The 72,089-nt window shown below is 36.2% G+C and overlaps 3 protein-coding genes across 3 annotated transcripts; 2 read left to right on the top strand and 1 right to left on the bottom strand.

The window, feature by feature from the left end:
• Window positions 1–25,253: 25,253 nt before the first annotated feature.
• LOC142520963 (SKP1-interacting partner 15) lies at window positions 25,254–26,734 on the bottom strand. Its single transcript, XM_075624126.1, has one exon. It carries the CDS (start codon window positions 26,710–26,712, stop codon window positions 25,429–25,431), a length of 1,284 nt encoding a protein of 427 aa, XP_075480241.1. The 5' UTR covers window positions 26,713–26,734; the 3' UTR covers window positions 25,254–25,428.
• Window positions 26,735–43,423: 16,689 nt separating this feature from the next.
• On the top strand, window positions 43,424–44,107 carry LOC142521306 (protein IRX15-LIKE-like). The gene has a single exon (XM_075624527.1). It carries the CDS (start codon window positions 43,424–43,426, stop codon window positions 44,105–44,107), a length of 684 nt encoding a protein of 227 aa, XP_075480642.1.
• Window positions 44,108–44,628: 521 nt separating this feature from the next.
• On the top strand, window positions 44,629–46,737 carry LOC142521254 (uncharacterized). Its single transcript, XM_075624484.1, is given in 3 exon segments — window positions 44,629–44,857; window positions 44,930–46,022; window positions 46,024–46,737. Coding segments are annotated over 2 exon segments (1,494 nt in total). The 5' UTR covers window positions 44,629–44,857; window positions 44,930–45,161; the 3' UTR covers window positions 46,657–46,737.
• Window positions 46,738–72,089: the final 25,352 nt, after the last annotated feature.

Raw genomic sequence — 72,089 nt, 5'->3', positions numbered from 1 at the left:
TCAGCAAACTCAGCAACTACATGTATCTCCTCTATTCCCACCTCCCTCTTTTTTTCTGTCACATCTACAACATAAATAAGATAACCTTCATGTCCATGCTCCAATAACCGAGACATCCGGATAGCAGATACCAATGGAACACGGGGACGAAAACCCTTCCCATAAAATGACCAACGCTCTTTCTCATCTGTATAAAAATATACTACCCGCTGAAAACCATCAACAGTCTCACAATATCTCCTCAGAACATTAATTCCCACAATACAATCAAAATCAGTAATCTCCAGAATAATCATATCTGATCTCAGCTTGTAGCCCTCATAAGAAATAATATCATCTGATATCATAGATACAACTGATATATCAACTCCAGAGGGTGTCAAAACAGAAAGAGGCACAAGTAATGGAGACGGGCGCATATGATGCTCAACCACAAATCTCTTCAATATAAAAGTATGCGAGGCACCTGTATCAACAAAAATATAAGCAAGATAAGAACATAAATAACACTCACCCGCTATCATCTCCTCTCGTGCCTCCTCAGCCTGTTCTCGTGTCAAAGCATACACCTGCGCCTGAGGCGGACCAGCTCCCTGTATACGTGGCTGTCCTTCAGAAGGTCATGGTGTAAACTGCTGAGGCTGTCGTCCTCCTCTCTCTGAGGATCTACCTCTATCACTCATGGGCTCTCGCTGTCCCTCACGACTAGGACACTGTCTGGCTATATGGCCCACACCGCCACACTCAAAACAGGTGATCTCGGTCTGTGTACACTGTCTGATCAGATGAGGTCCCCCACAACGAAAACATCTCACTGCTCTGGACTCCCCTCTCTGTCCCTGAACAGACTGTGAACTGACCCCACGACTCTCAACACGTCGTGAATCAAATCGACGCTTCCCAGATGATGCTGAAGAAGAAGATGAACCTTTTTGATATTTAAAAGACTGTCCCTGTGGTCGCAATGACTCCCTTGTCGGCTTTGATAATCGTCTCTGAGCTCCATACTCCTGTATTACCAACTCAGCCATCTCACCCCTCGTCACTGCATCCTCAAATGATACCGGGTTGTTTGACTGCACACGATCAAATAACTCTAACTTCAACCCTTTCAAGAAGTGCCTCATCTTAGCATGAACATTTGTAGCAGTATGTGGCACATATTTCAGCAATGCAGAATACCGAGACTCATACTCAGCAACAGACATACTGCCCTATCTCAAATCCTCGAAATCTCTATCTTTCTTCTGTCTGGCTGCTATAGAAAAACTTATCAAGAAAACAAGATCGAAACACATCCCAATCAACCGTACGGCCCTGGGCTCTCAATCCGGCCTCAGTTGTCTGCCACCACAATAGTACATTCCTCGAAAGCTGAAATATAGCCAATCGTAACCTAGCAGACCTAGCACACAGAGCGATCACAAATATCTGCTCTATCCTCTCAATCCACTCCTTTGCTCGCTCCCCAGTCTCAGAGCTATCAAATCTCGGTGAAAGATAACTGCTAAACTGTGCCAAAGTCAACTCACCAGGAAATAAAGGCTGATCTGCAGGTGCCTGTCCCATAGGAGGAGGTGGCAATGGATTCATCTGTCCAAACCCACTGTCAACCTCGTCTGTTTCCTCGTGTGGATGTACATCTTCTCTAGCTGCCATCACAGGAAATTAAATTGTTAATCATAACATTTAACAATTATAATCCAGTAATCATCATCACACCTTTCGCATGAAAGCACACGTGACTAAAGAACAATCAATCATACCAAGAAGTCATCAGGTCGAAGCCGTATTACAGTGGTCTGCACCTACATCTGTACCAGAGATCCGTAGTTTCTTGGGTTTAGCAGGTTATTATCATCGATTTATCAAGGGATTTTCAAAGATTGCTAGACCTTTGACACAGTTGACTCAGAAAGGTGTGCATGCATTATATTATTACGTCGTTGAAAAGAAATTTTTTATGCATATGACGTCACATGTTGTATGATTACATGGCGAGGTTTGGGACGCCACAACATGCTCATTCAAATTCTTTGGACACTAGCTGAAAGAGGTAACCAACATATTTTTTTTCTTTTGTCCTTGCTGACAAATTTATTTTAAACTCGGATGGATATATATTGTTTGTCTTCAGAGAATGTTGACAGACTGATCTTCGAGTTGATCTATTCTATTCGAACATCTTGGTTCAAGTCGTGCTGATGAAGAAATTCTATTAGATCGAAATAGTTGAACTACTAGATCTGTCTGTTTATTTTAGCTGGTAACAACGAATGTTGATCATCGTACTTGTAGTCTTGTTTAGTTCAATTTAATAATATGTTGTAATGCCTCAAGTAAATACTACAAGTTGTTGATTTAGTAATGTGAGATTACTAAATAATTAATTAATTTTAAAGAGGGAAATATGACATATGTTGGTCATATGAAGTCCAATTGATTTGAGATTTGGATATAACGTAGAAAACTCAAAGATATAGAAGTTTCATGTTTTGAGTTTTGAAAAATTTAATCGTTTGACTGATCCAAATGAATATACCGGTGTTAAAATGTTAAATATTATATATTATATTATATTATTTTATTAATATAATATAATAAATTTTTTTTAAAAAAATAGATAAATATGAATCTTACGTTGAATTCAATTCAACTGAAAGAAAGTTACAGAAGAGAAACGAGAGAGTATAATAGAGTTTTGATTTTCTTTTCGATTTTGTGACTTATCGGTTTATCCAATCGACGAACCGACTTCAGTTCTGGGATCGTTGACACGAGGTCTTCGATTTGAGGTATAAATTTTGTAGTTTTGGTCATGTTTGAAATTCGTCGATTTCTGGAATAAATCCGATAAATTGTTAAATCATACTGAAATTGAATATTGTTTAATAGTGTATGATCTTAACGAAGTAGAGAAGATTATTGTGTTGTTATTTTGAATTATTCCTAATTTGTTTTAATTAGGAATTTTTAATTGTTGGATTGAGATTGGAGAGTTGTTTGTCAGTTGTTATTAATTCTGATTATATATTCGGAGTCTACGAAGTATAGGCTACACGTTGATATAAAGTTTTCGTAATTTGACGGATGTTGTAAAATAGCCTATTATTTGAAGTTAATTAATTAGGGTGTATTTGATGGTAGTATTGTGAATTAAATACACCAGGATATTAAATTGTTGAACAATACGAATTTATAATCGACTTTTATATTTTGTTGAATTAATTGTTGTTGGGTTATTTGATGTTATATATTGAGGCTGTTATAACTGTGTTGATACGGTGACAATGATCTGATAATTATTGTTGAATTATTTAGATACATCACAAGCCTCAGGATCAAAGAAATAGCCAGATTGTATATATATTCGATTATCAGGTACGTGTTGACGTACGAGCATATGTTGTTATTGTTTAGTATTGATGAATACTATTGTGTTGAACGATGATAAATCACCGGAATTGGGTGATTTGGTATTATATTTGTTGTTGTTTATTATTGTTGATATTGTTGACTATCGTTGTTGGGAGACGTCTCGTTGATGTTGTGACGTTGATGTTGTTCGTTCAACGATATTGCTGTCGCCGGTGTTGGGGTGCGACGTATCGTTGATGTTATTCGTTCGACGATATTGCTGTCGCCGGTGTTGGGGTGCGACGTATCGTCGATGTTGTTGTTCGTTCGATGATATTGCTGTCGCCGGAGTTGGGGTGCGACGTATCGTCGATGTTATTGTTGCAGTGTGATGTTGTTGAGGTTGTTGATGGCTGATTGTCCAGAAACGGCAAAGGGAGTATTTCTGTTATCATTTCAGTTATATATTATGTTGTTAATATAACTGTTATGTATTGCGATGATGATTGTTGTATATGCTCACCCTTTGGGGGCTGTTTCTGTTGGACAGGTTACATGAGTATGCTGTGAGATAGGATAGTGGTGAAGGACTAGGTGTGTCTAGTCAAACAGTCCTGTAGTTGATAGTAGATAGAGACAGTATAGCTTATTATCTTACTTGAGTTGTATATGTGTATTTATTATACTGTTTCTGCTGCATTGACGTAGATAGTGTGGTGATTGAACTATTTTGTCTTATATGCATTATATTATGACGTCGTCGAAAAGAAAATTTTTATGCATATGACGTCACATGTTGTATGAGTACGTGGCGAGGTTTGGGGCGCCACAATTGGTGGTATCAGAGCATATGTTGTTATTGTTTAGTATTGATGAATACTATTGTGTTGAACGATGGTAAATCACTGGATATAGGTGATTTGATATTATATATGTTGTTGTTTATTATTGTCGATGTTGTTGGCTATCGTTGTTGGGAGACGTCACGTTGATGTTGTTCGTTCAACGATATTGCTGTCGCCGGAGTTGGGGTGCGACGTATCGTTGATGTTATTCGTTCGACGATATTGCTGTCGCCGGTGTTGGGGTGCGACGTATCGTCGATGTTGTTGTTCGCTCGATGATATTGCTGTCGCCGGAGTTGGGGTGCGAGGTATCGTCGATGTTATTGTTGCAGTGTGATATTGTTGAGGTTGTTGATGGTTGATTGTCCAGAAACGGCAAAAGGGGTATTTCTGTTATCATTTCAGTTATATCTTATGTTGTTGTTAATATAACTGTTATGTATTACGATGATGATTGTTGTATATGCTCACCCTTTGGGGGCTGTTTCTGTTGGACAGGTTACAGGACTATACCATGAGATAGGATAGTGGTGAAGTACTACGTGTGTCTAGTCAAACAGTCCTGTAGTTGATAGTAGATAGAAACAGTATAGCTTATTGTCTTATTTGAGTTGTTGTGTATGTATTTATTATACTGTTTCTGCTACACTGATGTAGATAGTGTGGTGATGACATTATTTTTTCGTATATGCATTATATTATTACGTCGTCGAAAAGAAAATTTTTATGCATATGACATCACATGTTGTATGATTACGTGGCGAGGTTTGGGACGCCACATATGTATTAATATAAGCATGAGTTATGTCAGTTTAGTTTGTGATCACCAAGACTTAGATGGAAATTTTGTATTAACAAGTTGATTCACTCTCCTCTAGACTCTCTTCAGATCGTAATAAAATCCTATTCGAAGTAAGTGTGTATAAGAATTGACATACGAGTTTTTTTTATTATCTTCGAATATGCATAAAAATATTGGCTATTTTACTTACGCACTTTATTATGTTTTCTTGTTTATCTCTAGTCGGTTAGTTAATTGATAGCTTGCAATGAATATATACAATATTATTATTCTAGTTAGGCGTTTTCACATTATAATTCTTTTTAGTGGTCCAGACAAGTCTATCCGTTCAAGAATAGTTGTAACAGCAAAAAACCGTTTAAGACAACTCATTTTTAACAATATTTTAAAGTATTTATTCATCCACCTCTAAACACACTTCCGATCCCAACATACTTTCTATGACAGAGCAGAGGCCCATACTAAATGATAAACAGACATGAAGAATGCACCCATTTGGATGTCAATTTGTTAGACTTGTTATGTATAAAGTAGCAGAACACTTGGTCTACGAGTATACGTAAGATTTTCTGGGTGTTTTATGCATACACTAAAACATTTTCCTCCCAAGCGCCTTAGAAATTGATTTTGGGCGTTTCAAAAACTCGATCTTGCTCTGATATCAAGTTTTAAAATCGAGTGTTTATCATTAATATGCTAAAACCTATAGTTATCGAGCATGTATAAAACTTATTAACTTATTTCCTTGTACTTTATGTGACAACTAAGTGACAATAGATTAGGCTTTGTTCTGCCTTGGACAGCGTAGAACACTTCACTCACGACTGCCTAGAAGAATTATTGGGTGCTTTGCACAAACACTTGAGCAATTTTTATTAGGATAATAACTTAGAAAATCTTATATTTTAACCAAATAAATTTTTTTAAAGAAATTATTATTTATATTTACAAAACATATGCGAAGAGTATTTTGGAAATAAATAAATATATATATATATATATATATATATATATTTTATTTATATATATTTTAAGAAATTGTGTGAGAACCGAATTCCCAGCAGCTAACAATTCCAGCAACAGTCAATAATTCAGAAGATGATATTTTTCAGCAGACGGATTTCCAGCAGAAGCTATTATTTCAAAAGCTGTTATCGTTCCAGCAGATTAGAATCCAGCAGACAGAATCCAGCAGCAGAAGAGCGAATTCCAGCAGACAGTTACTGATTCAGCTTAGACTTGTAACTGAAGCATTAACATGAAATAAAGACTATTAATGGCAGATTATGGTCATTAACAGGGAGGCTAACGGTCAGATTTTGGCCTATAAATAACACACTCAAGTCTCTGAAATGAGTTACACAAGCTTTGAGATTATCACTTAAATTTCGAGTTAAGAGAGAGTGCCTTTGTCAAGCAGTAAAATCCAGTAGCGAGAGAAGCCAAATTCCAGTAGACTTCAGCCGAAACTTTATAGCAAATCACTGTAAGTGGGCTTATGCATAAATATCTTGAAACCCGTTTGATGATTTCTGTTTTAAAGCAAAAGTATATTCTTGATTTCTGATATCTGATTTTGAAGCACTGAAACTTAGTGAACTAATGGTAGGAATATATATTCTGAACATTACTGATTACTGATTACTGGCCTCACCCCTTAGAGGAGAGAACATATAGGGGACTGATATCAGTTTAGCCATGAAATTCACGAACGTGCTCAGTGCTTACTTCTTAAACTTCTGATTCCTGATTTCTGAATACTGATTACTGATTACCGAATACTGAATACTGATTTCTGTTATGAAAATGAGAATTTCTGTATATTATTCGTATTACTGTTTCGGTATGAAAATGATTTCGAAAACTTGGAATTATTCCCGCCCCCGCTTACTGAGTGACAATCATATCACTCACCCACCAAACTCATCTCAGATAAGAACGATGAAGAGTTGTTAGAAGAAGAGGAGCAACTTCAGTTTTGGGGCTGGTGATGAAGATTGTTGTTCTCAGTTCTGATTTATATTTTAAATTCCGCTGCATCTGTTTAGATATTGTAATTCTGGTTTTACATTTCCGCTGTAAAACATTATTAATTGAGTTGTATCAGACATTGAATATTCAGTATTATGAATAAAAGACTGGTTTCTGAATTTTGTACTTCTGAGGCTTGTTGTTTTTCGAATGTAAATTTGAGAGCAACGCCGGTGTCAACCAACCCCCGTCCCGGGGCGTGACATTGAAGTGGTATCAGAGCGAAACCGGGTTTCATAATCTGGGGAGGATGAACTAGAAGTAATAAATTCTGATAGACTTCTAGAAATAAGTTACGAAAGTTACTGAAATAGACTACTGAAAATAAACTACTGTAATAGACTACTGAAATGATAGACTAACTACGTACAGTTAGGAAAATCAGTAGGGAAATAAATCAGGATACAGTAGAGCTCTGAGTGTTTCAGCAGCATGTCTAAAAAAAAAATATCAGTAGACCCAAAACCAGTAGCCCGAAAACCAGAACCAGCAGAAGGAAACCAGTAGATCTGAATGCAGAAGATTGGGTCAGTAGACTCGGAATGCAGCAGACTGGTTCTAATAGTGCTGGAAAACAGCAGACAATGCTGGAAAAGCAGCAGACTGATTGCAGTAGCATCAGAATTGCAGTAGACAGTGTATTCCAGCAAGCGAATGCAGTAGACCTTGCAAATGACATGGAAGTTGAGGTGTTTTTCGCGCAAACTTCAAACGGCCATAACTTTTGATCCAGGAGGAATTTTTACTATTAAGAGTAGGCGTTGGAAAGCTCTCGACGAGGAGAACCTAACATAGAACCATTCAATTGTTCTAGCACCGCCGACGAACCCCAAAATCCTTCTTTAAGATAGTGATATCATCATTTCCGTAAAATTTTCCAACTTTTCAAAACTTTGAGGAATTTTCATTTCCAAATGGCTTAGCATTTTTACACCAAACTTGGTACTATTCATGTTCTTGATGTAAAGAATTTTTAGTAAATTTTTCACGCAATTCTGAGATCAAAAAATTTTGGGCTATTTTCTACTACTGAATGTTATAGGCTTACTGATTTTGTTCATTCCAGTGTTCGTCTATAACTTAACCTGTATTCTTGAAGATCATTTCTGAACCTTTACCCTCATGTTTTGGATGTAGGATATGGCTGACCACAATAGCTACATTAAAAGCTTAGAGAGGAAGCTACAGAAACTAAAAAAAACATAACTACTGCCTAGAGCTGGACAAGGATGAATTAGAGCGTCGAGCAGAACACTTAAGAAGTGATGTTCAAAGATATGCTCACTATCTGCATGAGGCAGAAGAGGGGAATAGGAAAGCTCAAGAGGAGTTCGAAACCTCCCAAGAGACTGTTGCAGAGTTAATCGAATTACGTGATACCTTGGTTGAGAAGATCCAAGTACTTAAGAATCAAAACCATCAACTCGTGCACCAGAATAACCAATATAGTGCACAAACTGATGCTCAGATTCAAGAGCTGTAGGATACTGTGGAAGTTCTTAGTGACCAAAATGCAGTTCTGCATGGTCATATTGAACATCTAGAAGCAGTAATAGCCAACTATGAAGATGAACCCAAGGAGGATCCCGAAGAAGAAGAATAAGTTGAAGAGGATCCTATGGATTTAGATTTGGGAGAAGTGATAGATTAGAACGTCAGTAGTAGTTCTTTGTAATAACACTTGTTCCATTTGCATTTCTGTTTTCATTTTGAAGTTCAGTTGTAATTGCACTTTCTTGGGAAATCAATAAAAGTTATTTTTAGCCATTGGTTTCATATCCAAATTTTGAGCAATTACTCAATCATTGTGTTTCTTTTCTTGAGTCCATATTTTGCCATCAACCTTAGAACTTTCGTATTTGTAGGAAATGGATGGAAGACCAGTAAGAAACAATCGCAACCCTCGTTACAACAACCGTAACAACAACCGCAATGAAGAAGATGCACAACAACCACCACAGCAACCACCAGCAGTTGGCCTCAGTCAGGTGGACTTGATGGCTATAGCCACGATTTTGGCAACCACGCTACAAGGGTTAGTGAACCCTAATGCTAATCAGCCACCGCCACCACCTCCAGCTCAGAATGGGACGAAACAGCACTATGAGGCTCTCCGAAGAGCAAGAGTCCCTAACTTTGATGGAAGCTCCGATCCTGAGGTTGGAAAAAATTGGATGAAAGAGGTGGAGAATCATCTTCGACTACTTGAGGTTCCACAAGGGATCAGAGTAGATGTGATTACACCATTTCTTGTGGATAAAGCAGCCAAATGGTGGGAAGGAGTCTCACCAGCTATGGTAAGGGCGGGACCTATCACTTGGCAAAGGTTCCGAGAGGCATTACTGAAGCAGTACTTCCCGACAGCAGTCCGAGTGCAGAAGCTGTCAGAATTTGAAAGCTTGGTCGAAGAACCAAACATGTCAGTGGTGGAGTATTCATCTAAGTTCCACTCATTGGGAACTTACTCCCCAACCATCATGGGAGACGAGGCCTCGAAGATGCATCGCTTCAAGAAGGGATTGAACAGCCGTATTCAATCTACCCTTGCCGTTATCGAGCCCAACAGTTTTGATGAATTGATGGGAGCCGCCATCAGGGCTGAGAATGACATTAAGAGGCGTGAAGGTGAGAACAAACTCAAATGTCCTCAGTCAAGCCAATACCAACCGGGCCAACAATTCAAGAGGCCTAGGTTTTCAAGTAACCAATTCACCAGTGATCCTGTTAAATAACCATTTCTTCTCCATCAAGCAAAGAGGGAGTCAAGTGCCAAAATTGTGGATTCAATCATACTGGTGAATGCCGTAAGAATTCTGGAGCTTGTTTCCGTTGTGGAAAAGTGGGCCACCACATCGCTCAATGCCCTTTTCCAGATCCAAGGAATGGTCCAGCAGGTGGGAAAACTCCAAATAAGCCAAAGGAGAATAAGCCAAATGCTCGAGTCTATGCTATCACTCAAGAAGAGGCTGACAACTCGAATGATGTCGTAGCTGGTACCATTCTAATCAATAATATACCTGCTTATGTGTTATTTGATTGTGGTGCTACGCATTCATTCTTGTCTAAGAGATTTGCCAAGAAGTTAGGAGCTAAGCCAGATAACTTAGAAGAACCATATAGAGTAGCAACTCCTGCAAATCGAATTTTAGAAACTCGCACTCTATATCGGAATATTAGTGTTCTCATAGAAGATCAGAATTTCAAGGCAAACCTAATCCAACTAAACATGGTGGAATTCGACGTAATTCTTGGAATGGATTGGTTAGCCAAGAATCATGCTTTAGTGGACTGTCATGGAAAGACGGTAACCATCCAAGCTCCACACCAAGAGAAACTTTTATTTCATGGCAAGACAAAAGAACGAAAGACTCTTCTTTCTGCTTCTCAAACTTGGGAAGCCATGAAAAGTGGAGAAGAAGTTTACCTAGCTATGTTAAGCGAGGTAAAGAGAGAAACCACACTTACACTAGAAGAGATTCCGGTAGTACAAGAATTCCCGGATGTCTTTCCTGAAGAACTCCCTGGCGAACTTCCCGACCGCGAGGTGGAATTTTAGATTAATTTAGTGCCCAATGTTGCACCAATCTCAAAAGCACCATACCGAATGGCTCCGGCAGAGTTGAAAGAACTCAAAGAGCAACTTCAAGAATTGTTGAACAAGAAGCAAATCCGACCAAGCGCATCTCTGTGGGGAGCTCCTGTCCTATTTGTAAAGAAGAAGGACGGAAGCATGAGGATGTATATTGATTACAGAGAGTTGAATAAGATTACAATAAAAAAAACAAGTATCCGCTTCCAAGGATAGATGACTTGTTTGACCAACTCAAAGGAGCTTCAGTCTTTTCCAAGCTCGACTTAAGGTCAGGCTACCACCAATTGAAGGTCAAATCAGACGATATTCCGAAGACAGCCTTCAGAACAAGGTACAGACACTATGAGTTCACAGTGATGCCGTTCGGATTAACAAACGCTCCGGCAGTATTCATGGATCTCATGAACAGAGTGTTTAAACCATTTCTTGACAAGTTTGTTGTGGTATTCATCGACGAGATTCTAGTATATTCGTCAAGTGAAGAAGATCATAAAGAACATCTTTGTCTAACCCTCCATAAGCTGAGAGAAAAGGAACTATACGCCAAGTTCAAGAAATGCGAATTTTGGCTAGAAAGCGTCACATTTTGGGGACACATAATATCAGCAGCAAGAGTATCTGTGGACCCTAAGAAAGTAGAGGCAATATCAGATTGGCCTAGACCAAAGAATGTGACAGAAATTCGAAGCTTCTTGGGATTAGCAGGCTATTATCGAAAATTTGTTGAAGGATTCTTTTCAATAGCCATACCCCTCACCAAGCTCACACAGAAGAACTCTAAGTTTCAATGGAGTGAAAAATGTGAGCAAAGCTTCGAGACTTTGAAGAAGAAGCTTACATCCACGCCAGTGTTGGTATTGCCAACTGAAGGCAAAGACTTCACCATCTACAGTGATGCATTCTAAAGGAGGTTTAGGATGTGTACTCATGCAAGAGGGAAGGGTGATTGCATACGCGTCAAGACAGTTGAAGCCGTATGAACAGAATTACCCAACACATGACCTTGAATTAGCTGCAGTGGTATTCGCACTAAAGATTTGGAGACATTATCTTTATGGAGCCAAGTGTGAGATTTTCACCGATCACCAAAGTGTCAAATATTTGTTCACACAAAAGGAACTAAATATGAGACAAAGACGATGGATCGAACTCATGAAAGATTACGACTTGACAATAAGCTACCATCCAGGCAAAGCCAACAAAGTAGCAGATGCTTTAAGTCGAAAAAATATGAGTAAGGTGATCCTGACATCACTTTCAGCACAACCATGTCTTCGAGAGACAATCAAGATAAGTCAAGATAGAGATTCCGATTTGGTGAAACTAAAAGAGCAAGTTAAAGAAGAAAAATCACCAAATTTCGAGACGGATAACAAAGGAATCTTGTGGATGAAAGGACGAATGTGCGTACCAGACATCGATAACCTTCGACAAGAAGTAATGTCTGAGGCACATAAGTCGAAATTTTCAGTCCATCCTGGCAGTACCAAGATGTACAGAGATTTGAAGAAAAATTTTTGGTGGAGTAGAATGAAGAAAGACCTGGCAATATTTGTTTCCAAGTGTCACGTGTGCCAGCAAGTCAAGGCAGAGCACCAAAGACCTGGAGGAATTCTGCAACCTCTAGAAATTCCAGAATGGAAATGGGAACACATTTCTATGGATTTCGTTGTGGGTTTACCAAAGACGAGACAAGGTCATGACGGAATATGGGTAATCGTAGATAGACTCACAAAATTTGCGCATTTCTTACCTGTCCGCATGAACTATAATTTGGACAAGCTAGCCATATTGTACATGAAGGAGATCGTACGATTGCATGGAGTTCCAGCCAGCATACTATCTGATAGAGATCCTAGATTTACGTCCCATTTTTGGAAGAGCCTTCAACAAGCTATGGGGACTAAAGTTACGCTTAGTACGGCCTACCATCCGCAGACTGATGGCCAAACTGAGAGGACAATACAAACTCTAGAAGATATGCTGAGAGCATGTGCCTTGGACTTCAGTGGTAATTGGAGCGAACATCTGCTCTTAATCGAATTCTCGTACAATAATAGTTACCACAGTAGTATTGGAATGGCACCATACGAAGCTCTGTATGGACGAAATTGTCGATCACCACTGTATTGATTTGAGGTAGGGGAAAAAGCCATTGTTGGACCCGAAATGATCCAAGAAACAGTGGATAAAGTCGCTTTGATCAAGGAGAGATTAAAAACTGCACAAGTTCGACAGAAAAGCTGGGCTGATCAGAAAAGACGACCCGTGAAATTTGAAGTTGGAGAAAAGGCATATGTAAAAGTGTCACCCATGACGGGTGTAATCCGATTCAATAAGGCTGGGAAACTGAATCCCAGATACGTCGGACCATTTAAAATTCTTGAGAAAGTGGGAACACTTGCTTATAGATTAGCACTTCCACCCGACATGTCAAGAATTCACAATGTATTCCACGTTTCGCAGCTGAGGAGATATATTTCCGATCCTAGTCATATTCTTGAAGCTGGACCACTGTTGGTTGAGGGCAATCTAAATGAAGAGTTGAAATATGAAGAAATTCCGATTCGAATTGTGGATAACAAAGACCAAGTACTGAGACGACGAACTATTCCATATGTCAAAGTACAATGGTCCAATCACATCGAAAGAGAAGCTATTTGGGAGTTGGAAGAAAATATGCGAGATCAATACCCTTATCTCTTTGAAGATCATGTATAGCCAAGTTTCGAGGACGAAACTTCTCATAAGGAGGGAGGGATGTGAGAACCGAATTCCCAGCAGCTAACAATTCCAGCAACAGTCAATAATTAAGAAGATTATATTTTCCAGCAGACGGATTTACAGCAGAAGCTATTATTTCAGAAGCTATTATCTTTCCAGCAGATTAGAATCCAGCAGACAGAATCCAGCAGCAGAAGAGCGAATTCCAGCTGACAGTTACTGATTCAGCTTAGACTTGTAACTGAAGCATTAACATGGAATAAAGGCTGTTAATGGTAGATTATGGTCATTAATAGGGAGGCTAACAGTCAGATTTTGGCCTATAAATAACACCCTCAAATCTCTGAAATGGGTTACACAAGCTTTGAGATTATCACTTAAATTTCGAGTTAAGAGAGAGTACCTTTGTCAAGCAGTAAAATCCAGTAGCGAGAGCAGCCAAATTCCAGTAGACTTCAACCGAAACTTTATAGCAAATCACTGTAAGTGGGCTTATGCATAAATATCTTGAAACCCGTTTGATGATTTCTGTTTTAAAGCAAAAGTATATTCTTGATTTCTGATATCTGATTTTGAAGCACTGAAACTTAGTGAACTAATGGTAGGAATATATATTCTGAACATTACTGATTACTGGCCTCACCCCTTAGAGGAGAGAACATATAGGGGACTGATATCAGTTTAGCCATGAAATTCACGAACGTGCTCAGTGCTTACTTGTTAAACTTCTGATTCCTGATTTCTGAATACTGATTACTGATTTCCGAATACTGAATACTGATTTCTGTTATGAAAATGAGAATTTCTGTATATTATTCGTATTACTGTTTCGGTATGAAAATGATTTCGAAAACTTGAGAATTTTTCCTGCCCCCGCTTACTGAGTGAAAATCATATCACTCACCCACCAAACTCATCTCAGATAAGAACGATGAAGAGTTGTTAGAAGAAGAGGAGCAACTTCAGTTTTGGGGCTGGTGATGAAGATTGTTGTTCTCAGTTCTGATTTATATTTTAAATTCCGCTGCATCTGTTTAGATATTGTAATTCTGGTTTTACATTTCCGCTGTAAAACATTATTAATTGAGTTGTATCAGACATTGAATATTCAGTATTATGAATAAAAGACTGGTTTCTGAATTTTGTACTTCTGAGGCTTGTTGTTTTTCGAATGTAAATTTGAGAGCAACGCCGGTGTCAACCAACCCCCGTCCCGGGGCGTGACAAATTGGGTTTCTTATACGAAGTTATTAATTTACGTTTTTGTAGTTTTCAATTTTCTCGACAAGAAATTCTCCTTTCTACTTTTAGAAAGTAGTATCTTTTTTCTTTTGATAATTTTATATATATATAATTAATTAATTATATGCAAAGTTAAAAGAAAAGCTTGTCCAATCTACCAATAAATAAACCAAAAGAAAAAGAATAGTGTCACAAGTGGATCATATTTTACATGAAGAAAAATTTTGAAAAGGAAAAGCATATTTCAAGTTTTGCCACTTTGAATGTTTTTTTTATATCTTTTTCATGTCGTCCAACAATTATAATTTTTTATTGAAATTATTTTCGATTCGAATTTTTTATATATATTTGAATTAGCTACGAAAAAACACTAATATGTCAAAATTTGAACTTATTATACATAATTTGAGTGGTATAATTTCAAAATTGGACAACTCACATTTTTTTGTCGTGTAATTCACATGTTTACCATTTTTGTCATGATATCAGTCAATTCATAATTTTTTAGTCTATTAATTTTCATTTTTTTTATTTTAGTTATTTTCACTTGAATTGTGTTGACCGAATATTACTGACATGTCCAATGTCACGTCAACACGATTCAAGTGAAAATGACTAATTTTTTTTAAAATAAAGTAAAATATATTATTTAGATAATAAAGTAAAAATACCACAACATTTTGGTAAAATCGGTATGCTAAATTATACACACCGAAAATTTTGATATCGTAATTTTCAGTACGATATATCAAGTATAATCATAATCAATCTTTATTAGTGAAAATTTTGATTCAACCTTTCACCAAAGTTTGGTTGTTTAATTAGATATGATTGATTAATTAATCATTAGGTAATTTTATTTTTTTTGACAGCTAACTTTATGATCAATAATTAAGTCCATTAGGTCAAAAAGTAGATTTTGTGAATCAAGATTCCTATGCAAAGCCATTTGGAAACTTTAATATATAAATTTTTATTTCCCACGTACCTTTATTTGATCTGTTGCCTATTTAAAATTTCATTTCAATAATTTATAGAAAGCAATTTAGAATCATCAATTATTGCCGATCAAGTGCACGTACACTGTGTGTTTAACACACGTTTGGTAATTTTAATGGTGATATCAAAATAAATAGGCAAAAACTTGTATGAGACGGTCTCACGGGTCGTATTTTGTGAGACAGATATCTTATTTGGGTCATCCATGAATAAATATTACTTTTTATGCTAAGAATATTACTTTTTATGCTAAGAATATCGGTAGGGTTGACCTGTCTCACAGATAAAGATATGTGAGACCGTCTCACAATAGACCGGTTAATGAGATCCTACCCATGTGGGCATTGCCCCCATGATAGGATGGATGACCAAGATCTTGCCAAACATACAATTTCAAAAAAAAAGTGGGTCCTATATATGCATGGACAAATCTTGGTCATCCATCTTATCATGGAGACAATGTCCACATAGGTAGGATGAAATAAACCCAATAGACCTACTCAAATAAATATGGACTAAATATTGATAATTAATTATATCGATGGATTTGAAGTTAATGATTTTATATTTATTGAAAAATAGTTTGCAATGATAATTAACATTGATATAGCTTGCAGTCACTGTATGTCAAACAAATTCAAGCTACCACTAAAGATTTTCTCATTCAAATTCATATTATAATAATAAAAAAATAAAGCAAACAAAAGGCAATAATTGAAAATCAACCAATCAATTTAAAAAAAAAAAGTTACTTTTTTTTAAAAAAAAAAAAATTTCTTGGGTAAAAATGAATTTACGTAGGTAAAAATCAAATCTTTATATAGACATTAGGGGATTCAATGAAACACAAGACCCCAAATATGGGAACAAGAACAAAGGGTTCTAAAATGGCTTCCTTCATTGCCATCATGGCAGTAATGACCCTTTCTCTCCCTTTAGAAACCAGTGCAAATTACTACCACTACTCGTCGCCTCCTCCGCCTCCGTCGCCGCCACCTCCCGAAAAACCCTATCTCTACAAGTCCCCACCTCCACCACCCCCTCCCCCAAAGAAACATTATATATACAAGTCTCCACCACTACATCCACCAAAGATTCCATACGTCCACAAATCTCCTCCACCACCTCCTCCCAAAGAGCCACACAAACACAAAGCTCCTCCACCACCACCACCACCTCACAAGAGGCATTGTGTCTACAAGTCTCCGCCGCCGCCAAAAAAACATTATGTCTACAAGTCTCCACCACATACTCCAAAAGATCCATATATACACAAAGTTCCACCGCCGCCGCCGCCGAAAAAACATTATGTATATAAGTCTCCACCACATCCTCCAAAAGAGGCACCATATATATACAAGTCTCCTCCACCGCCACATGAAAAACCTCATGTACACAAGCCACCACATAAAATTCCTTGTGAGCACAAATCTCCACCACCTCCCACAAATCCATATGTACACAAATCGTCCCCTCCACCTCCCATAAAGCCGTATGTACACAAACCGCCTCCTCCTCGACCGTCCCCAGTATACATATACAAGCCTCCACCTCCACCTCATCCCACAGAGCCATATGTACACAAATCGCCGCCTCCGTCGCCACACCCAACATACAAATATAATTTTCCGCCTCCGCCGCCCTATCATCATCATTCTCATTACAGCTCTCCACCTCCACCTCACCACAACTAAGTATGCAATTTAAACTCCACGTATGAACTAAGATTTTCATGCAGGAAAAAGGATATTTAAAATTTTTATATATATGTATGTGTATGTATGTATATATATATATATATATGTGTGACAACAATAAGAAATAAATCAATGAGACGTCAAGCAAGTCAATCTATCGAGTTCTATATTATGTTTTCAGCTTTGTGTTATTTCTATATCTTCAAATAATGTTTCCAAAGCATTAATTATGTATTTGCTATGATGTTTAATTAATGAAATGTCAAAATTTTCCCTATATTTGGATTGCATGCATTTACGTAAATACACATCATTATATTATTGGCATTATTATCGACGATTAAATCTTACTTGGATATCAATTTTTGACTAATTTGTCATATATAATTAAATATTTCAAATATTTAATTATAAAAAAAATATGGTTGGAAATTTTTTTATTAAAAATATCTATAAATTAAAACTAGATGAAAAATATATATAAGTAATCTATTGCTAAATAAAAAAAATATGAAAAATATATAAGCATTCTATGCAACATATTAACAAACAAAATTCGCTTTTGATCAAATCAAATATGACATAATTCATGCATTGATAAAAATATAATTAATTTCAACTAACGAAATATTAATTAAATATAAATATTAATAACAATAAAAAATGTAATATATAAAAATATAATTTTTTTTACAATTTCATCTTTCAATCTAATAATAATCAACCTATTAAAAATTTACTATTGATAGTAATCTTAACAAAAAAGAAGTTATATTGAGTAATAAAAAACATAGGCTCTGTTAAGACAAGTTCTTATAATTTTTTTTACAAGTCTTTTTTACAACTTTTTTATAAAATATTTTAAAATTTGTTTTAATAATAAATATTTATTTGGACAACTATTTTATAAAAAAATTTAGAGTTGAAAAGACGTTTGGACAAATATTTAAAAAGAAACAATTTCATAATTAAAAATAATAAGAAGATATTTGGAAAATTATTCTATAACAATTTTTTAATTCCCATTTAACCCGCATTTTTTAAAAAATACATCTGAATTGTTATTTGAAAAATATACTTGAAGAACGATTTTTTTTAAAAAAAATAACAAAATTATTATCCAAACACATACTTTAAGTTCTTCACTTATAAAACATAAAACGAATTTTTAAAATATTTTTCCAAATGGTTCTTGTTTATTTTATTTTGTAATTCTATTGTTGTGAATCGTGTTCTCTCGTGCCCAAATACAGTGGAAGTTTTAAAATTTTTACTTTTTTTGACAATCAAAATATTTGAACACTCGTATGATTTGGATCGAATAAACATACATATGATGTTTGAATATTTGGACAATTGATATTCTATAACAACCTCGTTTAACCCGCGTTTTTTATTCAAAAAATACATCTCAATTTTTATTTGAAAACTATACTTGGAGAACGATTTTTAAAAAAAAAATCACAAAATTTTTATCCAAACACATACTTTAAAATTTTCACTTACAAAACATAAAACGAATTTTTAAAATATTCTTACAAATGGATCTTGTTTATATTATTTTATAATTCTTATTGTTGTGAATCGCGTTCTCTTGTGTTCAAACGCAGTGGAAGTTTTAAAATTTTTATTTTATTTTGACAATCAAAATATTTGGACACTCGTATGATTTGGATCGAATAAACATACATAAGGTGTTTGAATATTTGAACAATTATTCTATAACAACCTTTTAATTCTCGTTTAACACATGTTTTTTTATTTAAAAGATATCAAAAAATACATCTCAATTGTTATTTGAAAACTATACTTGGAGAACGATTTTTCAAAAAAAAAAAAAAAATTACAAAATTCTTATCCAAATACATACTTTAAGTTTTTCACTTATAAAACATAAAACGAATTTTCTAAAAAATTTCCAAATGGATCTTGTTTATTTTATTTTGTAATTCTTATTTTTGTGAATCGTGATCTCTCGTGTCTAACTGCAGCTAAAGTTTTAAAATTTTTATTTTATTTTGACAATTAAAATATTTGGAAACTCGTATGATTTGGATCGAATAAACATACATAAGATGTTTGAATGTTTATCTTTAGTGAATTTTCACTTGGCTCCAACTAGTGAAAGTAATAAGCATGTTGACCAACTCTTCAGGGGAGGCCTCGAGCTTATTCATATTAAAATTAACCACAAATCCATCGAACGAGAAGGTCAGTGACAACAAGAGAATATCAGTCGAGAGCTCAGCAGGAATAACCACATCGAGTCCCACCAACTTCTCGATGAACCCAATCATCCTAACACCATGCTCATGGACCGAAGCCTCGTCTCGCAAGCGTGTAGTCATGAATTATTTAACAGTAGCGTGTCTTTCTGAACGAGTTTGTACATCGTACAATTCTTTTAGATGAAGGTGAATGTCAGCAGTATTCAACGCCTCCTCGAACCTCCTTTGAAGTTCATTCGACATAGAAGCCAACATGTAGCTCTTAGCTTGAAGATCATGGTCCCACCATTTCTCAAGCCTAGCCAACTCAGTCTGACTGATGTTTGGAGTTGCTTCTTTCGGTGGCTTCTTATTAAGCACATACACAATCTTTTGCTTAAAACATAATCTTTTGCTTAACATTTACTTAATAAATGTAACTTTGTGTTTTCCGCCTTCTAAATAAAAGGTTAAGACATGAAGCATTAATTGTTTCAATTAATTGTAAGAATCGATAGAGGATGCAGTTCTAGTATTTGTAACTTTCATTATTTAATATGAAAATCCTGTTGACGGCACCATTTTCTCGCACCTAAGATGAAATAGAAGTTCAAAAATTTCGTCGAACCTCCTCTGAAGTTCATTCCACATAGAAGCCAACATGTAGCTCTTAGCTTGAAGATCATGGTCCCACCATTTCTCAAGCCTAGCCAACTTAGTCTGACTGATGTTTGGAGTTGCTTCTTTCGGTGGCTTCTTATTAAGCACATACACAATCTTTTGCTTAAAACATGTAGCTCTTAGCTTGAAGATCATGGTCCCACCATTTCTCAAGCCTAGCCAACTCAATCTGACTGATGCTTGGAGTTGCTTCTTTCGGTGGCTTCTTATTAAGCACATACACAATCTTTTTCGAGTTCAGAACAATCTTTAAATTTCGAAACCAGTTATATTATCTTGTTTTGAACTTGACGTGGTTATACCAGTTAACTCGTTTTGATCGAGAATGATTGGTAGCGGGTTACGAGCAGTCATCGTAAATATACTGAAATGAAAAACAGATAATGGTTACTGATAATTTTAAAATAATTCTAAGATATAAAATATAGATTTTATTTTATAAATTTCTCTCCCACTATTTTGACATCTCTACCACCCTCTGATGAAAAAGAGAAATCGTATTTCCTTAGTGGGCACGTAGAGCCCAATTAGACAATTATGATCCCGAATAATATCAGCCAATCATAATTTCTAAAAGGTACGTTAAACAAGTGTTGGCTGGAAGGTGCTGCCTTCAGTCTAGCCTAGGAGTTCAGTTAGGCAGTGGTGTAAGTCCTAAGCTGAGTGTGTTATTTATACTTGTTGTAATTAATCAAAGTCTTTTAGTGATACCTACCTGAGGAGGTAGAAGGGGTGACGTAGGAGCAGTTGAAGTATCTGTACTGGATTTCCTTAATTTTTTAGTTTTGATAAAAACTTAAAAATTTTTCCTCAAGATTAATATTTCATCATTCGATTGGAATACTTATCAATTATACCGTGGATACAATTTTGGTTTATAAGCTCGCTTCAGTCTGGATTCAATGTGAAGAAACAAAATCTATAAAGTCAAGATTTTCTTCTTCTCTCTCCCTCATGCTAAGAAACTTATTGGGTTAAGCGTGCATGAGTGAGAATAGTATTGGGATGGGTAAGATCCTGAAAAGTTCTCATGCATCAAATTATTGATGTTGAGCCTCTTGATCTGTCGTAAAAGAGTGATGACAGATCTTAATGTGTAATGTTGTTTCTACTGAGTACAGGACCGACTATAGGGAAAAGCGTAAGACTGTTCTATATGATATATGAAACACCATAGACACACGCCTCTCCGAACTCATGGGCCTAATAACTCGATCCATTAGCTCTCAATTAGGTGCGCTATACGCTGCGACATGTATAAGAAAATAAAGTTGTGTCTTGGCTAACAACAATAGTTTTTGTCATAGTGATAAGCGTTCAATCCTAATAATTAGTATCAGAGCGAGATCATGAGTTCAAGTATCCTAAAAAACATATTTATATACTTCTTGGAGGAAATGTTGGGTTAAGCGTTCATGAGTGAGAGTAGTACTGAAATGTGTGACTTCCTGTAAAGTTCTTGTGCGTCAAGATGTTGACGTTGTGCCGCTTGATATAGTTGGCAAGGTGGGCCGTAAAATAGTGACAACACATCTTAACGAGTAATATTTTCTCTACTGTTGATATGACCGAGGGTATGAAAATGGTTCCAACTTCATCAGCTTATAGACACGCACCTCCCCAGACTCATGGGCCTAACAATCGACCCATTAGCATCTAAGTAGATGCACTCTGCACTACCACAAGTATACGAAAATAAAGTTATGCTTTTTCTAACAGCTAAAGCTTTTGGCTTAATAGCAAGCACTTAATCCTATTGAAATTCGACCAGCCTTGTTCCTTGAACAATACACGGCCTAGACCACCACCTTTGCACCGTCTTCGCCACCTTCTGTCACCGCCGGTGGTCTCTGTTTTCCGGCAAGTTTGTCTCAACGCAAATTTCGTCAAGGTTTCTAGTGCAATTTTGGCGATAGACATCGTTTTCAATCATGGACTTGATTAGGCGATTGAAGAAAGGAGACATCTTGTAGATCGTTCAAAAAGATTTACAACAAGAGCTATTACCGCTTAAACATTAAGATAGTTGATTCCAAACGTTAAACGCTCAAGGTAAATTCAATAAACATCATATTATTGGGATTTAAATTATACGTAGTCCAAGCAAGTTTTGAACATCAAACACGAAATTTTTGAACTTCTAATTCATCTTAGGTGCGAGAAAATGGTACCATCGACAGAATTTTCATATTACATAATGAAAGTTACAAATACTAGAACTGCATCCTCTATCGATTCTTACAATTAATTGAAACAATTAATGCTTCATGTCTTAACCTTTTATTTAGAAGGCGGAAAACACAAAGTTACATTTATTAAGTAAATGTTAAGCAAAATATTATGTTTTAAGCGAAGTAATTAAATTTTTAGATAGTAAAGAAGTGGATAATATTTGAAAATTTGTAGTGAAATTTTGAATTTTTTTAATACAATGTTTGGTAAATAAGCGATTTTATACTAATTTTAAATAAAATACCAAAAGTACCTTTATAGGAAATAGACTTTGATTCTCGTGAAATATAATAAATGTAAAAGAATCTCGACTAACCTTATCAATATATTCTCCAACTAGCTACCACACAGGTCTTGTTCAATGCAATTTACTTCGTTAACGTGGTTTTGAGCTTGTTGCATTAGTTCGAAGATTTACCCAATTGTTTCGAAGAGTAGCGACTATGGGGTTTTCACGTCATTAGAAAATAATTTAAAAGATAATTTTAGATTAGACAAAAATATTATGATAAAAAATATAAAAAAAAGTTCTATTTATTTTCCAAAATACTAAATATTATAAGGCCATGTTTGGTAGAATTGAATGAAATGCGAATGGAATGGACATTCACAATCTCATTTCATTCTTTTGCTTGGTATATAACTTTTGAAATGAGAACAATTATTCCAATGAGGAGTTTATTCATTCTCATTTTCCTAACTTTATATATAATATATATATTTCTCATTTTTTTTTAAATATTTTAATAATAATAAATAAAATGAATTTTTATAATTTTAATTATAAATAAATATTAAAAATAGTAATGAATTAATATTAATAATAAAAATATCAATTTTAAAATTACAATAAATATAATAATTATATTATTTAGTTATATTTAATAATTTTAAATAAAAATATAAATAAAATAATAATAATAATTACCATTTAATAATAACAATAATCATGGTAAAACAACGATAATAATAAATTAAATATGATTAATAATTAATTCAACAATAATAAAAAAATATTAATATTAAATTATAGATAAATAAATAATTATGATATTCTATTTCCTTTTTCCCGTGTCAATCATATAGAAATTGAATATATATATATATATATCATTTCATTTCTATTTTCATTTCATTCCCAAAATCATTTAATTCGTCTATTATTCCATTGAACCATACCAAACCATTTAATATCTTTTCTTCATAGGTTGCAAAGACTTGATTTATCTCACAAGCGAAATATTCCTCACCTTATTTACTGAAATTTTGGGTATGATATCACCAGATAATTTATAAACCAATCATGTTTTAAATCGAGGTTTTCTCAACGCTACATGGGTTGGAACAAAAAACATAGCCTCTAAACAATTTTAGATGACCTTACAACTTCAGTTTGAATCGACGAATCTGCGATATTTTCCACATTCATAGCAGTACCTCTATGTTTTTGCTTTACGAATATGATATATTTTTGGACATTTCTAATAATATCAAGTCTTATTCCCATTTTGGCATTTTTCTTTTCGGGGATTTTAGCCCCGATTAGAAAGGGGCCATCATATTTCTAGAACAAGAAACATGTCCCTCCATAAAATACGAGGATCGCACATGATCCACTGGTTTGATGGGTAGACAGAGAAGAACTCCAGGAGTGCAAATGCACGATCAAATGGACTGAGTCGGATTTTTTTTCCAGAACAAGATTTTACTGATAAAAAGGACATAAGCACGCAGCAAAGACGAGAGAAACCTTCGCAATGTCTTAACAATATACACAAAACTCTTGCCATCATGCTTCATTCCGAAATTAAAAAAGCTTGAAGATTCTTGAGATCGATAGATTACATGAAGACGACATGCATCTAATGAAAAACCATACTCTGCTGCCGAAGACTTGAAAGCTTAATGCTACCGCATTCTCATAAACGGACATCAATACACATAAAAGTTGTTGGAATTCAATCCGAATCAAGGTGGAATTCCCTTCTAATTCGATGGATTACTGCTGGCGTAATCTACAAATGCACATGATTTAGACCAATCGAGAGATCTCTTCATTCCACAAGAAAATCAACAAGCAATGGGGTGATTAACTTTCAAGTAGACACTCGGTTTTCCTAACTGATCCGACTCAATTTGTTCCAATCTTGTAAAAATTCTCAACTATCCACGACGAATCCAACTCCATATAAACATGGACCCAATCTAGGTCATGGGGCCAGAAAAGCAACGGTAATTTTAACACATTGATAGTTCAACAGCACCATTTCCCTTCAATGAAAAATTCGACATGAAAGCACTCTCCAACAAGAGTGTCGTTTTTACAAAAGATTCTAATTGAGCACACACAAAAGTATTTCCTGGATGTCAATTGGAAAAGTACAGAAAGAAATGTACTAGGACTCGTCCATTGAATTTTGAATTTCCTCCAGAAGTTGTGAAAGAAGATGAGTAAGAATATAGATATTGCGGGTTGTACCACTTGAAAACCTCAAGTTGAGGTTTTCGTATACACTTCACCAAGTTAGAAGGATAATCTATACACACAGCACCATACCAACATGTGCAGAAACCATAACAGCGAAGTCGAAAGGGTAAAATGAAATAGAACAAACCAAACTGTGCTTATTCTACCAAGAAATAATCATTTGCATTTCCGTGTCGAGATGGTAACTTAATGATTCAAACATTTCTTATCAGCAACGGATGGATTTATAAATATACAGGATGCAACCTTTTTTCAGTCCCCGTATGCATTATCGACTAAATTAAGAAGCTAATGAACATCAAAAGAAAACACAAAGTAAATAATATCAACAAACAAGCAATCTATACACATCAACATACTGTAAAATCTGAATAAGTTCAGGTTCATTATATATGTAGATCATACAACATGTTCAACTTAAACAAAACAATGCCAATATTCAGCAATCATATGAAACAAATTACCCAACAACATTGATTTTCAAACAAAAACAATAACATGAATTACAAATAACTTACACTCCTCCCTCCCTCACGGCGTAGCTTCGAGCCTCGCCTCGAACACGAATCCACGGCAAAGCCCGTCTCCACCGACGGGAACACCTTCAGCCCACCTCCACTCCGCCTTTCCATCTGCATTCTCTTCCCACAGAGCCAATCTACCAACCCTTTTCGCCGAGAAACAAATCTTATCACCCCCACCAAACACTTTAAACTTACTACTTTTCAAGAAACACCTGTACATTTCCACAGGCATTCGGCCTGCCTCCTCCCACTCGAGGCTCTCCAAGTCCAACCTCAATATCAAGATAGTCGAACACGCGCTCTGCAGCACGTAGGAGCTCTTCAATCCCCCAACCATGTACAGTTTCTTCTCATTCCCAGCTTTCACCAGCCGGGGCCGTCTCAAAATGTCAAAAATATCCCCCCACTCGCGCTTTTCCATCCGAATCCAATGCTGGATTTTGTCTGCACTCCCAATCTCAGTCTTGAACATAGCCCACTGGGACCTCCAAGGCGAGCCTAGATCACACAACACAAGCATAAAATTCGATACTAAAACCGGGCTTCGCGGCTTTGACGGCAGATTAGAGGAAAATTTGAGCCAGTTATTCGACACACAGGAGCCTAAATTGTCACATTTCAGACTCCGATTCTCGGAATAGTACAGAACCGCAAGCTCCGTGAGGACTAGGACTACACTGAGCGAGCCGGCTAGCACAGATCCATGGCGGGACCAAGCGGATCCAAGCTGAGGAAGGATCCTGTACTGGCTAGTCAAAGGGTTGCAGACCACAAGGGCTTTCTGTGAACTCTGCGCGAGGGTGGTACAGGAACCCTGCGACGTGGGTTGCGAACCCCAGAGGTAGAGGAGGCCATGGGAGGAGGTAATGGGGTGGAGGGAGGAGAAGGGGAGGAAAGAGAGGGAGAATCTGAGCCACTGGTTGGACGAAGGGTCGAAGGCGTGAAGGGTCGGATGAGGGGACACGTGGCGGTTGGAGGGCTTGAGGGCGAGGAGGAAGAGCGGGCTGGTTTGGGAGCGGAGGAGGTGGAGGAACGCCGAGGAGGAGAGGGCGGAGTGGAGGGATTTGCAGACGCACTTGGCGGCGGAGATTTGACGGAGGGGCAGGTGGGCGAAGATCTGGTGGATAGTTTCTTGAGGGAGCAGGTTGAAGGGGGAGAAATCCATGGCGGAGCAGTGGGCGGTAACTCGTCGGATGAGGAGACAGCGGTGGTGTAGGGGGATAATGGGAGGAGATTGGGTTGACTGGTTTTGTCTTGGTACCGACAGAGATTGTGAACGACACCGTTTCATGCGGGTTTTGTCGGGGTCGAAATGGTCATCCCAATATTTTTACCATTTCAATTAAAATCATATATTTTTCTTTTTCACTGATATATATCATTTTCGACTGCAAAACAGATTACGTAAGATGATATCAAATCTAGCAAGTTAAGATTCATTAGTCGTATTTCTTGCATTTCGTTCTTATATTATGGTAAGAAATTACGGTTCTTCTAACAGACAGTCTATCAATTTTCTTATAAGACAGATCGATTTTGTTCATATTAAGTAAAAATAATTATGCCAAACTTGGCATATGTAAACTCTTTGTTCTTGGGCATAGTGTAGGCAGCGGCCTACATTAGTTCTGTCATTGTTTTAGAAGACGATTGTCATATTTCATGAGCACCATGTGTTAGGCAGAGTGCTGTTCTTGATGAAATTTATTTTTAATTTTCAAAAAGTCATAAAGTCATATAAATATCTCGAAGTGTGGGATACTTTATTTAAAGTAGAAATACCATACGACACGAAATCGAAAGAAAGATGATAAGTCAGGACGTTTACGTCGAAGACATAATACCATACTGAACTTGATATTTAGTCGTGTTATCACTTTTGATTGAGTGAAATCATAGGGTAACTTAACAGATCAGTTGTAAAAAACTTTAAGATAGATCAAATGTATAGCTTGTCAAGAGGATTGAACTTAAAATTTACAAATAAATTTCTCATGGTATACACCCAACATTGTTGATTGCAAATTTCCACATCTTTTTTTTATGAGATAACTAAATAATTAAAATTTTAGTTAAAATTTGGGGAATCATTCTCTTCTCATTCATAGTACGAAGAATGTTGTAACCTACCTGTGGGGACCCGGACGCTAATCATGTTCTTAATCATCCTTGGGACTAATTCATCAATTATAATAACCAGGGTCTAATTTTTTTTTTTAAAATAATGCAGAACGTAGTGACATAAAAACATATATACATCTCAGTATATAAAAGTACCAATTCTGTACCACATACATTTATTTAATTAGGTTTAACAGCTAATATCAAGTGTCTAACCCTATCTCTAATCCAAGTCCGGAGCCGTCACTCTAATCACGATCTCTCTCTTTATCTCCGTGACCCTGAACCTGTCCCACCTGTTGTCATGTACACATACAGACAAGACAACAGCCGGATAATTCCGGTGAGAATATAATCCCAGTATAAATCAACGAAACATGCAATCATATAAACAAATATAAAGCATGTAACAGGTAACAGCAATATGTATCAAAATCTGAAACATAATCAATATCAGACTGTCGACAATACTCATAACTACACAATTTAGACTAGACTCAATCCTAGTCTAGGGATCCCGGTTTCCAGAAATTGGCATTCCTATATCGACCAACAGTAATAGAAAAGACTCCAGTTCTATCCACGTCGATAAGGTATCGATCACCAGAAATAGAAAAAGGTCTGATTCTATCCACACCGATATGGTATCGATCACCAGTAATAGAAGGAACTCTAATTCTATCCACACCGATATAATATCGATCACCAGTAATAGAAGAAGCTCCAATTCTATCCACACCGATACGACATCGATCAACAGTAATAGAAGAAACCCAAATTCTATCCACATCGATAGCCAATCATCCGGTGACAGACTTTGGCACTATCGCCAATGCACTATCTTATGACATCGTGCAATGTGCCCGTGGCGATCCCGCCACTATCAGGCACTTCTGTCACAAGATTACTCGTCTAATACCTGTTATCTATTAATCAAGAAAACAAGTACATCAATCAAATCAATGCAAATATCAATGCAATAAAGTAAAGTATGTGATTTAGGGAAACTCAAGTCTAAACCGACTTAAGTCGATCTCCCGATACCACATTGACTTATACCTTTCGTTTGTAGTCTCGGTCTGAAGCAATATCAGTTCTGAACTCAAGACTGTCTCTGTAAATCTGAAACGACATATTGAGAATCATAATATCAATATTCCATTCTCAATTCAACACTGAATCTGATTAATCCGGATTTAATTCAAATAACAGCATAACGGCACAATCTCAGTATCCCCATCAATACCATATCAACAGACATCAATTACGAATCATAACCCATATCCGATACAATTTGTAATCCATCCATAATCCAAATCTGTCCGATTTCAGATCAATATAATCAGAAAATCATAACAATTCCATAATCAGTCCGTTTCTTAATCTGACTTCGATTCTATGATGTCTAACATATCAAGAACATCATATATGAATCCTATTCAATTCTGACAATGACATAATTTCAAAGCATGTCAAAACGTAGCAAAACTTACGTCCAGTTGTAGCCTACGTCGATAGGATTAATGTACTGAAGTCGGATTACGATTCAGACGGACGGATTTTACACGGTTGAAATTTGAAGCACAAGGAACCAACACTTTCTCTCAATTCTCCGTTGATTTCTTTGATGGAATACGTGTAATATGTATATATATATATATACATCTCGCATGCCCCGAAACGTGTCTTCCGCAAATTCATACAAAGCATCTCGCGCATATGCGCGCACTGTCTTCGCGCATATGCGCGAGACTATTGTCTCGGCGCGTGTCTTCCCAGCCTCTCGCGCATATGCGCGCCTCAATTCCGCGCATATCCGCGAAGCTCTCTGGACTCGACCGGTGCAGCTCGCGCATATGCGCGCCCTCATGTCGCGCATATGCGCGAGGTCTTCTGCCCATTTGGCGCATGGGTGCGCATCACGTCGCGCACGTGCGACGATGGTACTGTCCTCGCACATACATTTTCACACGTTACTTCAAATCGTGTCTCGGTTAATCCTTTCATAATCATATCAAACTATAAATCAATAATTACAGATTACTAGGATTAAATTTCCGGGCATTACATTTCTCCCCCCCTAAGATATTATTTCGCCCCCGAAATCACAGCCAATCCATCATATCAATAAGAAGGCATGTAATAAAACTGAACAGAAATTTACATTAGTGAAATAATGATGGGAATTCTTGTCTCATGTCTGATTCAGTCTCCCAAGTGGCTTCTTCAACGCCATGACGAGTCCATTGTACTTTCACCAACGGAATCATCTTCGTTCTGAGCTGTTTTTCTTTACGATCGATAATCCGAATCGGTTTCTCGACATAACTCAATGTCTCATCCAGCTCGGTTTTGTCTGGCTGAATAACGTGAGAATCATCAGGGAGATACTTCCGCAGCATTGATACATGAAAGACATCATGTATTGCAGATAATGAAGGTGGCAATGCTAGTCGATAGGCACGATCTCCCATCTTTTCAAGAATTTCATAAGGACCAACATATCGTGAAGACAATTTTCCTTTCTTCCCAAATCTAACCACACCTCTGAATGGATAAATCTTCAAAAATACTCGATCTCCAGTCTCAAATACCAACGGTCTACGTCGAAGGTTGGCATATTTGGCTTGTCGGTCCTGTGCTGCCTTCATTTTCTTTTGAATTAGTTTCACTTTTTCAGTCATATCTCTGATCATGTCAAGTCCAGTCTCAGGAACTTCAGAGATATCATCCCAGTAAAGAGGGGATCGACATTTCTTTCCGTACAATGCTTCGAATGGTGCCATCTCAATACTCGTTTGATAGCTGTTGTTGTACGAAAACTCGCAAAGAGGCAACGCATCTTGCCAATTAGTGCTAAAATCCAGCACTACAGCTCTCAGCATATCTTCCAATGTCTGGATCGTACGCTCTGACTGTCCGTCAGTCTGTGGATGATATGCGGTACTCAGATGTAACTTAGTACCGAGAGCTTGCTGCAAACTCTGCCAGAAGTGCGAAGTAAAACGAGGATCACGGTCTGACACAATCGACTTCGAAAAAACGTCCAGTCTAACTACTTCCTTGACATAGATATCGGCCATCTGATCATATCTATAGGTCATCTTGTATGGAATAAAGCATGCGAATTTGGTCAATCGATCAATCACGACCCAAATCGCATCACAACCTCGGGAGGATCTCGGTAACTGTGTCACAAAATCCATGGAAATGTGATCCCATTTCCATTCAGGAATCGACAAACTTTGCAACAATCCTCCGGGTTTCTTCCTCTCAGCTTTCACCTGTTGGCAATTCAGACACTTGGCTACAAATTCAGTAACATCAGATTTCATCTGTTTCCACCAATACTGTGTCTTCAAATCATTATACATTTTCTTGCCACTAGGATGAATGCTAAAACGACTGTTGTGCGCTTCTGTCAGTATTTGCTTGTCTCAATTCCGAAACATTCGGCACAACAAGACAATTATTCACATACAAAATACCATTTTGAATCTGATATTCCGATCGATGTCCATCTCTGACCATAGCAATCGACTTCTGTATATTCTGATCAACTTTCTGAGCTGCTTTAATTTTCAAAATCAGCTCTGGTTCAGCTTGAATCACATATAATCTCATAGGTCTCCGATCTGTCTCAAATACTAATCCAGACAAACAGCAGTCTTCTATTAAATTCGAGACACCTATCGTCGATAAGGATAAAGAACATATCTTTCGAATCAGTGCATCGGCTGCTGCATTGGATTTTCCTGGGTAGTATTTGATTTCACAATCGAAATCCTTTAGCAAATCAAGCCATCTCCTCTGTCTCATATTCAACTCGGATTGTGAAAACAAATACTTCAAGCTCTTATGATCAGAATAGATTTCGAATTTCTCACCGTAGAGGTAATGTCGCCATATCTTCAAAGCAAAGACTATGGCTGCCAATTCAAGATCATGAATTGGGTAACGAGATTCATGGAGCTTCAGTTGTCTCGAGGCATAAGCAATAACATGTCCTCGCTGCATCAACACACAGTCCAATCCTCGGTGAGATGCATCACAATAAACCACAAAGTCACCAGTACCTGAAGGAATTGTCAACACAGGCGCACTGGTTAATCTCTTCTTCAATTCGAGAAAACTGGTCTCACATTCCTCAGACCAAACAAATGGAGCATTCTTCTGAGTCAACTGTGTAATCGGTTTGGCAATACTCGAAAAATCTTTAATAAATCGGCAATAATATCCTGCCAAACCCATAAAGCTGCGTATCTCTGGTACAGATGTCGGTCTCGGCCAAGAAATCACTGCCTCAACCTTACTGGGATCAACTGATATACCGTCTCCGGATATAATATGCCCCAGAAACACCACCTGTTTCAACCAGAACTCGCATTTCGATAGTTTAGCATATAATTTCTCCGCCCTCAAAATTCGCAACACAGTTCTTAAATGTTCAGCATGCTCCATCACATTCTTTGAATAGATCAAAATATCATCGATGAAGATAATCACGAAATCATCGAGATATTTCTGAAAGACTCGATTCATCAATCCCATAAATACCGCCGGTGCATTCGTCAAACCAAATGGCATGACAATAAATTCATAGTGTCCATACCTGGTTCTGAATGCTGTCTTTGAGATATCAGAATCCCTGACTCTCAGTTGATGGTATCCAGATCTCAGATCGATCTTAGAATACACCGAAGAACCCTGCAACTGATCAAATAAATCATCAATACGAGGCAATAGGATATTTATTCTTTATCGTTGCCTTATTCAGTTGCCGGTAGTCGATACAAAGTCTCATCGACCCATCCTTCTTCCTCACGAACAGTACTGGAGCGCCCCAATGAGAAACACTCGGTCTAATATATCCCCTGGCCAGCAAATCCTCCAACTGTTCTTTCAACTCTTTCAACTCGATAGGTGCCATCCGGTACGGAGCCCTCGAAATTGGAACTGTTCCCGGCATCAACTCAATGCTGAAGTCTATCTCTCGAATCGGAGGCAATCCATGAATCTCATCTGGAAAGACATCAGTAAACTCACACACAACTGGCAAGTCCGCCAACGATGGGCTCGACTTCAGTAAATCAACTGAATATATCAGGAATCCATCCGCTCTTTTCTGCAATAATCGAGTCATATTTATTGCAGATATCAAAGGAATTCTAGCTCGAGAACCCTTACCGTAAAATTTCCACTCCTCAGCCATCTCAGGTCTGAATCGAACAATCTTGTGGAAACAATCGACTGTAGCCCTGTACTTGGTCAACGTATCGATACCGATAATACAATCAAAGTCAGATATCCCAAGCACAATACAGTCTAACTCAATTTCATGTCCATCATACTGCAATATACACGATCTAACAGATTTCACTGATATCAAACCCGTCCCTAACGGAGAAGAAACAGACACTACTGCAGACAATGACTCAATAGATAACGCATGACTCAATGCAAACCTCTCAGAAATAAAAGTATGCGATGCACCAGTATCAATCAATACATATGCAGGATAACCAGAAATAAAATAGTTACCTGCCACGACATCATCAGGTGCATCCTGTGCCTGCTCCTCAGTCAAAGCAAATAGTCGGGCCTGCTGTCTAGGAGGCTGGCTCGCTGTCTGGCTCCCTCCTGTCATCTGCTGTGACTGAGTAGACGGTGCTGGCTGAAAGGAATGAACGGCAGAAGATCGTCTTCATGTTGGAGCCACTGATCCAGACGACTCAGCGGCCTGGGATCCCTGGGCACCTCTCTGGGGACACACTCGGGCAAAGTGTCCATGCTGTTTACAAATGCGGCAGTTGCCGAACACTCCTCGGCACTGTTCTGTGGAATGCTTCCCTCCACAAGTGTTAGTGTAAGGTCCTGTATAACTCTAGCCCTGACCAGTCTGTCTAGAGCCACTCGAACTGGATGAGCTACTTCCAGCTTTCTTGAATTTCTTCCCCTTAGCTTTCAGGAAGTCTTTCTTCCCACTACCACTGCCGCTCTCAAATCGAGGAGCTGGTGGAGGCATCTGTGATCTCGGTGCTGAAGACACAAACGAAGACTCTTTCTGTCTCATAAGACCAGCTTCAACTTCCTTGGCTCGGTTCAAGGCATCAGTAAAGTTGTTTGGCCTCCCGGTATTCACCAAGGTAAAGATTTCAGGATTTAGGCCATTTATGAACTGGTCCGCAACGGCCTCATCATGTTCAGCTACGTGGGGAGCAAATCGGAGGCAGTGTAGAGAATTTGGCCACATATTCCTCAATGTTTAGCTGACCCTGCCTCAAGTTGGCAAACTCGGCTCCCTTGTCCTTTCTATACGACACTGGAAAGAACCTTTGATAAAATTCATTTCTAAAGACATTCCAGGTGATAGTCGTAACCTCGTTGTTCCAAGGCCCGCTTTGTGGTAATCCACCAGTTTTTAGCAACGTCGTGTAACTGGTGTCCTATCAATTTCACCCTCTTCTCATCAGTATAATCCAAGGACTCAAACAACGTCTCGATATCATCTAACCAACTCTCGCATTCCACTGAATTCTCCGTACCCTTCAGAGTTTGTGGATGGAACGATTGAAATCTCTTTAACAAGGTCTCCATGGGAGTAGCTGTCACATCCATGGGAGGATTTGAAGTACTACCCTGTTCAGGTACTCTTCTCGGAGGCATATCTGATAATCAAAAGGATTAGTAATCCCAATTCACAAATATATTTCAGTCCTCCTCTGATCATCTTACTGCTGATCCAGAATCGGTGCTGATCCATTCTCAATAACACATGTTTTCAAATCAAGTCAGATAAAGAGATAAACATGCATTATAAAGCAGTAAATCATGCTAGCAATCAAAAGCAGGAAAGAAAATCTCAATCTACCCCGCTCACTAGCTCCTATCTCAGTCTCAAGGATCTATAGCTCTGATACCACCTGTTGTGGGGACCCGGACGCTAATCATGTTCTTAATCATCCTTAGGACTAATTCATCAATTATAATAACCAGGATCTAATTTTTTTTTTAAAATAATGCAGAACGTAGTGACATAAAAACATATATACATCTCAGTATATAAAAGTACCAATTCTGTACCACATACATTTATTTAATTTAGGTTTAACAGCTAATATCAAGTGTCTAACCCTATCTCTAATCCAAGTCCGGAGCCGTCACTCTAATCACGATCTCTCTCTTTATCTCCGTGACCCTGAACCTGTCCCACCTGTTGTCATGTACACATACAGACAAGACAACAGCCGGATAATTCCGGTGAGAATATAATCCCAGTATAAATCAACGAAACATGCAATCATATAAACAAATATAAAGCATGTAACAGGTAACAGCAATATGTATCAAAATCTGAAACATAATCAATATCAGACTGTCGACAATACTCATAACTACACAATTTAGACTTGACTCAATCCTAGTCTAGGGATCCCGGTTTCCAGAAGTTGGCTATTCCTATATCGACCAACAGTAATAGAAAAGACTCCAGTTCTATCCACGTCGATAAGGTATCGATCACCAGAAATAGAAAAATGTCTGATTCTATCCACACCGATATGGTATCGATCACCAGTAATAGAAGGAACTCTAATTCTATCCACACCGATATAATATCGATCACCAATAATAGAAGAAGCTCCAATTCTATCCACACCGATACGACATCGATCAACAGTAATAGAAGAAACCCAAATTTTATCCACATCGATAGCCAATCATCCGGTGACAGACTTTGGCACTATCGCCAATGCACTATCTTATGACATCGTGCAATGTGCCCGTGGCGATCCCGCCGCTATCAGGCACTTCTGTCACAAGATTACTCGTCTAATACCTGTTATCTATTAATCAAGAAAACAAGTACATCAATCAAATCAATGCAAATATCAATGCAATAAAGTAAAGTATGTGATTTAGGGAAACTCAAGTCTAAACCGACTTAAGTCGATCTCCCGATACCACATTGACTTATACCTTTCGTTTGTAGTCTCGGTCTGAAGTAATATCAGTTCTGAACTCAAGACTGTCTCTGTAAATCTGAAACGACATATTGAGAATCATAATATCAATATTCCATTCTCAATTCAACACTGAATCTGATTAATCCGGATTTAATTCAAATAACAGCATAACGGCACAATCTCAGTATCTCCATCAATACCATATCAACAGACATCAATTACGAATCATAACCCATATCCGATACAATTTGTAATCCATCCATAATCCAAATCTGTCCGATTTCAGATCAATATAATCAGAAAATCATAACAATTCTATAATCAGTCCGTTTCTTAATCTGACTTCGATTCTATGATGTCTAACATATCAAGAACATCATATATGAATCCTATTCAATTCTGACAATGACATAATTTCAAAGCATGTCAAAACGTAGCAAAACTTACGTCCAGTTGTAGCCTACGTCGATAGGATTACAGTACTGAAGTCGGATTACGATTCAGACGGACGGATTTTACACGGTTGAAATTTGAAGCACAAGGAACCAACACTTTCTCTCAATTCTCCGTTGATTTCTTTGATGGAATACGTGTAATATGTATATATATATATATACATCTCGCATGCCCCGAAATGTGTCTTCCGCAAATTCATCCAAAGCATCTCGCGCATATGCGCGCACTGTCTTCGCGCATATGCGCGAGACTATTGTCTCGGCGCGTGTCTTCCCAGCCTCTCGCGCATATGCGCGCCTCAATTCCGCGCATAAGCGCGAGGATCTCTGGACTCGACCGGTGCAGCTCGCGCATATGCGCGCCCTCATGTCGCGCATATGCGCGAGGTCTTCTACCCATTTGGCGCATGGGTGCGCATCACGTCGCGCACGTGCGCCGATGGTACTGTCCTCGCACATATATTTTCACACGTTACTTCAAATCGTGTCTCGGTTAATCCTTTCATAATCATATCAAATTATAAATCAATAATTACAGATTACTAGGATTAAATTTCCGGGCATTACACTACTGATATAGTGAGGTTAAGTTGTAATTTTAATGGTTTTTTAGCTCGGAAAAGGCATAGTATTATAGAATACTGTTATTAGGAGATCACCTGTGTAAGTTTGAGGACTAGCCTCCTCATTGAAACACTTATGAAGCAAATATGTGTTTAATGGGGAAAATAGACACAACCTGAAAATCCAAGTGGAATGTTAGAGTGATTATTGTTAGGTACTATTGTTTGGTTTTACATGAATCTCCAAAAAGTTCAAGATATCACATTCACTTTGTGATCTAGTAAACTGTGTTAGTATTCTACTAATAAAAGTTCAAACCACAAGCAATATATCATGTGTAAGGTCTAGAAATTCGACCGAAGTAACCTGACTTCATGCAAATCTAGAGTTTTATTTATAATGTGTTTTTAATTAATTTAATGCATTAAATACATGATTATGGCTATGTGTTTTATTTAATGGTTCACTAAGATTGCATATTATAAGGTAGTAGTATTTCACGCTCGAACGAGGAATGGAGACCGGTGACAGTTAAGGAAAATGTTTTATTAAATAATTATTTTTAATTATTTAATATGTGGTATATAAATGTGAGATTTTCGAAAATGGACCTTTGTAGGGTATTTTATTCATCGAGTCATATTTTAAACCGGTATGCAATTTTTAGGAAATCGGAGGACTTTTTGAGGATTCGAGCAATATTTTCAAAAACGTACGTAAGCGAAATATTTTACGAGGGTGTTTTGGGCTTAATGAGTCTACTTTAATATATAATGGGTCTAAAATACTACACAACCTCATTATTTTAAATTAAGGGCCCGTTATATACTTAATATTATATCTAACCCTACCTCCCAAAATCCTAATCACTTTACCTCACTTTCGGCCGCCCCTCTCCACCTCCAGCAGCAGCTATTTTCCTTGGTTTTTCTCAAAAAAATCTCATAAAAACTCTTCTCCGTCTTTCTGGTGTCCGTTCTACACGATTGTATCAAGGTTTTCAAGCGTAAATACGCAAAAGCACGCCCTATACCTCGTTTTTCTCATCAGTCACATCATTATAATTTTATTTGTGTGTTTATGTGTTGGAAACTAAATTTCGGATGTTTGACAAACTGAGCGTTTAAAAGATTAAACCAACTGATCAAGAAGACTGAAAGAAACTGATCTAAAATATACAAACTATAGGCTGCCAGTAACTGGAGGATAATACGCAGATTTTCGAAGGCAATTGAACTAGCAACTGAACTACGTAGACAACTGACTGATCAGTTGGAAACTGATCAGTTACTACAAACAGCTGTGAGCTTATCAACTACATTCGATCAGCTGATCCCTCAGCTGTACACGTCATCAGTTAAGGAAAAAGACATTCAATCGACTAAAAGCTGACTGCAACAAGTAGCGGTATAATCGCATTTCAGAAAAACTGCAGTGTACGTCTGTCAGAAGAATGTTGGCGTGGCAAGCAACAGATAGAAAGTTTCAAATCGTATTTAATATTATCGATGGAGGGAAGCCTATAAATAACAGAGAAGAGCAGCCGAGAAATAATTTTTGAACAACTCTCTCGGAATATAAAACAATCAACTGATAGATTTACTATTCTGTTACTCTGCTGAAATCCTTGCAAATATCAAAGCTCACGTTTATTGCATACATTCATAGCTTTCAGGCTATGCTTCGAGCTTTCAAGCACATACTGTAATAATTGATCTTGCAAGAGATCAATTGTGCTAAAATATTTCAGTTCTAGTGAGTACTGTTAACAAACTTATAACTAAGAGTTTCAGTTTGGCATTGTTAAGTCCAAAACTAAAGTTGGTCTGTACAACTGTTTGTATCGATCAAAGTCTTTTAGTGAATATCATAGCCTTGTGATATGAGGGATGACGTAGGAGTGTTTGAAATCTCCGAACATCCATAAAATCTTGTGTCTTCTTATTTCAGTTTTTATTCTATCTATCAGTTAGTTTATTTCCGCACATTCTTTGTTAACTGATTGATATTGACTTATAAGATTCCCGAGTATCAGTTTATCACTAATCTGACTCATCTATATTCGAAAAGGTTGTAAAAATTGTAAATGTTTATTCAATCTCTCCTCCCCTTCTAAACACTCTTCCACCTTTAACCGATCCTATCATTATGCATGAACAATATCAGGTCTATCATGTTGCATTGGATTTACACGATTTTGGCACAAAATATGCATATACTTTGACTGATCCTATCATTATGCATGAACCGATCCTATCATTATGCATGAACAATATCCATGACGGTTTTATTTTTTAACCGATCCTATCATTATGCATGAACGATATCCAAGACGGTTTTATTTTTTGCTGACGACAACATCACTACTACCATGAACAATCAGTTGCTGATGATCGACGAAGACTCCTTTAGCAACCTCTTTCAGTTGCCAACTGATGGTCTGGCCAATGTATCTGAAGTAAAAACTTCTGATGTTGGAGATGCGAACTCTCCTATCCGCTGATGGTCGGAAAATCAAGGTTTCCGATCCCAAGAAAAAACTCAAGCTAGATATCCAGTTACTGGCTGATATTGTGGCCAAAGGGCTTCTAGCCAAAGCAGGATAGTTTGTTGCCCTTACTTTGAAGAAATTTCAAGTCATGACTTCTATCATGACTGGAAAAAGACTGAACTAGAAAGGTATCATCTTCAACCTTATGAAGAACATGTTTCGGTCTTCGAAGCAGTTGAAGGGATTTGCTGTGCAGCTCAGCTATCTACTGAAGAGCAAGGGCTTGGTGGGTGACTCCTTTGAGAGGTCATCCAAATTCAAAATCTTCAATGCCAAGAGTGTTCAGCTGCCGAAGCTCAAGCTGGACATCTCTCCTGAGCAGTTTGTCAAGGTAAAGAAGGAGACAGGGACGCAGGTGGCTCCCAAACCAGCAAAGAAGGCCAAGAAAATTAATCATAAAAAGGCAATCAAACGTAAACTGATTGTCAATGAAACTAATTCAGAAAATACTCCTTCTCCCAAGATTGCCAAGAAGCCCAGGACTCTAAAGACCAAACCAGCAGTTGTTGTGGGCACCATCCCAACTGATAGATTGATTCTATCAGGAGCTGAACAGCCGATCAAGGCTACTCCTTTGCGAGCAATATCAGGTAAATCATTAACTGAAGAGCAGTTACTTCAACCTGCTGCTCCTCTCAAGAAGCCTATCACCGAATCTAGTGATAAAAGAAGCATGCTCGAGTTAAAGCTCCACTAATCACTATCGTTGGCCCAACTTCATTACCTTTTACTAGACCCAAATGAATAGTGATTAGAGAAGTGATCGATGCAATCAGATCAAGACTGAACATTCCTCATGTCCTTGATTGACTCCAAGGACAAAGAGAAAATGACAGAAGATCCCCGACCCACAAACACCATCCAAACCCATATTGACCTCATCTGGAAAGAGATCAATGAATTTTCTGAGACTAAGCTTAAAGCTTATGATGAATGGGTGAGATTTAGGACTTAAGTGTTTGCCAGGCAAATACAAAAAAAATCAGTTCTGAAGAAGTTTGTTGTCCTGGAAACCATAGTCCTAAAAATGGTGAAAGCAACTTCAGTGGTTCAAGTGTTGCAGAAGAAAAGGTACTTTTTCGATCAAGTACGATCCAAGAAGTTGAGACAAATGGTTCTTCAGCTACGCCAAAACTATGATCCTACCAGTCCAACTGCCTTCAATGATAAAGCTGTTCATGATCAGCTGATCTCAATGATAAAGCTGTTCATGATCAGCTGAACTCGGATCTTATCTCACTATAGATGGAGATCAAATATTGGGAACTGGATCAAGAACTTATAATTCCAGCAGATTCCCAAAATCTCTCATCAGAAGAGGAAGCTGAACAATAAGTTCCAACGCAAAAGCTATCCTAGGAATCAGTTGTTGAATTTTCTGAGCAAGCAACTGCTTCTTTTTCAAAGATTCGCAACTATCAACTTCTGCTCCCCAATCCTCAACTGCAGAATTTCAACTTTACACTGATGATGAATTGTCATTGGCAAACATTGACGAAGTCATTAAATCAATTGCCTATGATATTCAGCAGACTACAACTGAAGCAGTTGGAGAGCCAACAACAACTGAAGAACCAGCCTCACATGCTACTTTTCAACCGACTAAAGAGCCAGTTCAGTGGACTGCCACGACTGAACAGACAGTTATTATAGAAACTGAAGAGCCAACTACAGTTTTAGTTGTTCAAGCAACTGAAGAATTTAATTTTTATTCAGCTGAGCAACCAACTGAAGAACCAGTTACTATTTCTGCTGATCAACCGTCTACAGAGCCTTCAAGCTCCATTGTTGTTCTGATTCTCTCTTATTCTCCTCAGCTTCAACAGGAAGCTATATCAGAGGATGCTTCAGAAATGTTCAATCTTGAAAATAAACCAACTGACATATATATGAATTCTACAAGTGATGTATATGATAACATGTTTTGAAGGAGGTGAGTTGGTTGTGACTAATATGAATACGTACACGAACACGAATATGTAAGGTCAATGCTCAGTAGATCAGTAAAACTATCGCTGATATCCCCGCCGCCGGGATACCGAGGTTATACGTAGTTGGGTCTTGCAAAAGATATTGGGAGTGAGAATTGTTGTTGTGCACTAAATGGAGTTTGGATTATAACTCAAGTTAGTTTTTATATCTATTATTCTATTACAAAAATATTTTTAAAATAAAATACTAGAAAATATAATAAAAGTTTAGAGTTTTGTAATGATTATATATTAACCAAGTAATTTTGTCTTTCAAACATAATAACTTATTAACCAATATAATCGAGTTGGGATCTGCCTACCCAAATTTGAAAAAAAGGATAAGTTTACTTGACCATATAGTTAAATTGATCATAGTTCATCGAACCGAACCGAACCGAACCGATTTTTCCAATTTTTTTAGTTTCTATTGAGAATCATCACAAAAATGGATTTTATTATAAAATTAACGTACTCTGAATGAAATATATGACGGGAAATTAATTTTTTCCTCTTGCATGTAGGTGTTTTTGTCATTTCAGTCATCTATTTTGTCAAATTTCATTTTTAGTCTGCTAATTGTGGTTTTTTTTGATAATTTTAGTCATTTTCCTAACGTGACATTATGTGACGCCAACGTATCGTTGGTATGTGCAGTGTCACATGAACAAACTAATGAAAAATAAATAAAATTTCCAAAACTTTAAAGATACAAGACTGAAACTAAAATTCAGTAATACAGACGTTCAAAATCACAAAGAAATAAACACGTAAAACAAAAATTGCAATTGGCTATGTTTTCAGTGTTTTAAAAAATGAATTGATCGTATAAGTCAAATTGGGTATGTTGTTATTACATGGTTATTGATATTTTAACAATGTATAAATTTACCAACGATAGAATGAGCAAATGCTAAACGTTTAAAATGGTTAGAATATGTTTAATATTGTGAGCCTTCGGGTCACTGAGAAATTGGGAAATCATAAAGAAGTGAAGTGATGGCAAATCTAAATAATTAAAAAAATTTATATTATCTGATTTAGATATCAAGATATCTTGATTCCAAATTATGAACAGTTAATAGAAGATGTTAATGTTAATGTTAATAATTCGAATACAAAGAGAACTTCAAATGGAATCGAAAGCCAAGAGCGACTCACCGAATCGAGCTAAATATGAAAAAAAAGAAAAAAAAAAAAAAGAAAGGCTAGAATAGGTACTTTGAGATCGAGTTCAATTTAAATTTTTTTTTTATCGAATTCAGTTAAAATCAAGGCAGTTCGAGTTTAATTCAAAATATTCAAATATATTCGCGAGCTACTCAAAAATAAAGCATGAAATATATTTATTTAATATATAATTATATTATATTAATAAAATATTAAAATAAAATAATTATGGCTCATGTTCGGCTAAAGAAGAAGTTAAAACACATTCGACTTCAGCTCGAATTTGATAATCTCGAACACAAATCAAATATTTTTCGAGCCGCTCGAGAAACTTACGAACTGACTCGATTTGTTTGCATTAAATTTATTGATTATTTTAATATATATTATATATGAAATAGCCGGTTAAGTTCAGTTTTCAAGGTTTTTCAATTTTGAAAACCAAAAACCGAACCAAACAACCGAAATTATCAAAAATCAAAACCAAAACCAATCGAAAAACCATTTAAGCTAAACAATACGATCTTGGTCGTTTTGTTTTTGTTTTTTTTTTTTACGTTTAAACCGTTTAACGAACAACCCTTGTGCCCATCTTGAGCCGGCAACTATTAATACCTTCACTTACATTTTTCCTTATCAATTATATACAAAATTATTCTTGGCTAACAAAATATATACTTCTAGTTTTGTATTTGGTAATGAAAATGCAAGTCAAGGTATACAACACGCTTAGCTTATGATTTGTAGGAAAAAAGAAACATGAGATCTTGAGAATCATTATTATTATAGAAAGCATAGATTTTACCAAAAGAAATTCATCCCATCTTACTATAAAGCAACCCTATTCATTTCCTCTTACAAATTAAACCCTTTTAACAACATGAAGAATTACTCCAAAATCATATTTCTACACCAATTAGTACCCACAAAAAGCACCAAATCAAGAACTTTTTGTTCTCCACAATATTTTGCTTGGTGCGTATTGCTCATTTTGTTCCTCTCCATGGCTTTTGCTCTCACCTTCATCACCACGAGAAACAACCACACCGTCTCAAAAACAACCACCTCGAACGACACCGCGACCGCCACGAATACCACGGCTTCCGCCACCGCAACCATGAGAACTCAACTTCCCAGCACAATCTACACTACCCTCCTCCACTATGTGGCCTCAAACTCCTCCTCCTCCTCCACCACCACCAGAAAAATGACTTACAACGAGCTAAATGCTATCGCCTCGGTCCTCCACCAATGCCACGACCCTTGTAACTTCCTAGTTTTCGGCCTCACGCATGAAACCCTCCTCTGGAACTCACTCAACCACAACGGTGTCACGGTTTTCATTGATCAAAGCTCGTTCTTGGTATCTCAACTCGAAGGGAAACACCTGAACATCGAAGCATACGACGTTAGGTTCACCACGCGTGTCAGTGACTTATACGACCTGATCGACCTATATAAAGAGAAGGTCAGGGACGAATGCAGGCCGGTGCAAAACCTTCTGTTCTCGGACTGCGAACTGGCTGTAAACGACATGCCAAACCATATATACGACATCGAATGGGACGTGATTTTGGTCGACGGGCCGAGCGGGTACTCGTCGGAAGCGCCTGGGAGAATGTCTGCTATATTCACTGCCGGAGTTTTGGCCAGGAACAAGAAAGATCGTGCTAAGAAAACACACGTTTTCGTGCACGATGCCGGGAGAGAAGTCGAAAGGGTTTGTAGTTTCGAGTTCTTATGCAAAGAAAATTTGGTCAAGTGTGTGGATTCATTAGCACATTTTGCGGTGGAAAGAATGGAGTCTAACTTGTTTGAGTTTTGTGCCAACTCCATTTCCTCAAGTTTTGAAGAACTTGCTACATCAGATGATTTCGATGGTGAAGAATAATGGATGAGCTAGACTCATTGGTACAAACATCTATAGTTTTTTTTATATTAACAAAAATTTAAATTTTGTGTTTAATTTTTATATATAAATAAATCCCTTGTAACTTACCAACTTCCAAATTGCCAAATTGGCCTCTTGAATATAATAGCTTAATATTTAGAGTATGTCTCTTAGTGAGACGGTTTCACGATTTTTTATCTGCGAGACGGGTTAACCATACCGATATTCACATTAAAAAGTAATACTCCTAGCATAAAAAGTAATACTTTTTCATGGATGACTCAAATAAGATATCTGTATCACAAAATACAACCCGTGAAACCGTCTCACACAAGTTTTTGCCTAATATTTAATATTTAACTTCAATAAGCGTTTCACTCATCTTTTGTCATCAATGTCTTAAGTTTGAAACAAATTATCAAGTTTGAGATCATAATTTGGGGAGTTGATGAAAATGAGTGCTATTAAATTATATATATATATATAAAGTTTGCTTTTTATTAATTAATAAATCAAACATTTTGACCACCTTTCCGTGGGAAAACGCTGCGTAGCACAAATCAAATTGAACGTACGGAGAATGGATTCTCGAAGATGGGAAGGAGCCGATTTGGTCTTGGTTTAGCGACATTTTACCTCTGTAATTACTATGTTGTTTAATCACGGAGAATTTTTTCAGGTGAGCATATCTATGTTGCGTGCTACATGCTCGGCAATATGCGCAAGAGAGTGAAAGCAGACTTTATTCAGGTGCTGGAGTTATCCATCAATCTGCTAGTTTAAATTTTAATTTCTTTTGAGCTTATAAATTTTTAACACTAGGGGTGATATATTATCAATCAGCTGCTTATACGATGGACAGCATCATGTTACTGTTTTGTATACACCTTTCTTTCACCAGTAAAAGTTCATATTCACTCTTGGTTTTGTGCAGTTTTCCTTTTTTATGCCATGTTGTGCGAACCCTTTAATCCAATCCATGTTTGACGTGCCCTTGATGTAACAGGATTGAGTTTCATGGAAATTTAGTAATTCTGGAATTTCGAGCAAAGAAATGTCCTTCGCTTGCAGAAGTAGTAAATTTAAACAACCTTTTCAAATTCGTGGAAAGCTGAACATTTCTAGGCTTCTTTCGTCCGCGTGTTCAGAAACGGAAATTTCAAGAATTGTGAGCATTATTAATGACCATCCTTATCCCGACCGGCCATTACTTCCCACTCTTCGGTGTGAAATCCCCGCCGCTGTCTTGTCAACCCCTTTCATTGAAAAGATTCTTGGTAGCTTGTTTGCTGCGCATTCAAATGGTCTCAAGGCTTATGAATTTTTCAAATATTGTCTTCAAAATGACTTGTACGTTCCAAGTTCAGATGCTTTTGAGAAGACCCTCCATATACTTACACGTATGCGCTACTTCAACAAAGCTTGGGAGCTAATTGAAGATATCAAGCAGACTCACCCTTCGTTGATCACCCTCAAGTCGATGAGCATCATTTTATCAAGGATCGCAAAATTCCAATCATATGAGGAAGCTCTAGATGCGTTTGAGAAAATGGAGACAGATATATTCTGTGGCAAAAGATTTGGTACGAACGAGTTCAACGTACTTCTTCGAGCATTTTGCACTCAGCGACAGATGAAAGAAGCACAATCGGTGTTCAGCAAGATGCATATGCGATATGCTCCCAACATCAAGACCATGAATATCTTGCTGTTGGGGTTCAAGGAATCAGGTGATGTTACTGCAGTGGAGTTGTTCTATCATGAGATGGTTCGAAGAGGTTTTAAGCCCAACAGTGTTACATACAACATTAGGATCGATGCATATTGTAAGAAAGGGCATTTTGGTGATGCTCTTAGACTTTTTGAAGAGATGGAGCGTGTTAGTTGTTTGCCCACATTAGAAACCATCACCACAGTTGATACATGGGGCGGGGTTGGCTAGGAATAGTACCAAGGCTAAGCAATTGTTTGATGACATTACCAAGAGAAATCTACAGCCCGATACAGGGGCGTATAATGCTTGCATGAGTTCCCTCATCAGAACAAGGGATGTCATCTCTGCTGCGACCTTGATGGAAGAGATGGAAACGAGAGGCATCGAGCACGACAATATCACATATCATACTATGTTCTTGGGATTAATGAGGTCAAAGGGTATTGATGGTGTCATCCAACTTTACTCAAAAATGCTCGAGAAAAACTTCGCGCCTAAAACAAGGACAGTCGTTATGTTGATGAAAATTTTCTGCGAGAATGGTAGAGTTGATCTTGGTTTGGATTTATGGAACTACTTGATGAACAAAGGGCATTGTCCACATGGCCATGCTCTTGACCTTCTTGTAACGGGGCTATGTTCCCAAGGACGAGTCGACGAGGCGTTTGATTGTTGCAAGCAGATGCTTGTGAGAGGTAGGCGTGTGAGTGAGCTAGTGTTTGAGATGCTCAAGAGATTTTTGGTGCAAATGAAAGAGTTCGATAGATTAGGTGAACTTGAGAACATGATAAAGAGATTAAAATTCTTGTTGCCTCCTTCCTCCAAAATATTATAGAATTTGGAATTCTACATTTTGCAATGATTCCAATCCAAAGTAATTAATTAAATTTTTTTTTTTGGTATGTGTGAAAATTTTCAATTTTATGTTCTTACTAATCGTATATGCATTGATTTTCTTAGCAATTAGTAAAATGAGGCATTTTTAGAAATGTACGTCAAATGTATTATTTATCATACATAATTGTTTAATATGAACTGATAATTATTATATTTAAGTATTAATTGTGTATGCACTTTATTTTATGAATAAACTCATGATTTAAAATTACATTTTTATCGTTATATAATATTTGTTACGTAACTTTGATGGCGTAGATTTGTTAGTAGTTTCTCTATGATTTAACTCAAAATTCAAACTATCTTATGTTGTTTTTTGATTGAATGAATTGATTTTAATTTCACACCTCAAATCCATCGTATTTATTTGGTTCAAAATTGGATTGAAGGAAATCTTGTGTTAGCTAAGTACATTTTTATGGTTTAATTTCAATTACATTATTTAATCTAGATATTTCAAATCTCTGAATTTCAAATCCAAGGCCGTCCATCCTCAATAAATTTCATTTAAGCTAGTATCCGGCCTAAAGCTCTTGAACTAGAGGAAAAAAAAAAGCACTTTTTACAAGTCTAGATAAATTTGTATGTACGAGACCATGGACATGAAAACCTACTAAGTGAAGACTTTCAGAGAAACTTTACTACTTACACTCGGGGAACTATCACTTGCTTTGATTTAAAATTTTCTCAAAAATCCAAATCCATCGTCCAAACACAATATTAACAAATTTGTATCTAATATATAATTATCATATCGTAATAAATATTTCTTTTATCTTTATATATACAGTTGAATTTGGGAATGATCATATCAACCATAACATAGAAATTATTATAAAAAAGTTTGTCATAAAAAAATTTCAAGCATGCAAATTGTATTTGAAAGGAAGCACATACGATTGATTATGAGAATTTTTCATAAAAACTTTTAATCAAAACAAATATGTATTTCAATTAAATTAAAATCAATATTCTGCATGAACATTGATAAATTTTATGTATACTTGGTATTAGGGATGTAAATGAACCAAACCGTTTGCGAGCTATTCGAAGCTCGGTCCGATAAAAAGCTCGTTTGAGTTCGTTTGTTAATCATATCAAGCCAAGCTCAAGCTCGATTTTTGAGCTCGAAAATTTAATCAAACCAAGATCAAGCCTAAAGATATTTGGCTCATGAGCTCGCAAACATGTTTGATAATAGGCTCGCGAGCTCGAGCTCGAGCTCGGCTCGTTTAGGTGGCTCGTAAGTTTGAGCTTGACTCATTTGTTGAGTTGACAAATAAAAATATTAGTACTAATGTCAATGGAAGGAATTGAACACAAGACAAATAAAAATATTAGTATTAATGTTATTATGAACTTTGCAGGATACTTGACTAGTTGTTATTGAAGATGATTTTGTAATTTTTTATTTTAATAGATTCTTTGATGTCCTCCCTACTTTCTCACCAGACTTAATTGAAGTATTAAATGGGTGAAATTATTTCATTGTTATTTATTGGTGATATCAGTGTATGATGAATATTCTAGATGTATTATTTTGGAATGTTCAATAATATATTGATTTATGTTTTTTTAGCTCTTATTTGTGTCGTTTTGGTTATTTATGAATGAATTTACATTTTTATGTCTGATTTAAAATTAGTTTATAGATATATTTAATTTTTAACAAGCTCGAATCAAGCTCAAACTCGAGCTCAATTCTATGCTTTACGAGCTCGAAAACGAGCCGAGCTCAAGTCAGGCTTGTTAAACATGCTAAACGAGCTATTAATGAATCAAGCTCGAGCCTGGCTTGATTAACATGCTAAATAAGCTTTTAACGAGCCGAGCTCGAGCTTTTCTCGAGCTTGGTAATTTCAAGACAAACCAAGCTCGTGCCTGATAATAAAAGTTCGAATCGAGCTCGAGCCTCAAACAATCTTAAACGAGCCAAGCTCAAGCCTGATACTGTTTGGTTTGATTTGGATTGGATTGTTTACATCCCTACTTGGTATACACATTAAAAAAAATATTTTTCAAGAATATAATCAATGTATACGAGAAAACTTGTGTCCTGCTTTGATCGAAAGAGGACGGCAGCGAGATTATTTCTTCATACCCCACTTAGGGGAGAGCAAGATTTCGGTTAAACCGAATTAACCGATCGAACCGAGCCAATTCGGAAATTCGGTTTGGTTATTTCGAAAATTCGGTTTTCAAATTAAAAAAATTCGGTTATATAAGTTAATTCGGTTCGGTTACGGTTTTCAAAATTTTGAAATCGGTTAACCGAATTAACCGATATAATAAATATTATTATTTAATAAATTTTTATTATTTATCAATTTATATATATTTTTTAATTTTAAAATCGATATAATATGTATTAATTTTGTTTAAACAAAACTTATACATTTGTGATGTGTTTGATTTTATGTTTTTATGTATTTGTGTATATTGTAGTGTTAAAAAAAAATTACATATATAATTAAATTTAAATCACAAATTTATGAGATCACTGTGCAAAAGACAACCATGAGGTGGGCTAGATGGAGGCTTATATATATGAACTGTAGTTTTGCCCAATACAACATTCTAATGGACCGGTCCATGTTATGTTTCTTTTACTTAATTTACCTATTTTATTGCACTAGTTTATTTTACTGCGACTACTAAGCATTATATACACCTTCGGCCTTTTAGTATTTGGCAATTGAAATAATAAATTTTCATCGAAAATGAAACCGATAATTTCGCTGGTAGTATACAATTATTTAGTATTTTTTTTTTTTTGCTTTGATGTTGGGGTAAATTGGAGATAAATTCTTAAACCTAAACATAAATTTATCCTAACTCTCTATACCTAAAAAAATTGTTTAAACTCTCTAACATAATAAAAATGACAAAATACCCTTATATGTGTTAATTTTAGTGATTGATTTTACTGGGCCCCAAATGATATCAGAGTCGAGATAAAGTTATTTCAAACATGTAAATTTATTATTACAGTGTAATTAAATGTTTGAGGAGGAACATTTTCTCAAATAACATGAATCCGAACCCAGGATCGAGGTTAATTATTTGCCGAATTTATTTAAGAACTTTGGAATATCTAAAACAGGAAGATCTAATTAAGGTTAGATATCAAGAATAAAGGAGAACTTATTAGAGTCCTAAGGTAAACTTATAATTCAAAATAATAGGTTCCTAGAAATAGTATTGGATTTCTCTAAACTTTCCGGAGATATTAGAGAAATTCAAAAGACAGTACAAAATTATGGCAATATGTTGTATTATGTACCACAAAATGAGGAGAAATCCTTGAAAATCAGAAAGAAATTCTTGGAATATTAAAGGATATTCAAACAAGAATTCAAAACCTAGAACAACAACCAAGTTATAGAAAAAGGACTCTAGATGAAAGGTTACCACTATCTTTTGGTAATGAACCCTTGTTACACCTAAAGGGAAGGTCAAAGTGATGCCAAATCTTTAATTGAAGAAGAAAAAATGATCAATCTGATTAAAACAGTCTCAGAAAAGAAATTAATCCGATGACAACTTTAGAAATGATTAGTCTCGAGGATCTTCAAGACCTTGCAGAATCTTTTGCAAATATCAAGGTTGTAGATCTAAAGATAACACAACTGGGGCGGGGGACAACCCACCATAACTTGGTCATCTTCTCAGGAACCTACCAAGAGAAAGTGTGGGAAAAGGATCTTAGAATATAAATATGAGAGAATCTCAACCAGACTTTCATTCTGGTGGAGAATCACATCCGACGGGAACAAGGTCAAGGAGAAGTCAAATTACCTTGCACCAAAAACCCTATGGGAAATTTGTTTTAGAACCTATACATCTTTATGGGGTTATGCTTAACCTAGATGTACTGGACTTCAAAAACAGAGAAGATCTCATAGATGATTGGACATCTGCTATGAGAATCGCTGCAGGCACACTTGATCTCAACAAATAATGATTCATTAAACTTTTAGAAATGAGTCTTATGAGATCATTTAAAATTTCTTGGGACATGAATTCGGTAGAAACCAAAGAGTCAGTCCTAGCCGGAGAATCTCTTAGCGAGATAGCCGGAATAATGGCTACCCTATTTAAAACATAATTTATCGGGGTAGACTATTTTAACTGTCAAGATACAGAGAAAAAAAAAGAAGAAATACCCTCAAGCTCTGTATAGTCTTGAATTACATGAAATATGTTTAGTGGATGAATATATTATGTTATTCAATAAATATAGATAAAATTCAGGGATCGAAGAAAAAATATAGCAATGCAGCTTTTCTTCCCCAAGATGTCAAGTTCATGGAGAGAAATGCTAATAAGGGAATATGTCTCTGAAAATCCAGATACATTGGCACGAAGAGTCTTTTTTCTCAAAGGAAAAATTGACATAATGATGTCATATGGCAGCATTACAAAAGAATTACAAACGATTAAGGGGTATTAACAAACGTACTCCTTTATGTTGTAAAGAAAATGATCTTCCAACAGTCATTCGCAAAGGCATAAGAAGAATTTTTTTAGAACTCATCCTTATGCCAAAGGTTGAAGAAGTTCTTGGAAACCAAAAACAGTATGGTCTAGACAAAAGGACAGATCTTACAAATCTGGGAAAAGAACGGACCATCAAGAAGTAGGATTTCATCCCAAGCATCGAGTACATCACAAAGTACGGGGAGAATACCTACAAAGAAATTATCAGAAAAGCTCACACTGGAGCTAATGAAAGTTTAAGAATTGTAACTGCTGGACATGTGGAGCAAGATGTCATATTTCAACCAACTGTCCAGAAAATGAAAAAGATGAATTAAACGCTTTGGTCTGACTCCGAACATTGAAGAAGCAGTTTATTATCAATATATTATTCAAGTATACTAGTTTGAGGATATTGCCTCATACGAAAGTTCATATGAAGAAGAAGAAGTCTTAAGTGAGGAAGAATCTGATGGAACAGAATCGAAATTTGACTGAAGAAGAGGTGTTTCGGCATGAAGCATATGAATATTTTTCTGGTTTCTTTAGTCAGATAACAATTTCCCATAACATGGTCTAAAAGATCATGAGAGAAAATCTCAATCTTTAGAGATATCAAGGATTATCTACAAGACAGGTAGAAAAGTTGTAATATCCCACCTTTTAGCATTTTATTGTTTATAATATTATTTTTGGTTTGGTGTTTAGGAAATATGTTTATTGGAATGGTTATTATATGGTCATTGTTTATGATTATTGTTTTGGTATTATATTCATGGTTGGTGATGATTATGGAAATGAATGGGTAGAATATAAAGTTGATCTTGAGCCAAATAGGAAATGGAAGTGTAGAAACGGTATGAAAAATGTGGCAGTAGTTGTGGTTTTTAGTATAATGTTTTGTCTATTGATCCAATTGATGTGAGGACCACATCCTTTAGAAAGATAAGATATAAGCTATAACTTTCATGTTTTGAGTTTTGTTCAAATAATTAAGGAAGACGAGCCAAAAGTGGCCCGAAGTTTGTCGTGTGTATCGTTGTTCTTGTACTTACACATGTTGGGAGAATGAGCATAACTTTTTACCCAGACCTTCAAATGACATTAGGCAAATTGGAGATGCAAGAAAATACATGGGGCTACAACTTTCATGTTTACCACTTTAGCTAATTCGGAAGAAAAATATAGTTTTGGCCCTTGGCAGTGGGTGCACGGACCCATAAACGGACCCCTACACGGGGTGCGGGTCTTGCCAAGAAAAATGTGTGATTTCCAGTGTGTACACGGGCCCATACACGGAGGGTGGCACGGGGTCCGTGTCGATGGCATAGAAAACATGTTTTGGTTCATTTGTGGGCTTTTTAAACCATTTCTAGATGCTTCTCCACAACTCTTTCTTCTTTCCTTAGTCTCCATCGGTTCTAGCTTATTTTCTCAAGATTTTCTTCCCTTCAATCTCCACTCCAAGTTCAAGGGTTATAGTAGAATTTTTAGTATCTCCTACCTTAGACTTCAAGCTACAAGGTAAGACTTCTCTATTTTTGGGAGTTGGAGGGGTTTGAAATATTAAGGGTTAAGTTGAGTTCTTTGATTCATTAGATTATTGGTGATGATTTATGGTTATTGTTGTGATTATTGTTGTAGGATTCATTCAAGTTCATCATAGCCATCATAGTGCTTGTGGGTTTTAAGTAGAAGCTTTTCCTTTCAATTGCTCACATGATATATATGTATATAAGCCATGTTTATTGATGTCTAGCTCCTTCCATTGTTATATTATTGATGTATGTATTGTTATTTGGTCATTGATCCAAGAATACCATTGAATTCATTGATAAGGAGCTAGTACTCCATTGTTGCCTACCAAGTATTTGTTAAATTGCCTCAATGAAATTTCCCATTATCAAAGCCAAGGAAATGATAGTTAATTCATGCATGTCATTGGCCAATTTCATGATTATGAGTATTTCTCATATTTTTGATATATTTTTATATCAAAGAGATACTCTCCACAGGTCACATGTCAGAGATCACAGAATTATCATTTCCTTTCTTTTAATTAATACCATGAAATACCATCTATATTGCTTTGTTATCTATTGTTCATTGAAGATGATATTATTCATTGTTCATTGTCATTGCCACGTTTCAAGCCAAGCCATGTATATGTACTTGTTATGTATAGCTTCTTACTTACTGAGTTTTATCTCATTCCAGTTAACATCATGTGATGCAGGTGAGAAGAAAGCTTGAAAGGGTTGTCCAAGATAGAAGAAGTCATATGGCATGAGGAAAGGAAACGTTTGACATGTAAAATCGTATTTGATGGGTTGAATATTGGATAGTTATGGTTGTTTAAGTATGCATCTTTTGGGGAAAGAATTGTATATTTTGTTAATAATATTGAATGATGGTTTAATGTTTAAATTTGAAAAAAATGGTTATGGCAAGATTTAGTCAAGTCTTTACTTTTTATACATGTTAATTGTTTATGTTTCCCTTTCAAATGTTAAGACTTCCGCGTATGTGATTTCTTTAAATTTAAGTTTCATGGGAGTGGGTTGTTACAAAAGTTCTTAGGAAATCTTGGCCTAAAAAACAGAAAGCATCATCTAATCTATAAAGTTTCCATAAGGGAAATGACAATTCCAATGGAACTTACGGAAAATAGAATGGAGATGCAATTAATTCCTTCTGAAGAAATTAAGAAGGAATTACAAAAACTCAAGATAAAAGTAGCACGAATCATGTCCTGGATTCATATCAGAGCAATTCATATTATGATAAAATCTATTTTTAAGAAGGAATATATTCATCTATTCATATTGCTATATACTGCGATAAACAAATGGATAACCTTCAAGATTTAATACTGAGAACTATCTCAGGAAATCTCTATGCAGGGAAAATTGTAGGAGTAAGAATTTCCTACAACCTGGGAGATCGAGATTTCGGCCGAGCTCTGACGTTGCATCAGAACTTGAAAGAAAAAAGACTGATGAAAGAGGGTAATGGACCGTATTCTATTATCTATGAGATTTCATATGCTCTATCTAATACACATCATTCAAATTTGTTTATTAGAAATGAGTTCATTGAAATATCTAAGATATTTGGAAAAGTTGCCCAGACAATTTATCCAGAAAGTGTTGAGTTTTCATTAATACATGAAACAGATATCCAAATTCAAGATAAATCGATTCTACAAAGAAATCAAAATCTTAAATTGGAATCAATAATACTACCTTTTTAGGGAGATATATTTACCGGATACAAGTGGGGAAAAACACATGTCCAAGAATCCAACAGACACTAAAATCTTTTCGAAAATAGGAAAGCTTATATGTCCAGAATGTTGGAAGGAAGTTGAAATAGTATTTGATATTACAAAACAAAAGAATCAATTTCCTTGTAATACCATATAATATTTAGAATAACCTATGATAGGAACTTATCAAGAAATAATCCATATCGGAGAATTGGAAGTTCATATCAAAGGAATCCCAGGAAAGGAACCAGATCGCTAGAGTTTCTCGATGAACATAAACCTTGGAAACGACTAGAGCATGAAATGGAGTTCATGGCTTAGGATAGAATGTGGTAAATCCAATGACCACAAGTCCATTCCCGATATACATCCCAGTATGGATGTTGTACAAACAATATAATACAAAATATTTTGCTGCCTATATTGATTCAGGAACTGGAATCTGTACAGAAAAAAGAGGAGTTTTTCAAAGGAATCGGAAGAAGAATTACCTCATATTGCAGGAAAATATTTTTCTAAAAGGATCTTAATCTTATGTAAAAGATTAATATGACAAAAATATTAATCTGAGGTGCGGGACAAGCACCGTGATATAAGGTTTTAGAAAAAAATTTCTTACAAATGTATAAGTCCTATACACAAGAAAAATGATACTAGAAGATTAGTATTCACAACACCATGTGATCAAAAAGTCATAGTCTAGAGACTAAGAGATGCATTTTACAGAAAATTGTTAATCCAGTTTCGCAGCAAGTGATGAAGGAAAACTTCTGAACCCAAAAATGAAGGATTCTAGAAGGTTGGAGAAACAATGCTCCAATTAAGAGCAGATAAGGAACTCCAACATGAAGAAATAGAATTTTGCAAAATAGCTCTACAACGGAAAAATGTAGAGTTTGAATCAAAGGTATCCTTAGAAGATATCAAGAAAAGGATCAAAGAAAATTACAATGAAGATCATTTGGCATGATAGGATAAAAATCAACTCAAAGCCTGCCTTAAAATTAAGGAGGGCAAAGATTATGAATTTGTCCGATGTAAGCCTATCCTGATGAACATAATTGATCAAAATAATATGCAGATTATTATCAAAGAACATCTGGACTATGGGCTAATCAAAGCAGGAATTTCACCATACAGCAGTCTAGGTTTTCCGGTAAGAAATCATGTTGAAATCAAGATGAACAAACCAATGTTAGTTATTAATTATCAAGAAATTAATAAGATCTTGGAATCTGATGGGTATTTTATACCTAGTAGAGAAAATCTAATTAATTGCGTACGCAACGCCATGATATTCTCTAAATTTGAGTGTAAGTATGGATTCTATCAGATTCAGATGCACGAAGAAAGCAAGAAATTCACAGCTTTCTCCATACCATAAGGACACTATATTTGGGAAGTCTTACCAATGGTGTGGGGACCCGGACGCTAATCATCTTTTAAATCGTCATTGGGACTAATCTGATCAATTATAATAAACAGGGTCTAATTTTTTTTTTTTTTAAACGCGGAAGGTAATGGAATCAAACTCCTATACATATCAGTATAAAAGTATAAATCTGATAAAACATACAAACATACACACTCAGGTTCAACAACTACTATCAAGTGTTTAAACCCTATCTCTAGTCCAAGTCCGTAGTCTCCACTCTAATCTCGATCTGTCTTCACCTCTGTGACCCTGTACCTGCCCCACCTGTTGTCAAGTACACATACAAACAAGACAACAGCCGGATAACTCCGGTGAGATATAAATATTCCAGTATAAACAATGTATTAAATGCATTCATATAAAACATATATAAAAGCATAACAAACATCAAAACATGTATCTAATCTGACTACATGAATCAATGACTCGTGATCTAATCTTATCTTATCTCAAATCTAGGGATCCCAATCTAATTTAGACTTTGGTATTCTGTATCGAGTGTCTACGATAGACGTCGATCTACATCTAAAATGCTTTTCGATACACCGTAAGTCTAGAGTCTTATCGGTTCTGAGAAAGACTCGGCGGTTCTGCCCTAGCTAGGCTGATCTGCCCTAGACTCGGACTCTGACTTTGTTCTAAGTCAATACATTAACATATCAATCTGATAATCTGCAAATATCAATGCAATAAATAAAGTATGTGATTTAGGGAAACTCAAGTCGAACCTAACTCGAGTTGTGCAATCCCGAATCAACATTTATTTATACCTTTTTTGCTGTCGATCTGATATAATCAAAGTCTTGATTCAAAGTCTGTCACGGTTCAATCTGGCAATGACAATATCAATATTCTGTATCAATATTCTAATCAAATCACAACATCTCTGTTTTATCAAATTCTGACAGTACAACAGTACAATCTTGCGATACAGATAATACTTTATCAGTCTATATCAATTCCAAACGTTTACAATCAACCACCGTACAATCTGATATCAATTCTACTCAATCTCATTCTGAAAATCATAATAATTCCATATGATATCCGTTTCTCAGTCTGACTTCGATTCTACGCTGTCTAACATGTCAAGAATAGCATATATGACGTGTATTCAATTCTAACATCATCATAATTTCAAAACATGTCAAAACGTAGTAAAACTTACGTCCAGTTGTAGCCTACGTCGATAGGAACACAGTACCGAAGTCAGATTCAAAATCAGACGGACGGATTTCTCGCAAAAGGCGTAAGGATTTTCAACACTTTCACGGCAACTTCTCTCGATTATCTTTTGAGGATTTCTGAAGAATTGAAGCTTGATACGTATATTTATATATTGCATGCAACCATAAGATACGTGGCATGATTTTTCATAAACCACGTCTCGCGCTCGGGCGGACATAAAGTTCCGCCCGGGCGTGCAACTCTCGGCCCTCCTGCGTAATTCAGTCACGCTCGGGCGGACAAGGACTTCCGCCCGGGCGCGAAGTGTTCGACTTTCTTGCTCACTCATTGGCGCTCGGGCGGACAAAGACTTCCGCCCGGGCGCAACACTTCCGGCCTACATCTTAGCTTTTCATATTTCTTTGTCCAATCTGGTCTCGGAATGGCCCGGCTATAATTACATTAAAACATAATTAATAATCTCATATTAATAGAATCGAAATCTCGGGCATTACAAATGGACTGGCTAATTCACCCCAAATATTTCAAAGGAAAATGAATAATCTATTTAAAGACTATTTCAAATTTATTTTTGCCTATATTGATGATGTTTTAATAACGTCTAAAAATATAGAAGAACATATCAAGCATTTAGAGATTTTCTATAAAATTTGAAGAAAGAATGATGGTTTTATCTGAAAAGAAAGCAGTCGTTGCCACAAGAAAGATTGAATTCCTTGGAATAGAAATCGATGAGTCTGGAATAATTTTGCAGGAACTCATAGTTGAAAAAGTGCAAAATTTTCCAAACAAACTAAAAGAAAAGAAACAACTTCAAGTATTTTAGGATTTGTTCATTTTGCCGGGATGTTCATTAAGAACATAGCAAAACACAGGAAAGTGTTTAGTCCATTACTGAAAAAAGATGCAAAATTTATATGGACAGAAGAACACACGAAGGGACTTAGCCAACTAAAGGAGATTTGCAAAAATCTTCCAAAAATGGCTATTCCTCAAGATAAAGATGATCTAGTATTGTACACAGATACGAGTAATCATTGGTGGGCGGCAGTTTTAACGAATTTCACAACAGAAGGAGAACAACCATGCAGGTATTACAGTGGAATTTTCTCTGAAGCAGAAGCCATAGATGACATATCGATGAGAATGAATTTTATGCAGTAAAAATGACTTTTGAAAAATGACCATTATTTTTACTAGCAAAAAATTTACTTTAAAAGTTGATAACACACAAGTAAGAGTTCTCTTGAAAAATAGAATATAATCTAAATCCGAGAAAGCTATATTATTAAGATGACAAGTTCTTTGTCAAAATTATATTTTTTATATTTTGATTATAAAATCTCATGAAAATATTCTTGCAAATTTTTTAACAAGAGAAAGACGTCGTTGATATCAATGTCATTATAAAAATACAGAGGCATTTGAGTGAACATCTTGAAATACTTCAAAACGCGTTCAAAAAGCTTGCCATAAATGCAGAAGTGCGGGTAGGCTACAAAAAGCTAATAAGAGAATTGTCTCTCATCGAATTACATGATATTTACAGGCTTATATCCAGCTATGGTCTATAATACAAAGGTCTATCCTCCAAGGCATTGAGAAGCCACTGGTTGCTCAAATAGAGAGTTTTCGAGTACAAGACTATATATCCGAAGCAAGGGATTCAAATACCCCTAGTACAAGTGTTAAGTCGGGATCATCCCCCAGATGAGTCTGCAAAAACAAAAATTGAAACTCAAGATCCTTATCTCGAGTCTTCAAGTCAGCCCTTCATATCGGGGATTGAAGAGGGAAAGATCAACCTTAGACCGAATACAGACAAGAGTAAATCTATGTTTGGTACTAACGAAGCCACAATTTCTCCATTACAGGTGTATCAACAAAACTATGAGAAATTAAAAACAAGAATAAGCATTAACCCAGACACAATCGGGGTTGATGTTTCAAGGAAATATCCTAATATATGGATGAAACTAAATTCATATCCAAATGAAGTAAAATCATGGTATGAATTCGGGGCTCTCGCTTGGTTTATACTACATCACCCAGCTTCCCAAAAATCTCAGGTTTACCTAAATGGATCCAGGAAGTTGTTCATGAAACATGGGAAAACAACGAATATTTGTTCAGATGAGACATTCTGGATCTATACTTTTTTAGTACAACACTAGAACCAACAGGAAAAGACTCTTACGAAGCCTTTTATTTTATCAATTTAAGGAGGCCAGACATGAATATTCAAAAATTCATCAAGGATCCTTCAACAGAAAAAACATCCTTTGTTGCTTCAATAATTGAAGATGACATTTCTACCAGAAGAGCATGAGGTTTATGTGTTTGTCTAACCGAGATGGACAAAGTCAAGTTTTCATTTAATTTTTATCATAATTCTATGAATAGATCGTTCTTGTTAAACACAATGACAGGAAAAACAAAAAGTTTTGTAGAAGAATTATTTGAATAGAAAAGAAATTTTTTGTGGAAGAGCAAGCTGCCGAGGAGTAAAGAAACTCGTAGAAAATTCTGTAATATGACTCAGGTGAGAAGATGGTCAGAAAAAATCTGCCCAGGAATGTCCGAATCAAAAAGAGCCAAATTTTGGCAAGGGCTTCAGACCTAGATCAGACAGGAAACATCTTGCAGAAAAAGGACCAAGTGGTGAAGGATCATAGTCATGTTTTCCTCGGAAAAACCAAAAGTTTAAGATTACCCGACAAAAGTAAATGGACATGTGACCACAATAACGTCTTCTTCAAGGACATCAAAAGCTAAAGATTCTCTGACAAAAGAAAGTGGGCATATGATTTTCTCACTACCAAAAGACTTGGACCCAAATACACCTATAAATAAAACATAATTGGGAACAAGAAAACCTCATAAGACTAAAACGTTGTTTGGAACCAAATAAAATGTATTTTACATATTTTAAGGTTTCCAAGATACGGATCAAGGTGATAAGAAAGCAGTTGAAGATCTTTATAAAAAAATTAAAAGAGACAGGAAATGAAATCTCAGCGGATATGATCCAAACGCATATCTATTGGTTATGCCAAGAGATAAAGCTGGAAGAAAGAGCTGTTTCTAGATTAATTATCTAGAAAAAGACAACTCAAGAAAAGTGGAGGGACCACTCAACCACTCGAAAGAGAATGCAAACCATAGCTGGAAGGCAATAGGGAAAAAGTTATTTCAAGATTTTGAAGTTCGGAATTCAAATCTTAAAGGGGCTTCTATAAATACCAAGGTAGAAGGAAGATGAATGCGTCACTCAACCTCTTCATTTTCTTTCAAATAAATTATAATATTTTCTCTTTCTAGTTTATGTGCGTTGTAACTTCGGCTACTATAGGTAGCTAAACAAGTTCATCCTCCTCTACAGGAGGTTACTATGTAATAATAATTTGTTATGTTTGAATAAAAAGACCAAAGATTTTGCCCCTCTCATATATTATTTTCAAATTGAACTACTTTACTATACACCCTGAGGTAGAAAACGAAACAGCGTTGTGCTAGGTGCTGTTGAAGGAATCTGCGCCAGTAACCATCTGTTGCGACTGCGTGGTTAGGCTGTGAGGAGCAGTCTGTAAAATCCGATGAATATAACCCGACGACACTCATGTCAAAGAGGTAAAATGTTCAATTTATTATACGAAAGCATGATGGGCCATTTATAAAAAGATCGATAATCTAAATATGGTATATATACTAGAAAACTTGCATAGCTGCATGTCTTGAGGCTATATGCCTTTAAAAACATATTCGATAGATAAAACAAAGCCACGTACCATAATTATGAGGATTAAGGATAATTTTGGAAATTTAAAAATTTGGGAGTAAGAACAAAGATTTGAAGGGATATAGAATGAGGAGAAAGTTGAGATTGGAGATAGGGAGTTATTGTGAGTTTGCCCTTGATTTTGAGAGAGTGAAGATTATTCCTACATCTATATGATGAATCGTGTGGCTAGGATTGCACCGGGTCATTAGTAAAATATCTAATGGCTATTATGTTTTAATCTAGTAGGCCCGCATATTAGTTAAAAAGGGATGCGTTGCTTGTATACACACAACTTCTTCAAAAACTCTCTAAAACAGAGTTCTTATTTTCTCTCGTCCAAAACGAATGGTTTATTTTTCATTCTATGAGAGATATAGGTTGTGTGTATTTTTTCCCGGAATCCTGCTGCTAAGTTGAGGGATTTTTTACACTCCGTGTGAGATTCTGAATATTGTAAACTCATATTTGATAGTGGATTCAATTAGTGTTATAAGCATGAAACTTGGATGTAGGATTATTTAATCTGAACCAAGTAAAATTTCGCGTGTTCCTGTTTTTGATTGCTTGTTAACTCTACTTTCTTGTCCATTACTCTGGAGGGTTTCTTCACAAACTGGTATCAGAGTGCCAGGTTTGTTCAGCATCGCAGGATCTTGTTTCTTTGTTCAAAAGGTGTTTGATATTTTTCTTGTGAGAATTCTTGTGTTGATTCGTAGAAGAAAGTCTACTGGCCAGAGGCAATCTTCAATATGTCGACATCAAGATATGAGGTGGAAAAATTTGATGGCAGAAATAATTTCAACCCGTGGAGAGAAAAAATGATTGTTAATATGGGAAATTTAGGGCTAGACGAGGCTATAAAGGGAGAATCGAAGATGCCAGACACCATTACAAACAAAGGTGAGATCTTAAAAAAAGCTAGAAATACTATTGTTCTGAGTTTAAGTGATCAAATCCTTAGAAAAGTTTTGAAAGAGAAATTTGCATGTGACAAGTGGAATGAACTTGAGCAACTGTATATGACTAAGGCTCTACCGAACATGATCTACTTGATGATACAACGGTTCTATAGTTTCAAGATGGATTAGAACAAGTCCATATATGAAAATACTGATGAATTCACTGAGTTGCTCTCAGATTGGAAAATATGGAAGTAAGAATTGATGAATATGATCGGGCTATATTTTTACTGAATTCCCTGCCAAGAGCATATGATCAATTAAGAGACACTCTTAAATATGGAAGGAAGACTCTAACCCTTGAAGTGGTCATGGGCGCTGCCTATTCGAAAGAATTAGTTTTAAAAGCAACTGGGAAACATTTTAAACATGCTAGTGAAGGTTTAACTGTGAGAGGAAGGTCCTTGAAAGATGAGTAAATGGTAACAAGGGCAGAAACCAACCCAGATCAAATTCAAGATCAGAAAACATATTGGATTTGAAAGAAAGAACGACACTTCATAAGAAATTGTCCCCAGAGAAATGTTAATAAAAAATCTGATTCAAACCCTGTTGGTTGACACAACAAATATGTCATATGGGTATGATGATGCAGAAGTTCTTACCATTTACACTTGATGATCCAAAGGAAGAATGGATAATGGATTCTGGTTGCACGTACCATATGTCCCCTCAAAGATATCGGCTTTTTTTACTATAAAGATGTTGATTCTAGACAAGTTTTAATGGAAACAATGAATCTTACAGAATTCATAGTGTTGGGTCAATAAAGTTAAAAATGTGTGACGAATCTGTGAAGATAATCACTGAAGCCAGATTTATACCTGATCTAAAGAGAAATCTAATCTCCTTGGGTACTATGGATAAAAAAAGATTTAGTTACATTTTAGTTACATGGCTGAAAATGGTGTTCTAAAGGTTGATCATATCCATAGGATTTAGTTAAAAGGCTGAAAATGGTGTTCTAAAGGTTGTTCAAGGATCACTAATAGTTATGAAAGGAATTCTCAAACAAAGACTGTATGTATTGCAAGCAACCACCATCACTGGAAAATATAGTATAATTACATCTAACAAAGATCAAACCCAGCTTTGGCACAAAAGACTTGGACATATTAGTCTTAAAGGACTCCATGAATTAAGTAAACAAGGCTTATTGGAACCGAAACATATCAACAATCTTGAGTTTTGTGAAAAAATGTGTGCTTGGCAAGGCCCACAAACTCAAGTTTAACACTGCCATCCACGAGACCAAATCAATACTTGACTACATTCGTTTTGATTTGTGGGGCTCATCTAAGATACCTCTTTCACTTTCCAAATCTCAATACTTTATTTCTTTAACTGATGATTATTCTAGAAAAATATGAAACATTTAAAAAATTTGTTGAATGGAAAACCTTGATTGAAAATCAAACAAGAAAGAAAATAAAGCGATTGAGAACTGATATTGGGTTAGAGTTTTGTAGTCACGAGTTTGATGAATTTTGTGCAAAATCTGAAATTGTTAGGCATCATACATGCTCAAGCACACCATAGCAAAATGGTCTAGTTGAAAGTATAAATCGAACTATTATGAATAAAGTTAAATGCATGCTAAGTGAACGTGGTTTGCCAAATAGAATTTGGGCAGAAGCTGCCTCAACAGCTTGTTATCTTATAAATAGATCTCCATCTTCTGATATAGATTTTATGGTTCTTGAACATAAATGGTCAATTATAAAACCTGAATATTATCAACTTAGAATATTTGGGTTCGTGGTTTATGTTCATGTTAATCAAAGGTAAATTGAATCATAGGGCAAAGAAATGTATTTTCTTGTATATCCCAGTAGTGTCAAAGGTTACAAAGTGTTGTAACTTGATGACAAAAAATCTGTAATTAGTAGTAGGGATATAACTTTTAATGAAAATGAAGTTTATAAAACTAACATGAATTTTTCAGAAACCACCACCTCTAAACAAGCTGAGCAGAATGTACAGTTTCAGGTGGAGCTTCAAAGTTATAATGACAAGTTTGAAGATGAAGTTACATGTGTAACGCCCCGAAAATTTAAAGGTCCACGCAAATCACATGCATGCAATTATTAAATTCTTTTGTATTTTAATTAATTATTTTGATTGCATTAATTATTTTTGTTGTAATATTTGCATGTGTAAAATATATTTTTCGACATTGTGCATTAAAATGTATTTTTAAAGGTTATTCAAGTTGCGATCGAGAAACGGGAACCGAGGGCTGAAAAATAGAAAATGTTTTTATTAAATAATTGTTTTTAATTATTTAAAATATGGTTGATACTTTTTAGTATTTTTGAAAATAAGGGGTTTTGAGGTGATTTTATACGCCGGGACGTAAATTTTATCGGTGTTGGATTTTTCATCAAAAATGCGAGATTTTTGGCAACCCGACTAATAAATTCACTTATTTAATTAAAGGAAAACTTTGTTATTATTTTATTAAATCCTAATTAAAGCTAATGGGCTTAAATTTTGTGGCTTAATAGGCCTAAAGCCTATTTAGTAAATAAATTAGTATATAAAATATTAATTGATCACAAAACCCTACACTTGCTACTCAAACAATCGGTCACTCAATTTATTTTCTGAAAAACTCTCCCCCAACCCCACAAACCCACGGCACACACCAAAACAAGCAAAAGGGAAGTTTTGAAATTGAAGGAAAATTCACCCAAGGTTTCTCGTCGCCGTTCTTCGCTTCGTCAACGGATATTCGTGCGTTAAAAACGCAAAGGCACGCCATAAATCTCTTTTTCTCATCTATCGCACCATATTACATGTTTTAATTATGTTTGCATGGAAAATATGTTGATCTTTTATGTATTTTCGTTTTTAGTCCATATCATGTCAAAAAACTCATGTTTTCATGATCCAAACTTATGATAACTTTGCATTAAGGGGCTGCCATGTTAGGGGCTTCATAGGGGATGTTTTTCCACTGGATTTAGAGTCCTTAAGGGCATGATCAAGGGCTGGACAGGACCATGTATCATAAGAAACGAAAATTTAGAGTCCTAGTGGGTTGGGACTCTTCGGCTAGGGTTCATTAGAACTCTCGGCGGCTTGCTGCTGCTAAGATCGCGACCAAGAGACTTAAGGGGAGGGTACGAGGGTCCTAAAGTGTTTGTGCAAGGGTAGGAAGCAACTGAGTAAGGGGCCGCACGGTGGAGGAACCCGAGAGGCTAGCCGCGGCCGAGCGCAAGGAAAAGAACCAAGCACGTCTTCGTGCATGGCTCGTGAGGACTGATCTCATAGGGTCTTAGAGGGTTCAGGTAGGGTTCTAGGAGGGTCTAACAGGGTCTGGATTAATTGATTAAGGGCTAGAACCAAAATAGGAGGAGTTAGAGTCCTATTAGGACTAGAACACCCATGCAGAAATATCAGCAGCTGTAGGGGCGGGTTCCAGGGATTTTGTGGGCTTGAATTGAGTTTAATAAGGCTTAGTTATGTTATAGGACGCTTTGGTTAAAGTTTGGTAAGGTTTGGAGAAGTTTCGAGTCCATACGAGTCAAAACCGGGAAGTACGTCTAAGTTTAAAAACGAATTGGGAAACACCTAGTTTAAGCTTTATAAAATTATGAAAAATTATATTTAAGCTTAAATAATTATTATAAGTCTAAGTTTTTGATTTAAGAATTTTATATTAAGGTTTGGTTTAATTCGGGATTAAAACGCATTAATACGTCACATTTAAATATTAATTTAAAAGTCATCGAATTAAGCTAAATAAACATATGAGAAAATTCATGTAAGCTTAAATAATTATTTGGGACATGTTAGAGTCAATGAAATTAAGAAAAAGTCAAATTTGAGGAATTTTACGTCTAGGGGTAAAACGGTCTTTTTACACCCAAAAATTAGTAAACGTCATGGCAGTGCCCTAAATGCTGTTTTTATGATATTATGATTATTTTTAAATGTTTATGAAATGTTCATGATTAAATTATGATTTTTAAATGTTTAAGGGATTTTATGATTTAAGGAAGACATTTAAATGACATGTTGCATGCTTGGTTTCAAAAACAAAATGTTATGTTATGCATGATTTTTATAAAGTGACGAGAATATAAATTTTGAAGGAAGTGAAGTGATTGTGACTAATTCGTTAATGGTGGCGACGTCGTGAGGGTTATGGTCTCAGTGGGAGCCCAACGATCGTGTTTCTATCATTACGAATATGTGGTAACGGTTATGTGGCAACGGTTTTGTGGTAACGGTAAGAATGGGAATGTCGTGAGGGGAAAAGGCCCCAGAGGGAGCCCATTTATGGGAAAAGGTCCCAGAGGGAGCCCCGACGATCGTATTTCTATTCGATCATGATAGGCCAAGGCTCAGTTGACCGGTGAGAGTGTCGCTGATGTCCCCGCCGCCCAGTACTGCGGTTTCATGTAGATGGATCCATCGATTTTCATGTCATGTTGAGGAAAGTCACAATTAACGATCTGAATTCAACAAAGGAAAAGGAAAATGTTCATGATCATGTTAAAGATTTTATGTCATGTCATGTTGAGGAAAAAGGAAATTCATGTTTGCATGTCATGAAAATGTTCATGCTTAAGTTGATGCATCATTATGAAAATATTTCTATTTAAAGTTTATGCATCATGAAAATATTTATGAAAATGGTCATGTTTGAAGTTTTGCATCTTCACGAAAATGATATTTTAAGTACAAGTATTTTTCACCGTTATATGTTGACTGTATCACGTATTACTTGTTATAAAGATTATGGTGTGTTGAGTATTTAGACTCACTAGGTGTGATGAATGCAGGTGAGGTTGAGGGAGGACTTGACGGATGATTTGACTGGACTGATAGCGCACACAACCCGAGGACCAGCGCTTCTATTTTTCCGCATTTATGTTTATGATTCATGATTTAAGATAAAGATTTTTAAGACTATTTATTTATGCTTTTGAGGGATTTTTGAGAGGTTTAGTATGGGCTTTACTTTTCAAATTATTGCTTTTTATGTTTGGTAAACAGAAGACGGTATCAATTTTATGACTATTTCACTTGATTTTTTAAAATGCTAGTTGGTTGATGATTTATTTTAAGGGGTAAAATATTTTAAAAAAATATTTTCATGAGGTTTATGTGTATGGTCGAAAATTGAGTGTTTATAAAAAAAAATTTTCTAGTACTTTTAAAGCAATAAAAAGGGCAAGACGTTTCAGTTGGTATCAGAGCAAAGGTCCTGTAAAGGGTTGTGCCACCATCAGCGCCGGGAAGATCAGTCGTCAAGCCTCAAAGTTGTAAGTTTTTACATGCTTTATATGATTTTATGATGTTACCTGCATAAGTACATGAATTATATGTTCACGTCACATGTTTAATAGCTTAATGATAATGTATGACTTACATGCTTTAGAATTTTTATACGTGATACGATATGAAATAAGAAATTATTTGATTTCAATGCATGTTGGCTTTGTGGTGGAATTGGACTATGTTGATTTTTGGGTTTTAGTATTGACGTTTTACTTTTTGGGCTATAAGTTAATCGAGAATTGTATGAATATTTTTGGGATACGTAGATTTTCTAAGAAAATATTTATGATTCATGGTTACTAGTTGAATTAATTTTTGGGAATTACTCATAAGTAATAATGATTCGAGGATTTGTAACGAGTTTGGGAGTATAGAAATGTATAAATTGAGATTTTAAGTTTTGATGAAATGTAAGATTGGTTGTAGTAATTGATTTTTGGGTAAATAAGTTTAAATTTTCGAAATTTATGTTACGGGAAACCTATAGAAGGGAATAAGAATGCCAAAAACTTATGGGTTAATCGTTGGATTTTCGAAATTAAGGACCAATTAAGATAATTTTTGAGAAAATTAAGAATTAATTTTACAATTGTTAAGGAAATTTGGTGTGAAGGCCCTCGAACTACTTGCTTGAAAATTTGCGGAAAATTAAAAATTTTCTTTTTAAAAGAACTTAAATGGCCTCATTCATAAAATCACTGGTGAATAAAGTTCAATATTTCAAAATATTGCAGCGGAAGAAAATCAAAGTTTTGCCAACAACAACGATTTAAAAATATCCAACAACTGATAAAAATTGTTTGCGGAATAACATAACAACTGCTGCACTGAGGTCCTCGGGTGCCACTACTGCCGACCCAAGCTGGCTCACTGGTCCCCGCCCTCGGCCCTGGCCTCATCAGTACCTACAACAATCAAGTCTAGTGAGCCTAAAGACTCAGCATGCATATATCGCAGGTAACGAGTAAAAATCTGAATTTAAAATATGCATGAGTTAACATATCCTGTCCTGAGGCATACTGAAAAATAATCTGTACTGAGCAATTATAATACGTGCATAACTGAACTGGAAATCACTGTAAAAATATTTGCTCCTTGGAGCCTGTACTGAAATAACTGGTAAAATTTTCTGTTGAGATTATGTTTTACGCCTGTGGCCACTGCACTAAGCTGAACTGATCGGTAACTGGCTACCGGGGAGGCTGAAACTGAACTGAGCTGGCCGGTCACTGGCGACCGGGTGGTACCATACTGAACTGATCGGTCACTGGCGACTGTATAAAATAACACTCCCACATAGTGAATGAACCACAAGCCATATCGCATAAATCTCAAAAATAATCATTTTCTGTTTAATGCACGTAAAATAATTAACTGGCGTAATGAAAATTCCTGTAATTTTACCAACTGGATTGGATTGGATCGTTCCCAGGCTCGCTGCAACCTAACTGTGCCATGAAAAATATGCAATAGCTTAAACTTAACCAACTATGCAATTTACGTTCAAAAGATGCGACTATGACGCCTAATGACTTCGCATTTAATCATGACTCCGAGCCAACCTGAACCGACACTGAACCGACGTATAGTCATGATTAAAATACGCTGAAAAATCATAAAATAACGTTCCTAAAATGATAGGGTCGAAATCTAGGTGAAATGGAGGCCAAAACACGAAACGCTCTTTCGAGAGTCAATTTGGCACATTGCACCGTAAATTCTCGTACGACCTCAAAAATGATCCAAATGACGAACGGTCAAAAACATGACCTTCCTAACTCAATGAGGCACTGTCCAGTCCAAGGCCATGGGCTAAAAGCCAACCAAGAACTCGAACGAGCCTCTGAACCGACACAGCAACTTGCTGTAATTTCCAGCAGCTGCGCAACTACAAGACTTGCGTTGGTTTCGAGGCTATCGGCCATTAGGGGAGTGAACCACCGACCAGAGACTCTTACCAACATCCCAAGGAATGATTTGAACCATGGCTAAGGGCCCTAGGCCAGACACAATCCGCATCACACCATAACTCAACCGAAGGGTCCAACCGAGAGCATCTTGAATGCGTGTGTAGTGTTTATGCTATGATCGATGTCTTGCGTCATTCCAGTGGCCATTTGATTGACCATGGCACGATCTAGACATCTAGGAGCATGATATGAACCATGGCTAAGGGTCATAGGCCAACCAAGATCCACACCAAGCAAACACAAACCGAAACCAAAAGCTGTCCAACCGAAGTAGCCGAAGGGGTATAGGGGCTGTTGTGACGTTTTGATTAAAAACCGATGAACCATGGACCAAGCCACCAAAAGGGCAACTTAGTCACGTCTTAGACATGCTAGGGAAGTGATCCAACCATGGCTATAGGCCCTTGGGGCAGCCAAGATCAGATCCTTCCTCCATGACAACAAACTGAATTTTTCGAACAACATTTCTGCACCTATGGGGAGGTTGCTGTCATTCTGAATTTCCAGCAAGCATGGGGCTGGTTTGAATGGACCAACATGGTCCTAATGCATCCTACTACATGTATACAAGCCGCCTTGGGAGCCTGGAGTCGATCCAATACCTGAAACTCACAAACCAAAAGAAATCGTGAAGCTTGCCAAGGAATTCGAAAATTCTGCATGTGGGGTTTCAAAATGTTTTGACATGGATCTCGATTTTTACTTGAATAAACATGATCATGTACTGAAAAATAAATGATAATATGACTTGATTGAGGTTTGAAAGAAATCTAGACATGCCTGGTTTCGTTTCGAAAGAAAACGAACGAAACGACGACGACGCGGCACGGAGGAGATGGAGCGCTTCTTGTCTACCTTTCTTGCTCTCGATTTTTCTCCCTTTCTCCCTAGCTATTATTCACGTTTTTTCTACTGAAAAGGGGTCTGATTTCACTCTGAATTTTCGAAAAGGAGAGGGGGGAAAAATGGTTAGGAGGGTGAGGGAAGTGGGTGCAAGATATAAGGAAAGAATCAAGACCAAGTCTTCTCATTTTTGAATTTTGAATTATGGTTTGATATCAAATGAGTTGGTGGATGCTTCTAGGAGGTAGTGGCCGAAATTTTGCTTATTTTCTAGTCTAGAATATGTCCATTAATTAATTAAATTGTGCTCCCAAAAATCCTAGAATTATCCTACAACTTACATGCAAAGAAATGGTCAAAAGGTTGATGAGTTGGCAATTAAATTGTCTAGCAACTATGGGGGCCGAAAATTGCAATAAAATGAAGGGGAAATATTGTTATCTAGTCAACTAATAATCCTTGAAAGCCTTACTAATCCTTTAATTAATTTAGTGAACTAACCCCTTAATTAAGTAACTTAAATGAGCTCATTTCTTAATCACCTCAAATAATTAAATTAAATCCTCAAACCTCCCTTTCTAACTTAAATGAACTTGGTTGCTAGCTAAATTAACTTCTGGAAATATTTCTCGAATCTTAAATTCTATCTCAAAACTCCAACTCCGGTCCGGCTTCACTGAAATAACTGAAATGCTAAAGATCAAACTACTGAACTGAAATAATAAAATAATTAACTTCAAACAAATGCATTTAAAATAATCATGCAATGAAGTCAATTAAATTTAAAAATCTAGAATTATGCATGGCTTATACGTCTACTGATATACGGGTTCTACATTTGGGGACTGGTTTAGCAATAAGTATGAATTGAATGAGTTATATGATAAGAATTTTGATGATTTAGATTTTTAAGAATATTTGGAATCTTGGGATATCATGGTTATAGGTGTTATAAGGAATGTTAATCAATGGTTTTTAAGGATGAATCGATATTAGGCTTGAAAAATCTAAGCGTTAACAGATGCGTTTGGGATTTTAGGATTGAAATATGATAAGTCGACGAATATTTTGGGTATAAATTAAAGAAAGTAATATACGATAAGTATGGTTATCCATCTTTTGATATTGGAAATTTTAAGAAAAATTGAAATTCGAGGTTATAATAGTAACAACACTAAGTCATTTGGGTCTTTTTAAGTTGCGATTTGAAAATAAGGATTTAGAAGGAAAATTAATTGGGATCAAGTAGACGTAAGGACATTCTAGAACTTAAGTTTGATCAGAGTAGCGTAGCGGAAGCGTGGATTTTTGGGATACTAAGAACTAAGTCTAAACTTTGGGTTATTAAGGATAAGCGAATTTCGAGGACGAAATTCAATTTAAGGGGGGGAGATTGTAACGCCCCGAAAATTTAAAGGTCCACGCAAATCATATGCATGCAATTATTAAATTCTTTTGTATTTTAATTAATTATTTTGATTGCATTAATTATTTTGTTGTAAATATTTGCATGTGTAAAATATATTTTTCAACATTGTGCATTAAAATGTATTTTTAAAGGTTATTCAAGTTGCGATCGAGGAACGGGAACCGATGGCTGAAAAATAGAAAATTTTTTATTAGATAATTGTTTTTAATTATTTAAAATATGGTTGATACTTTTTAGTATTTTTGAAAATAAGGGGTTTTGAGGTGATTTTATACGCCGGGACGTAAATTTTATCGGTGTTGGATTTTTCATCAAAAATGCGAGATTTTTGGCAACCCGGCTAATAAATTCAGTTATTTAATTAAAGAAAAACTTTGTTATTATTTTATTAAATCATAATTAAAGCTAATGGGCTTAAATTTTGTGGCTTAATAGGCCTAAAGCCTACTTAGTAAATACATTAGTATATAAAGTATTAATTGATCACAAAACCCTACACTTGCTACTCAAACAATCGGCCACTCAATTTATTTTCTGAAAAACTCTCCCCCAACCCCACAAACCCACGGCACACACCAAAACAAGCAAAAGGGAAGTTTTGAAATTGAAGGAAAATTCACCCAAGGTTTCTCGTCGCCGTTCTTCGCTTCGTCAACGGATATTCGTGCGTTAAAAACGCAAAGACACGCCATAAATCTCCTTTTCTCATATATCGCACCATATTACA

The sequence above is a fragment of the Primulina tabacum genome, chromosome 12 (assembly GCF_025594145.1).
Source record: "Primulina tabacum isolate GXHZ01 chromosome 12, ASM2559414v2, whole genome shotgun sequence".
Classification (NCBI taxonomy): Eukaryota; Viridiplantae; Streptophyta; class Magnoliopsida; order Lamiales; family Gesneriaceae; genus Primulina; species Primulina tabacum.
Note: the sequence above shows the minus strand (reverse complement) of the source record. Positions and strands in the feature narration are given on the sequence as shown.

Coding starts and splice junctions, on each gene's coding strand:
- LOC142521306 (XM_075624527.1), top strand. CDS start 43,424: ATGACTTACAACGAGCTAAATGCTATCGCCTCGGTCCTCCACCAATGC.
- LOC142520963 (XM_075624126.1), bottom strand. CDS start 26,712: ATGAAACGGTGTCGTTCACAATCTCTGTCGGTACCAAGACAAAACCAG.